The sequence below is a fragment of the Sciurus carolinensis genome, chromosome 5, assembly GCF_902686445.1.
Source record: "Sciurus carolinensis chromosome 5, mSciCar1.2, whole genome shotgun sequence".
In the NCBI taxonomy this organism is placed as follows: domain Eukaryota; kingdom Metazoa; phylum Chordata; class Mammalia; order Rodentia; family Sciuridae; genus Sciurus; species Sciurus carolinensis.
Genome location: NC_062217.1, coordinates 145,165,622 through 145,217,726, shown reverse-complemented (window position 1 = coordinate 145,217,726; position 52,105 = coordinate 145,165,622). Strand labels below are relative to the sequence as shown.

Here is a 52,105-nt window from a genome sequence, read left to right as displayed (position 1 = left end):
TGGGAGAAATACCCAATTCAACATGCCAGTCTTCCCACCAGCCCCACCCCCATTGCATAGAAGAGGGCAACACTACCTGCTTCTCTAAAACCTTCCTCTGCAAGTGGTATTCTGGATGAGTCAAGAAAAGCCTTCAAGAGATCTCAAAAGCCTGGTCATGATTTTTAATGTTTGACAAATAAGTGGTTTTTCACAGACAAATTCTCGGGCAAGGTGGGCGATGGGACAGGAGACACTAGTCAAAGAGAAGTACATGGTGTAGAAGCTAAAAAAGGAAACACACCATTCCAGTTCCTGTTTCTGTTTTGAGAATGTTGCAAACCAGACAGCAGCTGTGGTAATAGGAAGGCAGCAAGTCTGTTGAAATGGACAACTGAGATAGGAAGGTTTGGCCTGTGGACATCAGAAACCTGCACTGAGGTCTATCAAGTTAGCCACCGCAGTCATTCAATGGCCCTGCACTCTGACAGCTGAGTCAGCTTTGCCTGACAGGAAGTCCCAGAGAACAGAATGCAGAAATGGGCAGAAAAGCCAGAAGCACTTGGGCTGCAATCTTAAAGTGGAACCAAATTTCTGTTCTTTAAAACGTCCTTAAGGTGACACATAGCATGACCTCTATTTGTAGGTAGAGTTGCATGAAACCTCTAAAAGATCTGCTCCAGAAGGCTAATTGTACCAAATGCCCTGGGTACTTAGTGGTTGTGTCTAACCATGAAATGGGACGATAATGACTTTAGAGATAGCTCTGGATATCCTAGATCTACTATTTATCACCATATCATTGGGCATAATCTCACCACTGTAAGGCTTGTAAAAAAAAATATCTTTCTGATAATGATACAAGAGTTAAAAAAGCTAGCATACTATAAATGCCTCACACTAATTTATGTCTAACAAACATTAATTCCTAATTCCCTAACCAATATCTCCTTTGTAAAGATGAAAAGTTAGCTGTGGATAACTCTTTAAATAAATCCACCCATATACATTTTGGGGCATTTAATAATCTTGATTATATTTTAAGAAATATCCCAAATATTTTCTCTTTATCTGTGGTTTTTCATCTTATAGTAGTTGCAAAATTCTTTGAATCAGATAAGAGTATGGGCATTGGCTGAAAGGGAAAAATATATTTATGCATATGCACAAAATCTCACTTAATTTTCATGAATTGAGGACCCTGAGGCCTAACCGTGGATCAAAGATCCAAAGATAAAATGCTAAGGATACTTGCTCTACATTCTTCTTAAACTTTGACATAACAAAATGGGCATTCTATTCTATTAAAGACCTGGATAACCCTAAAAGTATGCCTTCACTAGATGAGAAGCAGGATACTGATGTGGTTTAGTACAGGGTTTTGGAATAAATTGCCTCAAATCGAATCGCAGCTCCAACAATAGCAGATGGTGTTAACTTGGTTTCTCCCTTTGTCCAATGGAGGTGATAAGGCAATTTGCTTTGTGGGCTTGTTCAATGAACATATTAAGAATTGTAAATATTCAAAAGTGTGAATTATCATTCATTCATTCACCAACAATTACCGAGCTTCCTCTCAGTATGTATATCAGGCATATGAAAGGAAGAGTCCCTGAAAGTATCCAAATAGCCACTCAGATATTTTTGAATCAGAACTATCATTTTATAAAAATGGACTTTTATCTAAGAATTACTGTAGGTAAAAGAATATCCTCTCACTAGGAAAACACTTGAATAAAAAACTGTAAGAGGGAATAAAAGTGCCCACTAATAAGCACTAAACTGCTGTCTCAACTGCAGTGCCTCATCCTTTTCCTCCCCCAGTGTGGAGTGTGTTGTAAATCTCACCTGTTTTCTGTATCTTTCCTATAAATGAGCTACTAATGCCTAGACTGAATTCATGCTGGTTCTGTCCCCCACCAGCTATTATGATCTTGGACAAGTTATTCAATGAGCTTGGTTTTTTATTTGCCTTACAGAGTTTTTATGAGAATAGCACATCCAAATGCCTATCCTCTATGACAAAGTAGATACTCAATAAATGAGGTTATCACAACTGAAGACTCAAATGGCCCATTTAGAAGTCTAGAAGTACAGGAGATAGTTGAATTATTACATGACCTACTGTGAGAAGACAGAGGTAGTGACTGGGGTCCAACATAAAGATATAGATGAAAAGGAGATGTGTAAGGAATAAATACAGGGCTGGGGAGATAGCTCAGCTGGTAGAGTGCTTGCCTCATAAGCACAGGCCCTGAGTTCAATCCCCAGTACCAAAAAAAAAAAAAAAAATACAAAAGAATTATTGACTGCCTATGGGGGATAGAGGAGTGAGATGATCCACAGACTCCATTGTTTCAAACCTGGATAACCTGAAGAATGGAAGTCCCTCTAACCAAGGGAGAAAAGTCTAGAGAGGGAACCTAGATTATCTCCTTACCCATGCAAAGCTAAGATAAAAACGTCAAGGTCGACTCCTGGAATAGGTTATCAGAACAAGTCAGAAGACCTACCTTCACAAATAAACTTACTAATATGAGAAAAAAATATTTTATTGGTCTGATAAGAAATCTTAGAAGGTATTCTTCTGAGGGTTGGGGGAAGGACTGGGCCTACAGAGAACTGTACTCAATGTTAACTTGAATACCAGTTGTATTTTATTTCATTTTATTTTTGTTGGCTTTCATGATGACATAAAGAAGGAGTGCTTTGTGAACATTTTTCTGACATTATAAGTTGAAAATGAAGAGGCTGGAGACAGACAGCTACTGGAGGAAACTGTGCCCAAAGTGCTGACTCTCTAGATAAGTGTGATGACATCAAAAAGGGAAATGGAGGAAACTTAGGAAAAAACACTCCAGGGCTTGGATGTTTTTGAGAAGCATCCATATTGTCGTGTGTATCACATCTTTTCTTTTTTGTTGCTAAATCATATTCCATCGTGTGGATATACATCAATATTTTTCCCCATTCATTTGTTGATAGGAATTTGGTTCTTTCTAGTTTGGGGCTACATGGAGGAATTGTATGAACATTTGTGTAGAAGTCTTTATGTGGATATGTGTTTTTATTACTCTTCGGTAAATATGTAGGAATGATCCTGGGTCACATGGAAAGTGCATATTTGACTTTATAAGAAACTGTCAAACTGTCTCTGAAATGGATGCACCATGGTATTAGCAATGTGGCAGATTCAATTGCTTCCTGCTCCTGATGACTAATATTATATATCTTCTCATGTGCACGTCTTCTTTCATAAAGTGTGTCTTCAAATATTTTGCCCATTTTAAAAACTGAATTATTTGTTCCCTTTTTAACAAGTGGTAAATACGCTTTGTATTTTCTAGATACAAGTCCCTTGGTGTGTATATGTATTGTGAATATTTCATTTTGCTTTCCTGGAGCAAACCTGACTTAACCATGATGTATCGTCCATTCTATAGATGGCTGGATTTGATTTGCTAATATAGTGTTAAGGATTTTTGCAAATGCATTTGTAAGGGTCACTGACCTACAGTTTTCTTATAATGTCTTTGCCAGGTTTTCCTATTAGTGTTAATGCTGCACCCCTATAACGACATGAAAAATGTTCCCTTCTCTTCTTTCTGAGAGGACTTATGTAGCATTAGTACTATTTTATTGATATCGACACTGTATTTTCCTAATTTTTTTTTCAGTACTATGAATGGAGCCCAAGGATGCTTTACCACTGAGCTACATTACCAGTTCTTTTATTTTTTATTTTGGGACAGGGTCTCGCTAATTTGCCCAGGCTGGCCTTGAACTTGGAATCCTCCTGTGTCAGCTTCCTGAGAAGCTGGGATTACAGGTGTGTTCTACTTCCCTTGACTTTTCCTAATACTTTTCATAGAATTCACTAACAAAGACATCAGGGCTGAAATTTTCTTTGTGCAAGGGTTTTAAATCATGAATTCAATTTCCTTAATAGATACAGGATATTGTGATTTTGTTTCTTCCGTGTGTTTTGTTAATTTGTGTCTTTCAAAAAATCTATTTCAACCAGGATACCAAATTTACTTACATAAAGGTGATATTGTAATATAATACTTTAAAGATATGCAAAAGCCATGGTAATCTTCCACTTTTGTTCCTAATATTGGGAATATGCATCTGCTTTCTTGTCTTGGTCAGTCTAGCTAAAGGTTTATTGATTTTATTGATCCTTCCAAGAATCAGGTTTTGGGTTTATTTATTTTCTTTATTCATTTGTTTTCTACTTGTTGATTTCCATGGATACTTTTATTTTTTACTTCCTTCCCCTTATTTTGGATATAATTTGATCTTCTTTACAAACTTCTTTACAAACTTTACATCAGCAAATAGGGATATTTTGAGCTCTTCTTTTCCTATTCCTATCCCTTTAATTTATTTCTTCTAATTGCTCTGGCTAGAGTTTCAAGAACAATGTTGAATAGAAGTGGTGAAAGATGGCATCCCTGTCTTGTTCCAGTTTTTACAGGGAACACTTTCAATTTTTTCCCATCTGGAATGATGTTGGCCTTGGGTTTAGCATATATAGCTTTTACATTGAGGTACATTCCTACTAGCCCTAGTTTTTCTAGTGTTTTGAATATAAAGAGGTGCTATATTTTGTCAAATGCATTTTCTGCATCTATTGAGATAATCATATGATTCTTGTCTTTTAGTCTACTGATGTGATGAATTACGTTTATTGATTTCCATATGTTGAAACAACATTGCATCCCTGGGATGAACCCCACTTAATTGTGGTGCACTATCTTTTTAATATGTTTTTGTATGGGATTTGCCAGAATTTTATTAAGAAATTTGCATCTATGCTCATCAGGGATATTGGTCTGAAGTTTTCTTTCCTTGATGTGTCTTTGTCTGGTTTTGGTATCAAGGTGATACTAGCTTCATAGAATGAGTTTGGAAGGGTTCTCTCCTTTTCTATTTCATGGAATAATTTGAGGAGTATTGGTGTTAATTCTTCTTTAGAGGGCTTGTAGAACTTGGCTGAGAATCCATCTGGTCCTGGGCTTTTCTTAGTTGATAGACTTTTGATGGAGTCTTTATTTCATTGCTTGAAATTGATCTGTTTAAATTATGTATGTCTGGAGCTGGGGTTGTGGCTCAGCAGTAGAGCACTTGCCTAGCAGGTGTGAGCCCTGGGTTTGATCCTCAGCACCACAAAAATTAAAAGTATTGTGTCCACCTACAACTAAAACAAACTATTTGAAATAAATAAATAAATATGTAACACCTCTCTTCTATTTGGGAGAAGAGTTTGTGAATAATTGGTATTTATTTTTTAAATGTTTAGTGTTCAGCTTTAGATTCTAAAGTCACCTGATCCCTGGGTTTTTCTTAGAATGTTTCTGTTTGGGGGGGGTGTTAATTCAATATCTTAGTTGCTATAGGTTTCTTCGTATTTTCTATTTTTTCTTAAGACATTTTGATAGTTCTTTCTAGGAATTTTCCCATTTCACCTAGGTTATCTAATTATATGGCATACAATTATCTACAGTATTCTCTTATATTCACTTTAAGCTGTGAGGGCAATAGTGATGTCCACTCTTCCATTACATTGTACAGTAATTTGAATCTTCTCTGATTATTTTTTTCCTTTTTTTATTATTTTATTTATCTTTTAATTTTTTACAGACTGCATTTTGATTCATTGTACACAAATGGGGTACATCATTTCATTTCTATGGTTGTACACAATGTAGATTCATACCATTCATGCAATCATACATGTACATAGGGTAGTGATGTCTGTCTCACTCCACCATTTTTCATACCCCACTCTCATTTCCCTCTACATAATCCAAATTTCCCCTATTCTCTCACTCCCCACTCCCCCACCCCCATTATATATCATTCTCCACTTATGAGGGAAAACATTCGGCCTTTTGGTTTTTGGACGAGCCTTGCTGGTGATTGTCAATTTTGCTACACTTTTAAAAGAACTAAATTTTGGTTTCATTCATTGCTCTAGTACTTTTCTGTTTCACTTATTTTAACTCTACTCTTTTATTTCCTTCCTGTTTGCTTTTTGGTTTAGTTTGCTCTTTTTTCCTAGTTCCTTAAGATATAAAGTTACGTTATAGATTTGAGATCTTTCTTGCTTTCCATCTGCAAAACTTTATTTAGTATTACTTGTAAAGCAAGTTTGCAAGCAATGAATTGTCTCTTTTTGTTTATCAGGGAATGTCTATTTTGCCTTCAATTTTGAAAGGTAGTTTTGCTTAAAATAAGGTTTTTGGTAGACAGTATTTTTTTTCCTCAGAACTTTGAGCATGTCATCCACTTCCCTTTAGCCTTCATTGTTTCTGCTGAGAAGTCTGCTGTCAATTTCATTGGCAGTTCCTTGCATGTAATGAGTTGGTTTCGGTCTTTTTTTCCCTAATGATCTCAAGATTTTCTTCTTCCCTCCCAACATTTTGACTATAACATGTATACCTATGGATCTCTGAATTTATCCCATTTTTAGTTAAGCTTCTTGGAAATGTAGACTAATGTTTTTCATCAAATTTAGGATATTTGTAGTCATTATTTCTTTAAATATTTTTTGTTTGGACTTCTATTACATGTACGATGCACTTAAGTGTGTCTAGCATTTCTCTGAACTTATATATGTGTTATAGCTTGGGTATGGTATAAGTTTTCCCCAAGGGACATGTGATTGGAGACTTGGTCCCCAAGGTGGCACTATTTTAGTGGTAGAAACTTTCAGTGAGGCCTAGTGGGACTTCCTGAGCCATTTGGGTTATGAAATAGCAGATTCTTTGAATTTTTTTGAGAGGGTCATTACAAAAGAAGTAAGCCTGACATCTCCCATCCTGTTTGTTTCATGGTGCAGATGTAATCTTACCAGGAAGCAAAAGAGAAAGGAAGGTGCTGGGGGTCCCAATATCCCCTTCAAGGTCACACTCCCAGTGATTTTCTTCCACCTCCTAAACATTCCATGTGTCCCCAGTAGTGCTATGGGCTGATGTCCAAGCCTGAAGCATGAGCCTTTGGGGAAACATTCCAGATCCAGACTATAGCAAAGTCCTTCAGGCTGAAGTGAGAGGAGACTAGAAAGACTCACATGAAGGAATTTTAAAACACTGACAAAGGTAAATATAAATATCAGTACAAGAATAAAGAACATACTATTTTTAAGTAAATGAATTTTTAGTTTGTGACTTCTTTTTCCTCCTGCTTTAAAAGCCAACAACCCCATAAAGCAACAATTATAAATCTATATTTATGGACAATTTATAAATATGCAATATGTGACAAAAATAGTATGGGAAGGAATAAAACTATATAGGTCACTTACTAAAATTGAGATTAATCTGAATTAGACAAATAGATTAGCTTTACAATCTCCTCTAATAAAATTTCTATGTATTTTTTTAAAAATTGACCTTTTTTGTTTTTGTTTCATATCCAAGAAAGCTTTGTCTCAATAAAGATTATAAATATTTACTTCTGTATATTATTCTAAATTTTTTAGTTTTTGCTTACATTAAAATATATGATCTATTTTGAGTTAATTTTTGTGTATTTTTTTAGGGTGAAGATTTTTTTACCTTCATTCTCTTTTCTATCTATGCTTCAAATTACATAATCTCTAATCTATTTTCATGTTTGCTGGTTCTTTTGTCAGTTTAAATTACTGCTGAAACTTTATTGAATTTTTTGATTGGTTATTGTACTTTTCAACTCCAGAATATTTATGTGGGCTCTTTTTTATAGTTTCTATTTCCTTCTCTACTTAATAAGGCATTATCATACTTTCCTTAATTCTTTAAGTATGGTTTCCTTTAGTTCTTTGAACATATTTAAAATAGCTGCTCAGGATTTATTCTATGATACCCCTCAAAGGAAATTTCTATTGTCTGCTGCTCTGCATATGGATCACACTTTTCTTTGCCATCTCATAATTTTGTGTTGTAACTGTACGCTTTAGGTAACATTTTACAGCATATCTGCATATTGACCTTTGTCCCTTTCCTCAGATGTATTGTTTTTATTTAGTGACATGGCTGAACTAAGTCATGAAGCCTATTCTTTCTTCAGTGTGCAGCCTCAGATACTAGTATTCTTCAGCTTCTCCCTTGGCTCTCCTAGGGGTTGCTCCTGAGTCAGCACTTTTGTGGTCAGTCATTCATTGGTCAAAGGTTGAACTTCAGCCCTCTGAATCAGCAGGGTTTACACCTTATCTTGTGGGGTCTGTGTGTGCCTTGAGGGGTGCTTTCACTACTTAGGGCTTAAAAGTTGGCCTTGTATTCAGCCAGGAACTTGTGACTCAGTTCCTTCTTTGTTCACTCTTAGGTCACAGGCTTCAGTATGCATTCTTCCTGATCACAAGGATTATCTGCAGTTTTATCCAGACTCTTTTATCTCTTTCCCCTATTCTAAGTATCTTGTTGTATCTATTGGTACCATCAGCAACCTTTAGCTTCCAACTAAATTTTAGGTGCTTGCTGCATAGTTTTTAGCAATTCTTTAGCATATTCACTGTTCCAGGCCTGCCCCAAATAAAGTCAGGCCCTGAGTTTTTTTAGGCATCAATTTGACTACATTGAAGAATTCTTTGAGAGCTAGTAAAGCATTATTTCTGGATGTGTCTCTGAAGTTACTTCCAGAGACTGGTGTGCTGATGGATTGAGTGGGGAAGTGGGCACACTGTCCCTCTAGCAAACTGGTGACATTCTCCTGCCCTGGAATATTGGAGCTTTTGGGTCTCTGGCCTTTGGAGGCCAGCAGACTCTTGGTTGCCAGCCCTTACACCACTGGCTTCTCTGGTCTTGAAATTTTGAGACTCAGATTGAGCAATGAAAGCTACTATCATCCTTGGGTCTCCAGCTTGCAGATCACCTTCTCAACCTCCATAATCACGTGAGCCAATTCCCCTAATAAGTCTTCTCTCATATATATCCATACTTCCTACGGGTTTTCTCTCTCCAGAGAATCCTATACAGACCCTTATAATGCATAGTATGTCATCAGTCTTTGAAGCTCACTCCAACCCTCTCAACTGCTGTTGTGCTAGGAAGCAGGAGGTGGGATTAATGAAAAACTGGTTCTTCATTGAATGCTCTACCCACATCCTCCCTGGAACTGCTGTTGAGGGAGAAGCAGAGAGAACAAAGCTGTGGAAAAATATAATCTGCTGAGTGAGTATATTTAATCTTCCATCGAGATATTCCTGCCTACCTCCCAGTTTATAGTTTTTCAGTAGCTTCATACAACTCTTAAGGTTATTTTGTGCCTTTACTATAAATGGGTCTTAAAAAAACAAAAACCAAAACCTGTTTTCTCAGTGAATTACTGTTAATTTTTCAAGGAATGTAATTTTCAGTGTACTCCCTTGGATTTTCAAGATACTGAAATCAAGTCCTTCACAGTATTTTGCTTTCCTATCCTTTTACATTAGCAATAACATGTAACATTTGTTGATAGCAGACATTGATGTTTCATTCCTTAATCGAAATAAGTATTTCAAGAGCTGCAACCTGAACAAAACTCACACTTTGGGTTGAAGTGCTCTAAATTATTAGGGAAGAATTCCCCTAACACAATAAAAACCTCTTTGTTAAGGATGAGTGTTTAAATTAATATGTTATTGGCATCTCCTAACATCACAGCTTTTTAAACTGATCTATGTTATAATGTTTTTCCTATACTGTTTACTCAAAAGTTTACATTGTTGTGATTTATCTTCTCCTTTTAAAGAAAGAAGATTCTTGAGTTTGGAGGCAGTGATTTAACAGAAACCCTTTTAGAGAACTGGTCAAAAAGAGACTCAGACTTCATCAAGCATCTCTTTCAAGATACTAATTATTTCTTGACTGTCTAGTATTTAAAGGAAGCACATATAAATCAACAAACATCAAAATCAACCATTTTTACTGTCCATTATAAGGAAAATTTTCTAATGCTACTCTTAATTGGCCAACTATGAAATAAAAAAAATTTCCCAGTAAGTTTTGCCAGATGGAATACTTTACTAAGAACAAGTTTCTAAGGCAAAGAGTCAAGCTACTAACCCAAATGGGGTACATACCCCAAGTTAAAAAAGCAAATGTCAATGGTAAAAAGGAATTTCATTTTTAAAAGTATCTGTCAGCTGTGTGTAATTAGTGGGTAATATTCTACTTTCACCTCACCTCCATCGTGTCCTGTGCAAAATCTATTACTTTTTAATAACTATTTCAAATGACTAAAAAAACTAGTATCTATTTCCTATCTAACCTGGACATAACTTCTGCAATTCTGCTTTTTCCTCATTTTTAAATCCCTCCGTAAGTTGCATTAGTCATGGCACACAGATGACACAATTACCCACTTATTGATTTCATTATACTTACTACTTAATTGTACTCTTTTTACACAAAAATATCTACACTGACAACTTTATGTATCACAATTTAGTTTTTATACTCTGTAACTCTTTTACAAGATGAAGCGTATCACAAACTATCAAACTTGTATTATTAAATGCATACCCCACTCCAAGAGCACAGCAATAGTTGGTAAACTATGGCTGGTGGGCCAAATCCAAACTACTGCCTGTTTTTTTTTAATTTTTAAAAAAATTTTTGTAACTTCATTTACTTTTGTGTGGTGCTGAGGACTGAACCCAATGCTTCACATATGCTAGGCAAGTGTTCCACCATAGCCCCACTACTGCGTATTTTTGTAAATATTTTATTAAAACGCATTACCTTCATTTATGTATAGTCCATGGCTACCGCTGCATTGTAAGAGATGGGTAATTACAACAGACTATATCCTATAAAGCCTAAGTTATCTACCATTCACTTTACTGAAAAAAAACTGCTGACCCCTCAATGAAAACATAACATTTTTCATAAAAATGACTGCATATCAATCTGTACAATTGAATACTCAGCAAGGAAAAACTTTTTTGAAAAGTGAATTATTTTTTAAAGTCAAAGACCAACAGTGAGAGGCCCACATCAATGGAAATGGATAAAAAGGAAAATTAATAAAACCAATTCTTGACCCTGACATTTGATTGAAAAAAATGAAACCAACTCTTCGGTTACACTAAGAACTTCAAAATACCGAATATTTTTGGAGTCATCTTTAGCTCAATTTCAGTCAAGAAAAAAGAAAAGACAGAGGGTTTTGTTTATTTCCTGCTCTGACAATAAAGAAGTTCAAAGCAGGTTTGTGTCCTTCAGATAACCTAATTTAACAAAACCAAAAGGTTCCCATTGAATATCTACAGCTGATTTTAAGTAGTTTTTAAAATTTTCAAACAAGTTTATCTCAACATTAATTTTTCTGGAATGGCTATTTGGAAAGTATTTTTAGAGCATCGCAATGTTTGGCAGTATAATTCCTTTTCTCCTTTGTATTGATGGGAGGCCATGGCTCATTACGGTTCTATCCTTAACAACAGAGCATTTCAGTTTTACTGTTGTAGGGTACTGAAGAGCATAAGCTACCTATGGCTCACCCTGCCAGCACAACCACAAGAAAATTATGGTAAATATGACCCTTTTCAAACAAAATCTCATATTATGACTTTTTGCAAGGAGAGTCCCACACTTTATTTTGTATAGTTCACTAGCATGGAAGGAAAAAACAAACAAACAAAAAAAAAAAACTCACATACTTAGAAATATAAGCCATTACCCAATCAGAATAAAATTCCCATTAGATTTTAGCACAGTAAAAAAAAATTCTTGTGTAAACACAAACTTAAGATAACTTTAATTGAAGAAAACATTCAACAATGAACAATGAAATTAACAATTCTTTACCATTCTTTAAACACCATATACATTATTAATATATACTGTGTATTTCCAATCAATTCCATTCTTAGGCTCAATTTAAGAAACACAATTTTAACAGGTTTTATACAAAAAATACTTCACTAAGAAAGTAGATAAACTGCACAAAAACAGTACAAGTATAATGTGCATAGCAAGATAGCTTGAAGCATCTATGTATGGCTTTCTTCAAAATAAAAACTATTAGGGGAATGGGCCCATTTGGGACCTTACTGTTACAGTTGACATATGTAAACTGTTTCACATCTTTTTTAGGCACTTGCTAACAATAGTGTTCAATCCCTGAAAAATCAATTTTACCCTAAAAAAAAAAAAAAAATCCTACATCTGAAATAATAACCAGGAAAAATAGAAAATAACATGGGTTAAAGTTTTACGTATTCTTTTAAAATTAAACCAGTTTTATTAGTGCATGCACAGAATTAAACTAAAAGAAAATAAATTTTTATGACAAAAACTTTCTGTGCAAAATTTACATAACAAAGTACAAAAAATATGTACACATTTCTTTCTTATATACAGAAAAGAAGCCCTGAAGTTTTCATCCAATCAATGAAAATAGCATTAACACTTACAGTAACAATGTAACAAAAAACATACAGCACACAATTTTGTATGTAAGAACTTCATTATCCAATGACCCAAACAAAATTTGATTCAAACTTACAAGGTGAAAAATTTAAATCTATTGATTGTTATCATGAAAATGTTCACTCAGAAACTCCTCTGGGCATGTCCCTTAGGAAATGTTCCAAAAAGTTTTATGAACTACCAGAGTCCACAGTTAATTCTTCCCCAGTTTCTAACACCAACAATCAGTATATATCTACTTTGGGTTGTCCATCATACTGAAAAGTTGCTAACAAAAATGATTTGTCCTAATTTGAACATGTTCAGATAATAGTAATTAAACTGACAAAAATATGATCTGCCTCACTAATCTTGCTTCAAAATATTATCTGTTAAAAAAAGTTAATTTTCAAGCAAATCTATTCCTTTAGAAGTGCTTCTGTGTTCCACGGTTAAAGGGATGGCAACCAAGAAAAAAGACGGTCACTTGATTTATAGGAGACAATTTGATTCAGATAAGCATATTTCTGTGCAATGGGATCACTGGAGAAAATAATCAGCTTAAGGAAAATGTTGAAATTCTTTAACTGGACTTGAAACTAGACAAAGAGATTCTCTTGTGGCTGCCCATCTATTGCAATATTTGACATGGCCATTTAGAAAATGAAAATCACATTGGGAGGATGTTCCAATTTCTGACGTAGGAGAGAGCTTAACATGAAACAGGACTTACTTGACCTAAACTCTGAGCTTTATTTAAGATGTAACTATAGTGAGTTAAATACACTTTCAAAGGAGTCTAATACCCTTTAAATGAACTGTATTTAGCAGATGTAGAGTAACTTTTTTACCCAAGCTCTCAGATCTTCACAAGAGAGGAGAAATTCCTTCAGCTCCATCAGTGAAAGAGCTCTCCATCTTCAGAGGAGCTGTATTTATCAGATTCATAAGGCTGGTGGAAGAAGAGAGGGAATGGGGCTGCCATTACCCTCTACTAAGAGTCTCTAAAGTAAACTGGGAAAACTTTTATCAAAATTTTCTTTAGCCCTAACTTCCCACAAACACATCTTAAAAAAAAAAAAAAAAAAAAATCAAGGTATATCTGTGCTGATTAGTTTCTTGCAAAATTTATGTGCGCAATGATGGCATTTTCAAATACCACACATAAAGTTTTTGCTTTTCCAAAGACATATAATCGACTTTTAAAACATTTAATTTCAGGAACTATACTAAGTAAAAACTGCCTGTAGTATGGTAATTCAACTCACTGTTTTCTTCTAGGGTAATGTTGCTTTTCTTTTCCTTGGTAATTACGATACATTATTCTAACATATTCCAATCCCGAGTGGCTTCCATTAAATGTCTCTGCCCATGACCAGCCCAAGCATCCTGATTGTCAAATATTCTACCACAAAACCAACAGTTAAATTTAGCTTTCAAAACATTTTCAGAGGTAGTTTTTACAATCTGATAATTGTTTTTGCTTGTCTTTTTGAGTGTTAATTTTAGCACAAATCTTTCTTTCACAGAATTAACAGGTTTAAATGTTTTGTGCCTCTTGGAAAAATCATCATAAGTTGTTTTTGAAGGGTTATAACAAACTGGTTTCAGTAAAGCACTCATAGTTCTTTTTGACAATGAAACTTTAAGTACACGTCCATTAAATTTAGTGACAGTTTTCATTACACTCACTACTTCGGGTGCATCTGCATCAGGATGATTTAAAACCACAACTGGTTGGTTTCTCCTAGGACATTTCACAAGCTGTTTGGAACTAAAAGGAAAAAGCCGCAAAGTTCTAACTGAATCTTTTGAAAGCCTAGGTCTGCTAAATCCAAATGTTTCACGGGCATCTTCAGCTTTAGGCTTTTCTTTACACTTTCTATGCAATGTTGATTTTTTTCTTGGAGGTTCTTGGTAACTATCCCTACACTTTCGTTTACAGTTTCTGTTTCTAGCCACAAAGGCAGTTTCAGAATCTTTACTTCTTACACTTGTTTTTATTTTTGAAAAATTTTTTTTGGAAGTCTTTCTTGTATTGAAACTTCTCTCAATTGTACAATTTGTTTTACACCTTAATACCCTAGCCTCTGAACGGTCACTGATACATACTGGTTCCTCAGAAGATTCGGGGCATGTTGCAGTAGAGGTTATAACAATTTCATTTGCTGGCATCAAATCATCTAATAAGAAGGGTAAGGCATCTCTAGAAGATTCTGGCTCTTTCTGCTCTCCACCTATAGTCTGATTAGATGGTACACTGTCTTTCTGCAGTGAGGACGTAGAGTTGCTAACTGATAGATTATTAGCAGCAGTTACATTTAAAACAGGGTTAAAAATTTTCAGCAATATTTTTTGTGGTGTTCCTTCGGGTCTCTTTGGCTGTATATTTTGATAATAAGAACTATTTTGGACTAACTTAGGCTTAAGCAGCTCAGCATTATTTGGCATCACACACTTTAAAAAAACAGCTTGTGTGCCATCAGGCAAGAGGGTATAAAGTGGTGTTTTTGAAAAAATTTCATTCTGAGGTTTTACTGAATCCAAGATATTCAACTTTGTTCCCCGCTGCTCAGACAGTGCACTGGGAATAGGAACAGCTTTCACTGAAGAACTTGCTGATGTTTTAATAATGTAAGGGCCTTTTAATGGCAATGTATTTTCTGAGCTACTTTTCATGCTCAAACAACTGCCAATGCTGGAACAAAGTGCAGGTGTAAGACAATTGTTGTTTTGTTCTACTTTTAAAAAAGGTGTTTTGCAAGGATCCTTGGTTACAGTTCCACAAACTTGAGCACTCTCAGTTTTGACAGCGGAAAGACCTTCAAGTTTCCTATTATTAAATGTCAAAATCATCCCAGGTTTCTTGTTTAAAAGAAGAGGAGGTACACCTTGTGTATTAACCAGTGGAAGTGGTCTTCCTGAAACAACGTGGAAACCAGGCTTGTTGGCAACATGCAATGGTATAAAAAAAACCTTTTGGAGTTTGAACAAATATAGTTTTTTTTTGTTCTGAGTTTAGAAGTGGACTCTGCATATATAAAGAACCTGAATTTTGTGTAGTGGCTCGTAGTTTGTCCTTTACAAGCTGCTGTGTTATTATTGCATCTGACTGAGTCTTAAGCAACGTGCCAATACCTGAAATTCTAGGTGTCTTCTCTGAATCTCTCACATCTTGTGACATGGATAGCACTTGTTTTTCCTTTCCATTACATTTTAAATTCAGATCATTTGCAGGCACACTGACACCTACACTGTCAGATAAAAGTGGGAAGATGCCTTGCCCTCTGAAGTCTTTTGAAGATTCAATGATTGTGCCTTCTCCCTCATGTTTTTGAAATGATTGGTCACAATGAAGTGGCAGGCTTTTATTTGGAGTTTCAGAGTCTTGTTTTACATCAGATTTTGGTTTCAATATATCTTGAAGCAATTGGTTTACTTCAGGTGGCAAAAATTCAGATGCCTGTTGGCTCTGGAGAGAAAAAACAGATGTAATTCTAGGCATCATAGGTGAATCAACACTAGAAATGTCATTCCATTTAGATTTTTCAGTTCCATTCTCTAAGTTTTGGTTTTCATTAGTGTACAGGTTTTCTCCCTCAATGCTTTGTACTTTTTCTAGAACACATTGTTCTTCAATTTCAGTTTTCATTTTTAAAGTTCCTTCTTTATCATTTAAAAAGCTGACAGATGATAACAGGCTATCTGGGTTTGAACTCTCCTTCCTCACTAGTGATAAAGCTGTCTCACTGACCGGTTGCTGAACAACTGTTTTACTTGATGAAGACTCTCTCAGAAGGTTTTCACACATTGCTGTTCCTGAAAACCTACGACGCTTATTAGAGTTATTCACTTTTGAATAATTATGAAAAGGCAATGATCCTTGGTTGGAGGACTCAGCAGGTAACTCAGAGTTGACATAATTAATGCAATAGTTGTGCATATCTCCACTGTTGTATGCATTTGGTTTGGTAGTATGGTTGACTTTATCTGGACTTTTAATAGTAGTACCTAACACCTCAGGATGACTCTGAATATGATTTCCCCAAAAGTCAACATTATCCCTTGCTTCAACTTTTGTGGTCAAACTCACTGATGGGGTAACCAATTCTGATGTTGTTGGCAAAGAAGACACACTTTTACTGTAATCCACTGTTTGAAGCATGTTATTCCTTTCTGATATCAAAGTCATTTCTTTTTCTGAAATTACTTTCCCTGAAAGTACAGCAGATGAACACGAAAATGGAGGTGGTTTCATATAAACTGTGTCACTTAACTCAGTTGTTACTCTTGTTAAAAATCCAGGTGTGTCCAAAGTCTGGGGTTGCAAATTAGTAGTACTGTCCTTTGCAGCATCTGACTGTGAGGCTGGTGAGTATAAATTCTGCTTGTTTGTAGGTAACAATTTTATTACAATATGCTGTTTTCCATCTACCATCTTGAAGCCCATAAACTTAGCACTGTAGTTAGCAGGAATTGTTATTTTATTATTTTTCACCATTAACACTGTAGGTCCTTGTAGAGCAGTCTTCAAGAAACCTGAAGTAGCACTGGATGCCTCCTCAGCTCTATTACATTGACCAGTGGACAGAAGAGCTGGCTTTCCTGACTCCAACTCTGCAGGCTTATCACTATTCTCACAGTGTAGTTTTTCACCCTTTTCTTCATTTAAACATTCTTCACCAAGACAGCTCTGGTCTTCAGATTTGGTCACTGTTTTATTCATTTTTTTAAGCACTTGAGTATTTTTTTCTATACTTTTTTCACTTCCACTATTAATTTTCTTACGTTTCCAGAATGTCTTCCTTGATGCACCTATTTTATATCTTTTCAGTATTAACTTGAGTCCTGATGAAGTCTTGGCCATCCTTTTTTCATATTTGTCTTTTTCCAGTTTTTCTTTTGCATATAAGTGTTCTTTGTGCAAAGTTATAACATGTCTTACAAGATAGTCTTTCCGGGTGGCACCATAGCTACAATATTGACAAGTGAAGGGAAGAGTACCAGAATGCACATGAAGGTGCTTCTGAAGCTCCCCTTTGGTAAAACATATATGATGGCATTTACCACATTTATAATGAACTTCATTATGTCTATGAATGTGCTGGACAAATGTGCCAACATCCTGGGTGGAGAATTGGCATTTTTCACATTGAAAATTACCATTAACACAATGTGTGGATGTAAAATGTTTTGTCAAATCCAATAAAGTATATACACGTTCATTGTTACAAATCTCACATTTTACTAAAGTGCTCCTGTGGGTTCGTCGGTGTTGTTTAAATATCTGGAAGTCATTTGCTGAAAAACTGCACATTTCACAAGGATATGAAGGTAATTCACCATGGTGCCACATTTGAAAGTGTTTCTGTAAATCATTTGGGCTATAGCGAGTGCTGTCTCGGCATTTTAAACAGTTGAAATTGAGTATTTTTGCAGACATTTTTATTCCCTCTTCTTCAGGTCTCTCAGACTTATGAAGTAATATGCACTCCTCTACACAGCTCACGGTCTTTATGCTGATGGATTTTCTTGCAGTCTGTGGTTTCCTCTGAAATAATTTTCTGTATCTGTCAAGTTCATTTTTCACTAGAACTTCATTTGGAATATTTATCTTCGGCAAATCAATTTTCACATTTTTCAGTTCATAATGAAAACGACTTTCTGAAATTTTTGGTCTAGGTGCTGATCTGATAGGATCAGACATCACCTTTTGCACATCTTTTTCTTTCTTTAATGTAGTTTGTTTTTCATCACAAAATAACTGTTTCTGTTCAGATGGCATGATTTAATTAAAAATCTGTTTCTTTTGATCTGAAAATTTTTGAAGTTATCTGTAATTTAAATAGGAAACGATACTGTGTTCAGACATCTTCAAAATAACCAGAATTTTTCCCACACCATTTCACCTAAAATTTAAAAAAAAAAAAAGTTAAAATTTCCTTACAAAATTAAATTTCATATCTTTACGTTCACTTTGGCAGATTAGGAATACTAATCAAGTATGTATATTAAAGATACAAAACATCTATTAAATATATTAAAAACAGCTTAGCAAGAAGTAATCATCTAAAGTAAAACTAAAACTTATTTGAAAGTCAGGAAACACATACTTTAGTTTGAATTTTATTATATGACACTGGGAAAGCTTGAGCTTCTCTGCACCTCAGTTTTCTCACCTAAAGAAAACCACAGATTCAATTAGAGGAAAATCTGTTTCTCTGTGAGGCAGTCTCTGCTGCTCATCGATCCCCTGCTGTTTACCCCATTCATCCACTGCCATCACCTGTTCTGTCAGCATATTGCTCACTGTCTGCCACCTATCATCTGCCATTTGCCTGTTGCCTGCCCATTGCCTGCCTTTTTCACCTACCCATCACCCACCATCCAAGGTCCACCTGTCGATCACCCACCATTGACCTGCAGGCCACTCGCAGACCACCAGCAGATCACCTGCTGCCTGCTATTGCCTGGAAGTCTATTGTCACAGTACCTGAAGGTTTGGTTACACATGACTGCTGCCATTTTGGGACAAAAGCCAAGACCTGCAGGACCCCTGGCCTGACCAACTGTGCCCTGCCTCCTGGACCCCCTGGCCCAACCAACCATGCCCCATCTCCAGGACCCCCAGCCCGACCACCCACACACTGCACTGTGGCTCCCCATTTGCCAACACATTTGGAGCCTGTGCACCCATCTTGGACTATCCTGGAAGCAGAAGCCGCCATCTCTACGTGGGGCAAATCCCACCCTGAGATGCCTGCTGGAGACCAGGGGTTCATTCTCAGGGTCACTATAAGTCTATAGGGGGGAAAATGCAATATCCCAGATTGACACTGCTAGAAGATACGTGAACAACATGAGAAAACAAGGGAAGAAAGTGTTCCAAACAAACCAAGATTCTATGTTAATAGAATCCATTGACAGCATGGTACAAGAAATGTCAGAAAAGGAGGTCAGAATATACATAATTAAAATGATCCATGAAGTCAAGGATGAAATAAAGAAAGCAAAAGCAGGCAATGAACCATCACTACAATAAATAGTTAAAAGAGCAAATGCAGGAAGCAAAAGATAATTTCAATAAACAGAGATTCTAAAACAAACAAATCCTTGAAATGAAAGAAATAATAAACCAATTAAAACACTCTCAACAGAAAGCATCACCAATCAGAATTGATCACTTGGAAGACAGAACCTTAGACAATGAAGACAAAATATTTAATCTTGAAAATGAAGTTGACCAAACAGAGAAGATGGTAAGAAATCATGAACAGAAGTTCTAAGAATTAGGGGATATCATGAAAAAAATCAAATTTAAGAATAATCAGGATTGAGGAAGACACAGAGATACAAACCAAAGGAATGAAGAACCTATTCAACAAAATAATATCAGAAAATTTCCCAAACCTGAAGAATGAAATGGAAAATCAAATACAAGAGGCTTACAGAACACCAAATGTAGAGAATTACAACAGATCCACACCAAGGCACATTATAATGAAAATGCCTAACATACAAAATAAAGACAGAATTTTAAAGACTGTGAGAAAAAAAGCATCAGATTATATACGGAGATAACCAATACAGATATCAGCAGATTTCTCATCCCAGACCATAAAAGCTAGAAGAGCCTGAAACAACATATTTCAAGTTCCGAAAGAACATGGTTGCCAACCAATAATCTTATACCCAGGCAAAAATAACCTTCAGATTTGAGAACAAGATAAAATCCTTCCATGACAAACCAAAGTTAAAAGAATTTACAAATAAAAAGCCTGCACTATGGAACATTCTCAACAAAATATTCCATGAGGAGAAAATGAAAAACAATGATGTAAGTCAGCAAAGGGAGGAACTACCCTAAAGGTAAAGACAATCAAAGGAGAAACCAAGTCAAGTTAAAAACCAACAATAAGCCAAAATGACCAGGAATACAAATCGTATCTCAATAATAATCCTGAATGTTAATGGCCTAAACTCATCAATCAAAAGACATAGACTGGCAGAATGGATTAAAAAGAAAGACCCAACAATATGCTGCCTTCAAGAGACTCACAGAAAAAGAAATCCACAGACTAAAGGTGAAAGAATGGGAAAAAACATACCACAAACATGGACTCAGTTAAAAAGCAGGGGTTTCCATCCTTGTATCAGATAAAGAGGACTTTGAGCCAAAGTTAGTCAGAAGGGATAAAGAAGGATATTTCATACTGCTTAAGGGAACCATAAACCAGGAAGACATAATGATCATAAATATTTATGCCCCAAACAATGGCTCATCCATGTATATCACACAAATCCTTCTCAATTCCAGGAACCAAATAAACCACAACACAATAATTCTGGGTGACTTTAGCACACCGCTCTCACCACTGGATAGATCATCCAAACAAAAACTGAACAAAGAAACCACAGAACTCAATAACACAACCAATAACTTAGACTTATTAGACATACACAGAATATTCCATCCATCAACAACTGAATACACTTTCTTCTCAGCAGCACATGGATCCTTCTCTAAAATAGACCATATGGGGGGTTGGGAGGGGTTAGTGTTAGGGTTAGAGTTAGGGTTAGGGAGGGGGGCAAGAATGGAGGAAGGATTGTATAGATGGAAAAGAGGGTGGGAGGGGTGGGGGGAAGGGAAAAAATAACAGAATGAATCAAAAAAAAAAAAAATAGACCATATGTTATGCCACAAAGCTGCCCTTAGTAAATATTAAAAAAAAAAAGAGAGATACTATTAGATCATAATGGAATAAAATTAGAAATCAATGACAAAATAAAAAACAGAAACTACTCCAATACCTGGAGACTAAATAATATGCTATTGAATGAAGCACACATAACAGAAGACATCAGGGAGGAGATAAAAAAAATTCTCAGAGGTAAATGAGAACAATGAAACAACATACAAAAATCTCTGGAACACTATGAAAGCAGTACTAAGAGGAAAATTCATTCCAAGGAGCACATTCAAGAAAAAAAGTCAGTGCAGGCCATATAGTCCACCTAGTAGAGTGCCTGCCTCTCATGCTGGAGGCCCGGGTTCAAATCCCCAGCACTGTGGGATTGTGGAAATAACAAACAAATGAAAGAAAAAAAGTCAACAACTAAATGACCTACCTTTACAGCTCAAAGCCCTAGAAAAAGAAGAACAGATCAACACCAAAAGTAGAAGAGAGAAAAAAATTAAAATCAGAGCTGAAATCAATGAAATTAAAACAAAAGAAACAATTCAAAAAATTGACAAAAAAGTTGGTTCTTTGAAAAAGTAAACGAAATACATACACCTTTAGCCACACTAATAAAGAGAGAGAAAACTCAAATTACTAAAATTTGTTATGAAAAAGGAAGTATCAAGACAGACACCATTGAAATACATAACATAATTAGAAGCTACTTTTAAAATCTATACTCCAACAAAACAGAAAATCTTGAAGAATTGACAAATATTTGGAGACATATTATCTTCCCAAACTAAATCAGGACATACACAATTGAAACAGATCAATTTCAAGCAATGAAATAGAAGTAGTCACCAAAAGCCTACCAACCAAGAAAAGTCGGGGACCAGACAGATTCTCAGCTGAGTTCTACAAGACCTTCAAAGAACTTATACCAACACTCCTCAAAGTATTCCATGAAATACAGGAGGGAAGCCTTCCAAACTCATTTTATGAAGCCAGTATCACCCTGATACCCAAACCAGACAAAGAGGCATCAAGGAAATGAAACTTTAGACCAATATCTCTGATGAACAAAAGATGCAAAAATCCTTAACAAAATTCTGGTAAACTGCATACAAAAACATATTAAAAAGATAGTGCACCTCCATCAAGTGGTGTTCATTCCAGGGATGCAAGGTTGGTTCAACATCCAGAAATCAATAAATGTAATTCATCATAGCAATAGGCTTAAAGTTAAGAATCCCATGATTATTTCAACAGATGGAGTAAAAGCATTTGATAAAATACAGCACCCCTTCATATCCAAAACACTAGAAAAAACAGGAATAGTAGGAACATACCTCAACATTGTAAAGGCTATCTATGCTAAGCCCAAGGCCAACATCATTCTTAATGGAGAAAAACTGAAAACTTTCCTTTTAAAAACTGGAACAAGACAGGGATGTCCTCTTGCACCACTTCTATTCAACATCATCCTTGAAAACACTAGCCAGAGCAATTAGACCAAAGAAATGAAAGGGATACAAATAGGAAAAAGAGATAAGAATAGGAAAAGAAGTCAAGCTATCATTATTTGCCCACGACATGATTCTATATTTAGAGGATCTGAAAAACTCCAACAGAAAACTTCTAGAACTAATAAATGAATTCGGTAAAGTAGCAGGACATAAAAATCAACACACATAAATCTAATGCATTTCTATTCATAAGTGATGCATTTTCTGAAAAAGAAATTAGGAAAACTTCTCCATTCACAATAGCCTCAAAAAAAAAAAAAAAAAAAAAAACAAAACAAAACAAAACAAAACAAAAAACTAAATACTTGGGAATTTGTTATATTGGGAATCAATGTAACAAAAGAGGTGAAAGACCTCTACAATGAAAACTACAGAACACTAAAGAAAGAAATTTTTAAAAAATCTTAGAAGATGTAAAGATCTCCCATGTTCTTGGATGGGAGAACTAAAATTGTCAAAATGGCCATACTTCAAAAAGCACTGTACAGATTTGATGCATTTCCAATTAAAATCCCAATGACATTCCTCATAGAAACAGAGAAAGCAATCACAAAATTCATCTGCAAGCATAAAAGACCCAGAACAGCCAAAGCAATCCTGAGCAAGGAAGAGCGATGCAGGAAGTATCACAATACCAGACCTTAAATTCTCCTATAGAGCATAGTAACAAAAGCAACATGATATTGGCACCAAAACAGACAGGCAGACCAATGGTACACAGTAGAAGACACAGAGACAAACCCACATAAGTACGGTTATCTCATACTAGACAAAGGTGCCAAAAACATACAATGGAGAAAAGATGGCCTCTTCAACAAATGGTGCTGGCAAAACTGGAAATCCATATGTAGTAAAATGAAATTAAACCCCTATCTCTCACCTTGTACAAAACGCAACTCAAAATGGATCAAGGATCTAGGAATTAAGACTTGAGACCCTTTACCAAACATAAGAAAAACAAGGCCCAAATCTTCACCGTGTTGGCTTAGGACCAGACTTCCTTAACAAGACTTCCAGAGCACAAGAAATAAAAGCAAGAATCAATAAATGGGATGGATTCCTTTTTCTCAACAAAGGAAACGAAATCAATAATGTGAAAAGAGAGCCTAGAGTGGGAGAAAATCTTTTTCACTCGTACTTCAGCTAGAGGACTGATCTCCAAAATTTGTTAAAAAACTTTACACCAAAAATACAAAGAACCCAATCAATAAATGGGCTAAGGAACTGGACAGACACTTCTCAGAAGATGATATACAGGCAATCAACAAATATATGAAAAAGTGCTTGTCAACTCCAGTTATTAGAGTAATGCAAATAAAAACCACCCTAAGATTTCATCTAACTCCAACTGGAATGGCTACTATCAAGAACACAAGCAATAATAAGTGTTGGCATGAATGTGGGGAAAAAGGCACACTTGTACATTGCTGGTGGAGTTGCAAATTGGTGCAAATTGCAGCCACTCTGGAAAGCAGTGTGGAGATTCCTCAGAAAGCTTGGAATGGACCCACCATTTGACCCAGCTATCCCACTCCTTGGCTATACCCAAAGGACTTAAAATCAGCAAACTACAGTAAAGCAGCCACATCAATGTTTATAGCTGCTCAATTCACAATAGCTATATTGTGGAACCAATTTAGATGCCCTTCAATAGATGAATGGATGAAGAAACTGTGGTATATAGTCACAATGGACTATTATTCAGCCATAAAGAACAATAAAATTATGGCATTTGCAGCTAATTTGCAGGATGGAGCTAGAGAATATCATGCTAAGTGAGATAAGCCAATCTGTTAAAATTAAAAAAAAAAAAAAAAAAAAAAACAGGGTTAAAAAATTATTTTTTTGAGACAGGTTCTCATTATGCTGTCCAGGCCAGCCTTAAACTCCAAGGCCAAGGGATCTTCCTGCCTCAGTCTCCTGAGAAGCTAGGACTACAGGCATTCACCACTACACCTGACTGAATAGAAATCTTCAGAGCCAGGCATGGTAACACAGGCCTATAATTCCAGCTACTCGAGAGGCTAAGGCAGAAGAATAACAAATTGAAGGCCAATCTGGGCAACTCAGACCCTGTCTCAAAATATTATTTTTCAAAAAGCTGGGGGAGGGGGGAACTGGGAATGCAGCTCAGTGGTAGACTGTCCGCAAGGCTCTGGGTTCACATGCCAGTTCTGGGAAAAAACAATTCTAACAAGAACACAAAAAACATAAGCTCCAGTTATACCAGTTAAACACACATGGTTTATGCATTCCATTAACTTTTTTACTTGCATAGTTTACCCTACACATATTACCTTATGAGAGCCCCAAAAGATTTCACCCAAATTTTCTATTTCCTTAGTTCCCCAGGGATGATCTACATTTAAAGTAAAAGGTTCATTCATCAAACACAAACAACAAAAGACATTATTTATTATCTAAAGTTATCATTACTAACTGGTAAAAAATAATAAATAGGAAAAATTGAAAGAAACAACACATTTCTCTTGTTCTTGAAGTCTATCTAAACCTGCCTGGTTTCCTACCATTTGGGTTATTTGGGATTTTTTTTGGTCCCTGGTACTCAGGCAGATGGAAGTAAAGAAAGCCTCTGGCAGGTTAGAACATAACCATTATTTATCCATCTGTATAAATTAAAGTACCTACTGGTCGGGTTGCAGTTTGAATTTGTGTTTTAGTTTCTTCAGCAAAATGGGGGGAAATTAGTATTTCCCCTTCCTCTTTCACAAAGTTGTTATGAAAATTAAATGAGAAAATACACATATCCAGGTTGTGGTGGCATATGTTTGTAAACCCAGCTACTCAGGAAGCTGAGGCAGGAGGATCACTAAATTCAAGGCCAACCTGGGCAACTTAGTGAGACTCTATCTCAAAATAAAAAGGGCTCAGGATGCAGTTAGCAATTACCTAGCATGTGCAAGGGACTGGGTTCCATCCCCAGTGCCAAAGAAAGAAAGAAGAAGGGAAAAAAAAAAAAAAAAAAAAGGAAAACACACATAAAAATTGTTAAGAACCATTAACAAATTGTTAAGAACCATTACTTTCTATATGTGATTACCAGGTATGGTAATCATTATATTGCTGAGACTGGAATTTGAGTACTAAAGTTTCAGTAGTAAACATTATCAAACTCAAACTGTATTTTAGAAAACTTATATTTCTTATTTTTATGTTCTTAAATACATAAGTGAATATTAGATAAAACTGAATAAGCTAAATAAAATAAAGTGTAAATCATATTAAGTGCCACTCCTAATGTCCAAAAGGACATGTTAAATTGTAATTAATCTAAATACCTAGGAACTTCACTATTACAGAAATTCTTTTTTCTTTTTAATTTTAGTTGTAGATGGACACAATACCTTTATTTTATTTATTCATTTTTAGGTGGTGCTGAGGATCAAACCCAGTGCTTCATGCATGCTAGGCAGTGTTCTACCACTGAGCTATAACCCCAGCCCACAGAAATCCTTTACTGAGGGAATATGATAAAAAAAAAAAATCAAATTACTTTCTAGATTAAGATATCCTTATAATATTTCTCAAATCTATTATAGGCCACATCTAAAAAGCACATTAATGTATATGCTAAACTGATGGTATATATCAGAAGGGTACCAGCTAGTAATATGCCATGCCTTGTACAGTAAAATGTTAAAATTTTTACTTTAAATTTTTACTGTACCACTAAATGTAAAAACTGTTCTTCAAAAGTACAAAAAAATAATAAAGGGATAGATAAAAGTTCAATGGTACCTAGAGGGCACTCCACATGAAATAAGAATATTCCCTATAGAGCAATTTCTCAACAATGACAAGAATCATAACCACCCATGGAACCTTCACCATACCAGAATCTTAGGGTAAGGTTCAAACATATGAAACTTTATAATTAAGGTTGTTCTCCATTTTCCAAAATCCATGGTGTGGTATTACTACATATAAGGTATTACTTATTGCTACATATAATCAAGAGAGGACTATCATGGGTTTCATTAGAAAAAGAAAACTATTTTTTGTAATAATATTGCATGTCCAAAAATATATTTCTACAGTGCCAAAAAACTAGATTTTCATACTTCTAAATACCATCAATTCCATTTCAAAATATCTATACAATTAAATTTTTTCTCATAAAAGTAACATTTCCCAAAGTCTGATAGTCAGTGTAAAAACAGGCTTTTAAAACAACTCAAATCTGCTGGGTGTTGTGGCACACACCTATAATCCCAGCTGCTCGGGAGGCTGAGGCAGGATGATTGAAAGTTCAAAGCCAGCCTCAGCAAAAGTGAGGTGCTAAGCAACTCAGTGAAACCCTGTCTCTAAATAAAATACAAAATAGGGCTGGGGATGTGGCTCTGTGGCTGAGTGCCCCTGAGTTCAATTCCTGGTTACCCCGCCCCCCCCCCCAAAAAAAACAACAATCTAATAAAAACTAATAAATACTTAGTGAATATCAAGTATTTTGATGGGTGCTATGGAAAGACTAAAAAACATGGTCCCTGCTCTACAGCAGTTTTCAATCTAAAGGAGAGAGGACATATGCATTAACACATTGCTTATTCAGTGCTGACTATCCAGCAACCCTTCCAGTACACAAACAAGGAACAGAAAATATTAAGCAGGATGTGCATTAGCCAAAAAAGATGCCACAAAGTCCATTCATCAAAGTACATGAGCTCTCCTCTTAGGCAAGTTCTGCACATTCTCAAGAGATCTGACTTATTCCAAACAATTTAAATAAAATTGTGTTGGTTTCACAATCCTTAGCAAATGAAGAAGATTTAAGAGTTCCTTAGCAGGGAGAGCAAAAATATTTTTGAAGAGGAAAAGAAGATTCCATTCATATGAACTATTCAGAACAGTTAAAACCACAGATATGGAAAGCAGGTTCATTGTTGCCAGAGTTGAAAGAAAGGCGGGAAATGGAACTGACTGCTTGATGGGTATGGAGTATCCTTTGGGGATGATCAAAATATTTTGATGAAGGTGATGGGTGTACAGAAGATAAAAGTAGTAAGTATAACTACTGTATCCACTTTAAAATGGCAATTTTAAGGGCTAGGGATGTAGCTCAGTTGGTAAAGTGCCTGCCTAGCATGCACAAGGACCTGGGTTCAATCCCTAGCGTGACAAAAAAAAGAAAAAAAAGGCCATTTTATGTTATGTAATTTCCACCCCAATAAAAAGGGGGGAAGGCACAAAATCTTAAAAGCATACCTAGTCAGAGTAACCTAGACTAAGAACAAAACAGTTATGTGTGTGCCAATAACTTCTGAGGGCATTCTGCAAAACAGAACAACTACTTATAACATCATAACGGCCCCAAAACATGTCAAGAAAGAGTCCTATCATACTAAGAATACCCTATTTAAGAAGGTATGAAATTACTTAATGCATTTTAGCATACTGAAAAATTTCATCAAAAGTGAGCTGCTGAGTACAATGACACACACCTATAATCCTAGCCACCCAGGAGGCTGAGGCTGAGGCCAGGAGGATCATAAGTTTAAGAACAGCAACTTAATGAGACCCTGTCTCAAAAATAAAAAGGGCTAGGGATGTAGCTCAGTGGTAAAATACCCCTGGGTTCATTTCCCAGGATCCCTCCCCCCAAAAAAAGTGATCTAGAAAGTTCACGTAGCATTCTCATTTCTCTGACAATGACAAACAAATGTTTTTAAATTAGGAAGATTATTTAACATTTGTGCCTACATGTGTACATCACAAACCTCGATTTTACAGGTTGGTATCGTCTTTAAACATTCCTTTGACTTTCCATAAAAACCATCCAAATATTTTTAAAAGCCTAATATTTTAGGGTTTAAACTACATTTTCCATGTTTCCTGTCATACTAGAAACAGCACAAATTTCTCTGCTAGACTATGTATTCCTTTTATTATTTTAGAAAACACAGTTGGCATAATTTTGAATTTAAATAGATACTACCCACAGCTTTCTTTGAATAACCACTTGTGAGAAAAGCTGACAACAATGTGACTCAGGTATCCAGAGGATAATGAGTACACTAGAATGACCAGAGGAAAGGGTTCATGCAAGAAAGGAAGACACTAAAAAATACCTTCGGTACTATGTTTATAAGTATTTTTAAAAGTAGCATTGTAGTACATTTTATAATTCAAAATAATGAAGGCAGAGAAGAGTGGAGAAAACCAGTAATTTATACCTGGCTCTCTCTAGAATGTAGTATTCTATTATTAGGCTTTTAACCAATTTTTGTTTCTGCTCATTTTTAGATAAATGTAAAAAAAATCAAAATAATACAGATTTAGGGTGAAAAGAAGAAAGGTCCCTTGGTATCCTCTCTCTCAATTCAATTCTTCTCCCATGAAGCACTGTTAACATTTTGGTGGGTAAAATCCCAGACCATTTTCTATGTATTTATAACAAACACCTATATGCACAAGAGTTAGTGCTCTCAGTTATAGATGTCAAAAAATCCAACTCAGTCTGATCTAAGCAAAACGGAATTACAAATACTGGAGATGTCTAATACACTAGGCCGAGAGGAGGCTTTACCTAGATACACAAACAATGTAATTTGTCTCTAGTATCTCTCCTCCTCGTGGCTTCATTTCTGGGCTCAAGGTGATACCAACATCACTGCTGGAAGGAGTTCAAAGCTAACATCCTTCTAGGTACAAGAATAAGAAAAGAGCATGTTACTCCCTCAAAAGTAGAAGGTAAATTTTGACTCAAATTTTCTTAAGCGTAAATCCCTAGAGTGAGATAAATTTTTATGAACAATCAGTCCTGATTTACAGGTCCTTCACTGGAGCCTGAAGCACGTAAAACTCCATCCAATAACATGAACTTATATTAGAGAATAGAGACTGGATAGTTCCCTGGAACAAAATCAGAGCGTTACTACCTAATGGTAGATGGATGAATAAAGATAAAATTTATACATATATATGGGGTTTTCTAGATTTATTCCTATGTAAATAGAATACTATCCATAAACTTTTGCAACTTTACTTTTTTCACTTTTACATCACAGACTTCCTTCCAGGGCCTGGAAATACCCTTTTTAATGGTTGCAGAGTATTTCACAGAACAGATGTATTCTGGTTTATTTAACCATATACTCACTGGTGGGACTTAAAATCTTTTCCAATGTTTTGCTATTACAAAGTGTGATACTGTTTCAGTCCTTGATCAGTCCTTGCACATAAAATATCATGTACATAAATCTGTTTGTTTGTTGTGGTACTGGGGTGCTTTACCACTGAGCTACATCCTGAGTCCTTTGTCCTTTGAGACAAGGTTTCGCTAAGTTGCTGAAGCTGGCCTCAAACTTGTGATCCTCCTGCCTCAGCCTCCCCAGGTGTTGGGATTATGCCCCACAGTGCCTGGCAATGCATATTAAGTATTTCTGAAGGATAGATTTACATTTGTTTTCATCCCCATATGCACTTCTGCAGTCCTAAAAACTCCTAACATTTTCAACAAAATTAAAAATCCACACTGAAAATGTAACTCAAGAGCTACTTGAAAGGCTTATTAATTTCCCTATCTACTGCATAGCCCTTATCTATTTTTTATGTCTCTCTCTGACACAAAGACAATGTGCTTTACAATTACACATGTTGTCATAGCTGGATGTAGGATTATCTGTTCCTTGTATATTGAATAAGATTCTGGATTTAAATCTCTCTAGATTAAAAACTTTATTTAAAAACTCAGAATAGGACAAATTACAGAATCATATAAGCAAATACTCTATCAAATATTTTGCTGCATTATCTTAACAAGAAAACAAAATGTTCAGCGACGATCCCTACAGGGAAAGTTGTGCTCAAAAAAGTCACTATGAAATTCAACAAGTCCTTTAAAGAGAGGAAACTAAGCTACTGACTCATAACTTTCTCTTTTATGAGGCCATCTTTGAAACAGTGAACCTGAAATGGAATGTTTATTATAATTCTTCAATATTATAAAGAAAAAGTAATACAAGATGAAGGATGTGGAGGGAATGGGAGGAGACAAAGAGCTACCCAAATTAACTGGAACTGTTAGGAAGTTGGGATAGAAGACTGAGAAAGCCATTTGACACTATCCCCTCACCAAGATGGGGCTTAAGGAAAGTTCCAAAATGATGAGCAAAGCAGTGTACTTTTCTTTCTAGTAGAATGGACCAGCCACTCATTACCAATAAGAGAAGTCTCTGCAATGGAAGAGTTGAGTTTTAATTCACTACTTTACTGAGGTTATTTTATGTAAGAATTACATTATTTTTTTAAAAAACAGAATTACTAAATCCCCTTTCTGATTTTCCTTCAGTGACTAGGGCAAGAGTTGGGGGAGGAAATTCTGAAGAGAAAATTGAACTGTTTCAATCTCTCAAATTACTCTACTGTGTAACTCAGGAGTCAAAATGTTTATGAAATAAAATAGATTTAAAAATACAGCAGATAATTTGACTTCTTCCTTCCTTTATTACAGCTCACTTGGAACTTAAAACTACATTATGAAAAAATCTTTATTTTGTTTCTGAGTATCAAAATGCTTTAGATGCCTAGCAGATATTGCTTATGTCCTGTTTCACCTTTGCCACCTTCTATACTACTCTTGAGTCTTCATATAAGTTTTCACTAACTTCAGGTTCAAATACGAGAGCTTAAAAAACTTCATTAGGAACATTTTTGCCAGACAAAAGAAAAAAAATTGCAAAACAATACTGAGAAAAGAAAGAAATCCAGTTAGTCTTCAGTCTGATAATTGTTATATAATTAATGTTAAATGTTAATATTTTTATATTTAATTTATAACATATAAAATACCATATGAGGGAAGTTGTACTTTTAAGTAGTTTCAGGTTTGCACTTTACCCTCAAATTTCAAATTTGTCTGGAGAATCTATTTTGTCTTCAAATACATTCAACCAGTAAGCATGTGGAAGCAAGAGAATACTTGATAGCAATTTATGCTAGGGTTGCCACCTGTGGTTAAAAAATGTACTATATTCAGGTGAAGTACAAAAAGTAATGAGAAATTTTATCATAACTTTAATCTTCCAACCTATTTGGTTAATGCTCTTTTTGTTTACAGTTCAATCTCTACCCCACCAACAAGGATTACTGATTTTAAATGTGCTACTTAAAACTACATGAGACCAACACCTCAAGTCTTAAAATAAGAAAATTTCTATAAGTGTTAAAATAATCTGGGGAGTTTCCTGCATCAAGATGGCAAATTAAGCCATTTGAATTCCACCTTTTCCCAAGTACTCATTGAAATAATCAAATACTATAATAAAGAGAATATTACAAAATGGTTAGGAACTAGAAAAACATTCCATAAGCATATTATAAGATGTTTGGTTAAGAAATGGTCTAGAGAGAGAAGAGTAAAACAAATGTTGAACCAACCAACAACTACTTTTTTATTTTTTTGACCTGAGCTCTGCCTTTGTTTCCCAGACTGGCCTTAAACTCCTGGCCTCAAGTCATCCTTCTGCCTCATATAATCTGAATACTCAAGGGAAACCTCTCCCCCTTTCTACCATCCAGAAGTGAAAAATATTAACTACAACTAAAGTTAAAAAACAAATAAAAGTAAATCAAAAAATAGAGTAATCTCCCCTTATTTTGGGGAGGATATATTCCAAGTTTCCCAGTGGAACCAAAACTCATATATACTGTTTTTTCCCCCATCATTACATACTTAGGATAAAGTCTAATCGATGAATTAGGAATAACAAGAGACTGACAGCAACAATAATACAATAGAACAATTATAATAGGCCATAATAAAATTATGTGAATGTGGCCTCAGTTTCTTATAGTGTAATTCCCCCTCTTGTGTGCTGCAAGACAAGATGAATCGAGGTGGATGATGCAGTCATTATGACATAGCTAGTACATACGTGTTACCTGAACAAAGCACTGATACCATGAAGACGAATCTAATATGAAAAGAGCTAGTAAGTGATAAAGGGGCAGGTGGCACATATGGCATGGACAGGCTAGACAAAAGGATGATTACTGTTCTAGGAAGGGCAAAGAAAGTGTCCATCACTTTATGAAAAACTTATGCATTGTCTATTTCTTGAATTGTCTATTTATTATTTTTAGACTATGGCTGTCGATAGAAAAGTGGGAAGTACCAGAATTGGCATCCAGACTTGAGATAACACATTGGGAAAAAAAAAAAAAAAAAAAAAAGAGCATACTGTCATGTCAGAGAGAACAAAGTAGATGGGAAAGAAATAATGATTTTGAAAACAAGAAAAAAAAATGTGTTTTTAAAACCAGAAAGACTTGAATTTCCAAAATCAAAGGCTCCCCAAATACCAAATAAGATTAACAGTAAGAATATGAAACTCAATATCTACAATTTATCCTTGTAAAATTTTCTTAAAGGATAAAAATTAAATGCTACCCAAAACGTGGTGATGTAGTTACCTGAAATGGTAATCAATTTTTCATGAGCAACACCAACTTTAATCAGACACCAATATATTAATCACAATTGTAAATGCTAGAAGACAATGATATAACATAGTTTTTTGAGGGAAAAGGATTAACCCAAGAATTAATTCTACATCCAGGAAAATTCTCATGTTAGAAAGAAACAATTTTAGATAAACGGATTCAGAGAATATATGACATATGTACTCTTTGTGGAAAAAAAAAATTTTAAGCAAATACTTCAGCAAAGTCAAATTTCAATCACACAGTAAAGACATCTGAGGCAGTCCTCTAAAATTAGTTCATAATCCAGACCAAATCAATGGAAAAAAGTGACTGTTAAACTGGAGATTATGCATTAAGACAAAACATTTTCTAAAACTCATTTATAAGAAATAAGAACAGAATGTTACAAAACAAAAGAACATTAAGAGAACAAAATCGAACTTTAAATAAACATAATAAACACCAAGAGCAGTGGCACATGCCTGTAGGCCCAGCTACTCAGCAGTCTGAAGCAGAACCATGAGTTCAAGGACAGCCTGGGCAACATAGGCAACACAGCAAGATCCTGTCTTAATAATAATAATAATAATAATAATAATAATAATAATAATGAATAACAACAATAATAATAGAAAAAAACTAAGCACAGTGACACACACCTGTAATCACAGGTCCTGAGGAAGCTGAAGCAGGAGGATTATAAGCTTGGGGCTTGCCTAGGCAACTCAGGGAGACCTTGTCGCAACACTTAAAAAAAGTTTTTTAGAAAAGGACTGAGGATGTAACTCAAGAAGTAGAACGCCTTTGGATTTAATCCCCAGTACAAGAAGGGCAGGAAAGGAAAGAGGGGAAGTAGAATGTTTGGAAAGTCAAGGTGAGATAACCTCTCAGAAAGTGGAGAAAAAATATAGGATAAAAATAGGAGAAACAAGAAGAGAAGAGAAGCAATTCAGATCTAACATTGACATCTAACATTAACTTAACAGGAATGGAGAAAGCACAAACATCTTAAAAGAGGAACACAACCATCAATAATTTTTTACAGTACTGAACTGTAGAAAATCAGTTCCCAGGATAAAAATGTCTACTATATGCACAGCAAGGCGCCTCATATGAACGAAGGCATATCACTGCAAAAGATTCAGAATGATGGAGGCAAAAGAATATCTCAAATGTTTCCACAGAGAAAAAAAAAGTCATATAACAAAGGATCAGAAATCAGAAGGCTTTAGACATTTCGGCAACAACAACGGAAAGACAAAAACAAAGGGCAATACCTTCAAATCTTGAGGAAAAACTTTCAACCGAGCATTCTGTACTCTGCCAAGCTATTGATCAAGTGTAAGGATAAAATGAAGACATGCAAAAAAAAACCTCAAAATTTACCAGATAGTCAGATAGCCTTCCTTAAGAAGTTCCTAGAAGATACATTCCACCCAAATCAGAAAACAAACCAAAAAAAGACATGAAAACAGTTAACAGGAGATAAAATGTAGTAGAGAAGTAATACCCCCAAGATGACAGTACAGGGAAATCCCAGGATAACAACTGGGCACCAGATCACACTGCAACAGGCACTCCAAAGATAAAACACCGTGAACACTCGTCACTAAGAACTTCACACCATCTTTTCAACTTCATCACAGAATTCCCAAGTGAGCCAGGCCCAGATCGCATCTGTATTGGACTTGTGTTGACATGAACAGTTTTTCTGTTTTCCTTTTCATGTTCCTATATTCAGATCCACTGAGGTCATGGTGATCTCAAAAAAACCAATTTCAGACCACACTACTTATTCTACCAGATATCCAATATCTGGTCCACACTATAGACTCACCACATTCTGATTATGGTGAGCCCTAAGGTTCCTAGATCTTTTGCCTTTACACACCAACTTCCCCAAAAGGGTTCCAAGTAAACTACCACAAAAGCTAAAGCTAGACTATGGCACAGGTGCCTTGGTTCACCTTGGCATCCCTGGGAGCCTTCATCTAACAGCATTGTTAATTTTCACTGCATAGCTAGTGCTAGATTTAGGCTTGTTACCGAATTTTCAAAACTAAAGAATTTGGAGTTAATACAAAAATACCAAGTGTCAGAATAGCAATTTCATATGGGTTGGGAGGACAGAACCAAAGAGAACGTATCGGTTACTTAACTTAAACAGTTAGTATACAGGTTATTTGTTTTGCTATCTAAGCCATGTGTATATTTTATGCATCAGTATACAAATGTGTCTCACAATAATAAAAGCACATTATAAAATGGGCAAAGAACATAAAGTCACAGAGGAATCTAAGTGAAAACAGAGTAACATCCGTAGAATTCAAAACAAATTAAAATAAGAAAAATCCTGCCAACAGATTGTTACGGATGTTATGTTACATGTTTTTGTTTTTTGTGGTGCTGGGGATTAAACCCAGGCCCTCACACATGGGAGGCGAGTGAGTCACATTCCAGCCCCAACACATTATATATTTCTAATACTATTGGCCAGTGAAGAAAAGAAATAGAGGATGGGAATTAGGGGAAAGGAAGAGGGAAAGAATGTGTATGCTTTAACTGACTTGGAAAGATATTTATTGTGAATAATATTTTTAATTTTTAAAATAAAGGAAGTTGCAGATTAAGGCATGCGATATATTTTTAAATCAGGAGGAAAGAACCTCATTTCTATGTCATTTCTATGTCATTTTTGTCAAGGAAAAGATCCAATGACTTTATGTTTGTTATACATAAACAAATCTATACAAAACACATTCTCCAAACTATTTATAACAGGTTAATGTTTAAAAGGAATGACAGCATGGTGTACCACACAAGAAACAAACCAAATCAATAGGGAGAGAATCACTGGCTCTCTTAAGCACCCTCATCAAAACGAATTACCGTGACATTGCTTGTGGCAATGTCACTACCACAAGCCTCTCCTGGGGTCTGCCCGTATGCTTCAGCCCTTGAATTCTAGGAATCCTGTATCTTTAAAGTAACTCCTCCTTTCAGCTTGAACTAGTAGTTCACTTTGGTTTCTATTACTTAGGATGAAAAACTGATAAATCAATGCTGTTTATTTAACAAAAAGAAAGGTTTTGTGAAGGTCCTTTGAAGAGACACAGGACTTAAACATTTAAGAAGGAAGCAAAGGCAATCTAAACCTGGAAAATAGAAAGAAATGGTGGAAGAAAACCATTTTTCTCTCAAGGAGCTGTAGGGTCTAGATCAAAGAGAGAATGCATAATGGGGTGCTTAAGTAAGAAAGACTACAGAGGACAGATATGAACTTGATATGAAAGGTAACTAAAAGCCATTGCTAGTTTATGAGGACGGAGAAATTACAAAAGCAGTATTTCAGAAATATTCTTAGAATGGCACCACAAGGCAAGATAAATTGACCAAAGAGTAAAAACAGAGTGAGAAAACTAGAAGACTAGAGTAACAATTAAAATCAAAAGTGAGGAACCAGGGAAGTGGCAATGTTAACAAAGGCCAGGAATCAGACATTGGGTACAAAGAAACCCCCAAGGCAAATGCCAAGGATAATCTGAGTGAATCAAACGATACCATTTCTGGAGAGTTGTTTACTCTTTACAACAAAATAAAAAGCAAAGACATACTACAGAGCCTAAAAAAGGAAAATCTGTGTGCTACTTACTACACTCTAGTTGCTTAAACACAAAGAACTGAACAACTCTGATTTTAGCTGAGCCATATTTGTGACTCAGCAAGTAACTTGTCACATTACATAGACAGGAAAACAGTCATGACTTTTTTTTCTAACTACTGCATTCCTTGAATCACCCACTTTTTTTCCTGCAGAGATAAATAAGTATGAAACATTCATATATGACTGGAGATTTTCCTGCATGTGGCAGGAAAATTTTACTGAAATATACAAGGTTCTGCCTAAGAAGAATCTAGAAAACAGAACAAAACAAAGCAAAGCAAAGCAAAACAAAACAGCCCCTAAGACTATTACTTTCAAAGCAGAATCTATATAAGTGCTCTTGAAATAACTATTATCTTTTCATGACTTGGAAAAAAATACTTTGAGGTTTTTTTGTTATGTTTTTTTGTAGCTGTTTCAAGTTTTTAAAAAATTCACCAGAGGAACTAATGCCTGTTTTTTATATATATATATATATATATATATATATATATATATATTTTTTTTTTTTTTTTTTTTTTTTTTTTAAGTTTTGTAGAATGGACATACATAACCAAAGCCAGCTCCCTTCCAATCAATGTTGCCTAATAAGCACAGAAAATAGAAATGTAGGCTTAAGTATGCAAATGTAATTAAGTATAGTGTACATGTGAGCCACATACCACTAAGGTGGGATGGCATGAACAAGTTTAAAATTAAAGATTAAAATACATATATATTGTTCCTGATTCAGGGAAAACATTTCTTATGCTGTGATGCTATGATTCATAACTGCCTAATATAAAAGATGCTCACCCACACATACATACTTTTATTCACCTTTGTTCATATTGTTCCTTTCACCAGGCATGTCATTCCCCCTCCTCTAAATAAATTCATTAACAGTTGAATTTTCAAATTCTCTCCTACAGGGACATGAAACTTACGCAATACATACTAATCTCTCTTTTCTTTAAATATCCACATAAAGGGTAGTCACTTCTCATCACTTTACCATCTGGTTCTGTTTTATTTGTTTGTTTGTTTGTTTGGATCTTTTTTTTTTTGGTAGTACTTGGGATTGAACCCAGGGCCTCGAGAATGCTAAGCAAACACCTACACAGAGTTACAGCTACAGCCCTTTTCTTAAATTCTATATTTTGAGACAGGGTCTCATTAAGTTGCCAAGGCTGGTTTTGAACTTGTAATTCTGCTTCAGTCTTGCAAGTAGCTGAGATTACAAGCATGTGCCTTGGCATTCAAATTATGTTACACTGTTATGCCATTTCACTTTTTAAATTTAAGAGATTATTTATAAACTTCTTAAAACAGAGCCTTCTTATTTTTTAAAAATTTGTTCTAATTAGTTATACATGACAGCAGAATGCAAACATAAGAGCCTTTTTATGGTACTATTTTATATTTTTTCAACCTTCTCAACAACCAAAATTGGGTACACAGGTACCTAACACATTCTTAATTTACTCACTGATTTTTAATTTAAATATCTGGCTTTCTGTGATTTCAGATTAAATCTCTTTATAGCAAACTTCAAAGAATATATAACCTTTTTTCCTGCAACAATCTGATGTTTGATTTAAAATACATACACACATAATCAGCAATCTCATTTTTAATATGTAGGATTTGGGAGAAAGGTCTGAACTAAGTAGTCCAAAGTGAAATAAAGACTACTTAATCCAGTATGGGAAGAAGAAAGATTATTTTCATCCTTCATTCCTTTCATTTGCCATCTTGCTGCAGCAGTGATATAGAATAGGCAGATTTTACTTACAATTCTGGAATATATAAGGGGAGGGAAGAAAATCAAAAGACGAATTGCGGGCTGGGGAGATAGCTCAGTCAGTAGAGTGCTTGACTTGCAAGCACAAGGCCCTGGGTTCGATCCCCAGCATCGCAAAAAAAAAAGACGAATTGCTATTTGATTTGGAGAACATGTATCATCATATAATCCAACTTCCCTTCAACTTCCTCAAATGATAGAAACTATTTGATTTTTCTGTCTATAAATACTTGTCTCCAATGGTTAAAATTTTCACTCCCCAGAATTCCCTATCTTAGTATATAACACCAAAATCCAATTACTCAATCCCCCCTTCCCTTACTTCCCATTAATCCACAAGCAAGCTGATCGATTCTGTCTTCAAAATACCTCTCCTCATATCCAATGTCATCATCTGAGCCCAGGCTATTACTGTGTCGAACCTGAATTAAAACAAGTCTTCCTACCTGGTACCCATGCTTCCCTCTTGCCTACCATCTTCTTCTGAATCCATTCTCTACAGAGGAACAAAAAGTAATCTCAATAAAGATCACAATGCTCTTCTGCTAAAAAATCCTTAGGGGTTTCCCAGTGTCTTATCCATTTGGGCTGCTATAATAAAATACTACAGAATAATTGGCTTAAATTTACTTCTCACAACTCTAGAGGCTGGGAAGTCCAAGATGGAGGCACCAGCTATCTGATATCTCACTTGACAATGACTCACTTCCTAGTCCATTCAGACAGCCATCCTCTCACTGCATCCTCACATGGTGAAAGGGGTGAGGGTGCTCTCTGAGGTCTCTAATACAAACTCTTATCCTATGCATGAGCACTCTGCTTTCATGACCCAATCACGTTCTAAAAGTCCCACATCCTACTACCAACACACTGGGGATTAATATTTCAGCATATGAATTTAGGGGTGCAGAGGGAGACACAGACTTCCAGTCTACAGCACCGAGGCACATAAAATACAACTTAATTTCTTTACAAAAGCCTGGCTAGAATAAGACTCATCCTGGACCTCTCTTCAACTTCATCTCACACCACTTTTTCCATCTAAATACACTTGTTTTAGTTAGTTTTTTCACTGCTGTGACAAAAAAGTCCTGAAAAGAATAATCAGAGGAGGAAAGGTTAATTTTGGGGGCTCATGGCTTCAGAGGTCTTAGGCCACAGATGGCCCACTCAATTTCTAAGGGCAGAGCATCATGACAGAAGTGTGTGGTGGAGTGTGGTGGTGGGAAAATGGCACCAGAAAGCAGAGAGAGCTGTGCTCAATAAGGATAAAACATATACGCCAAAGGTATGCCCCAGAGACCCACCCGCTCCTGCCACACCCTACCAGCCTAAAGTTACCGCCCAGTTAACTCCTATGGGGAATTAATTCACTGATTGGGTTAATGTTTTCAAAACCCAAACATTTAACCTCTAAACCTTCCATTGTCTCACACATGAGCTTTTGGGGGATACCTCACAGCTAAACCATAACAATAGTGCAGCAAGGCACCACATCCCTCGGCTCCTCAAATATTCCTTTCCTAGCTTCCTATCCAGGCTTTTGCCACTTGCCTGAAATGTTCTTTTTCTCATCCTTCAAACGAAGAGAGCCCTCTCATCTTTTAGGTTTCGGTTAAAATGTCATCACCTTAAAAAGGCCTTCCTCAATCTATAAGTCATCCCATTCTCAAAAAGAAAAAAAGTATTATTTTACCCCTCTGTATTCCTTTTTCTTAACACTTTAATCTCTGGCAATATTTTATTCATTTGTCAATTTATTTTTGTCTTTATCACTGCGATACACACTGCATAACCATAAGGGCCATATCTAACATTTTCTTTGCTGTAACACTAGCATGTGGGATAGTGCTGAGCTTATAGGTAGCACCCAGTAGGTACCAGTCTTTGTTCTAAGCACTGGGAATACAACAGTGAATGGAGGAAACAAAAATCCCTCCCCTCATGGAGCTAACACTCTAGTTATTTAGATGATAAAGTAACTAAGTTGTATATAATATATTCAAAGGTGACACTGTTTTCCTTACAGAAAAAAATTAAGCAGGAAAGAAAAGGCAGAACCAAAGAGTTCAATTTTAAATATGAAGTCAGGGAGACCTCACTTAAAAAGGCCTTATTAGGAGTTGGAGAGTGATATGGAGGCTTTACCAGCACCAAAAAAAAAAAAAAAAAAAGTCTAATTGGGATCAAAATCTTTCAAAAAATATTTTTAGTTGTAGATGGAGACAATAGCTTTATTTATTTATTTTTTCTGTGGTGCTGAGGAATAAAATAAACCCAGTGCCTCACACATTGCTAGGCAAGTGTCTATCACTGAACCACAACCACAGCCTCCTAGAGCCAAAATCTTAAGGTGAGGGAGCCAGTTCTCCAAATAGAGAAGACCCTGAGTGTGCACCATGTGTAGCTTATTTGGGAAATACCAAGAACATCAGCAGACTGAATGAAAGTGTGAAAGGCACAGCAGCAGGAGATAAGGTCAAAGAAAGTAACATGGGAGCCAGGCATGGTGGTGCATGCCTGTAATCCTAGCTACTCAGGAGGCTAAGGCAGGAGAATCACAAGTTTTGAGGTCAGTCTGGGTAACTTAGTAAGAACTTGCCTCAAAATCAGAATTTTAAAAACAGGTGGGGATGTAGTTTAGTGGTAGAATGGTTGCCTAGCATGCACGAGGCACTGGATTCAATCACTAGTACTGTCAAAAAAAAAAAAAAAAAAGGACTTGGGGCTTGATGGATGATGCTGTAAGGACTTTGGTTTTACTCTGAATGATATGGAAAGCTAGTGAAGCAGAGAAGTTACATGAGCCAAATTACTTTTTTAAAAAGATCACACTTTGGCTGTTATGTTAAGAACAAAGCATTTGGGAAGGATCTAAGAGTAGAAGCAAGGGACCAGTTTGAAGGTTAATACACTACAACCATCTAGGTAAGAGATGATGGTGTCTTGATGGAGACAATAATGCATGGTAAGATTCTGAATATATTTTGAAAAACATGGCCTATAAGATTAGCTGACATACTTTCTAAAAAGATAACTAAAAATTATGACCTCGGCAACTGAAGAACTGAGTTGCTCTTTACTAAGAAAAAAAAAAGGACTATGAAAGTAGCAGGGAATTACATCAAAAGGTCAGTGTTAGTCATGTAAAATTTGAGATGTCTATCTGACATCCAACTGGAAATGTGGAATGGGTAACTGGATGTGCAAGATAAAATTTTAAGAGTCAAGGATAGATATATATAAGAATTTACATATTTGAAACAGGATGAAATAAACAAGAAGTTAAGTAAATACAAGAAGTTCAAAGTCTGAGCCTCAAGATACAACAACACAGAGGAATGAGAAAGGACCATCAAACGAAATGGAAAAGAAACAGTGAGACTAAAGGTAATCAGAATGTAGTATTCTGAAAGCAAAATGAAGAAAATGTTCCCAGAATAAGGGAATAATTCTGTCAAGTAAGAGGATGACTAAGAACTGACCACTGGTTTTAATGTCAAGGTCACTGGTGACATTGAAGGAAAAGTTTCAGTGAAATTAACAATGGAGACAGGCTGATTAGCATGAATTTAACAGAAAATGGGAACAGAAGTAGAACTGTAGTATAGTTAACTTGTTCAAGGAGTTCTACCATGAAGGATCAAGAGGTAGAGAAGTTGAAAAAGGTTTTTTGTTTTGTTTTGTTTATTTCTTGCTTTTCATAGGTAGGAGAAATTATAGTATGATCAAATGCTTATTAAAATGATCTAGTAAAATGGAAAGATTATAAAGGAATATTAAAATGATCTAGTAAAATAGAAAAACTGTAAAGGTAAGGAAAGAAATAGAGTAGCAGTGCCTTTCAACAGGTCAGAAGGGATAGAATCTAGTGAATAAGTTGCAAGTAAACTTAGAGAAGAGCACAGAATCACCTGTAGTAACTAGAGGTGAGGACAGAGATGTTAGCAGGCACACATGACTGAGAGCTAATGAAATGCCTGATTAAGTCTACCATAGAGGCTAACAAATTACAATCTATGAACCAAATCTGAACTGTGTTCTATTTTGCAACTTTTCACTGGAACACAGCCACATGCATTTATTTTCATACTGTGACTGCATTCAGGTTATAATGGTAGCTGATAGCTGTGACAGAAGCCCTATGGCCTAAAACTCACTATCTGGTCATTTAAAGTAAGTTTGCCAACCATGGTATAATGGAATACTCAAACTGATACTCTCCCAGTTGAAGGTCAGATAACTGGTGATAAGGGAAAAAGGTAGGCAAGGGCCTAAAACACAAGAGCATTGAATGACAAAGTGACATCTTAACCTCTATATTACTCCTAGTATCAACCTCAAAAATATATAAGCAATCAGGTATTATTACTTCTATTTTGTTCTTTGTCTCTTTTAAAATGTTTTTATATCTATAAATATATTAGTTTTGAACTGGTTATATTCTAAAGAGGATATGGTTTTACCTGTTTATACTGAAAGACCTCTCAAAAAAGGTGAGGTAAGAAAATATATATATATATGAAACATACAATAGCATTCTAAGTTAATTACTATTTTTTTAAATTCAAGTTAGATAAACATAACAAAGTTTTTTCCACAATGAATAATTTTACGCCATTCTGTTACATTCACTTTATATTTCAGCATCCCAAAATGGCATTATCTTAAAAGAAATAGAAGGATTTTCTCAAAGAAACTTCTATCTAAGTAGAAAGAAGTGAAATTTCTGGTTGGCTTTCCAAATGCCACATATATGGATTTACCTAAAAAGTCAATCTTATTTGCTACCACCTTCTCACTCCCCAAAAACAATGTTACAAAGCAATCTCCATTTCATCTTGAATCAGCCCATAATCATTTCCAACTCCACTGTTTCTTTTTTTTCCCCTTTTTATTTTTATTTTTACAGACTGTGTTTTGACTCATTATACACAAATGGGGTACAACTTTTCATTTCTATGGTTGTACACAATGTAGATTCACACCATTCATGTAATCATGCATGTACATAGGGTAATAATGTCTGTCTCAGTCTACTATCTTTCCTTCCCCCACCCCATTTTCCTCAACACCATCAAAAGTTCCTCCATTCTTTTCTTGTCCCCCTACTGTTTAATTATTCTCTGTGCCTATCAAAACTCCACTTACCAGTCAAAACCCATATAAAGTTATAATTCCTTAAAAAAAAATCTCCCTCCATGGGCCAACCCTCATTAATTTCCTTCCTAACTGAACTTAAAATGCAACTGTGCATCCATTTATCTGCTTTTTGTGTTGTTCCCCATACGTGAATTCAAATTCCTTAACTAAAAGCACTTTGAATGCTAGAATTTGAAGAACTCCTCTAATTCTTTTTAAAATAAACATAGCACTGATTATTCTCAACACAGGCTTGTTGGTCTGTTTAAACTAAATATGTTTTTAAAATGTGCTACATTACATAAAGTCCACCATCCACTCAGCCTTGTGCACATAATCCTTAACCATTCAGGGAGCTGCACATACTTATATGTAATAGACAATAAATGTTTGTACGCTGAACAAAGGAAGAACTGAATATATGCATGAATGATGAATAAGTAATAAGTGAAAAGCATCTTTTATAAGGTGAAGGAAAGAAGCAAATATGTGGAGGATATGAATGACCATGTGAAGCATGCTCCTTAAATTTATAAGAGTCATAAAATCTTCATAAGAACACTTTCTGCTGCAATCCCATTCAAATCAATTATACACAGAATTTTAGCCCAAGGGACCGAGGACAGGCAGCTCACAGAATCAAAAGAAAAACACAGGTACCATATACATGCTCTAAGGCTGAAACTGGCACTCTATCACTCCATTCATATCTTATCTCTAAATGGCTTCACATTATCCCTCTACAGATGGGATTCTCATACACATGGGAAAGAATGTCACCAGCTCCCTCCCAAGTTAATAACCTCAAAGAAAAAGGAGCTTCTTTCTCATAGCATTCACACATCAATTTCAAAGAATTTTAATAGGTTCTGCTTGAGTAAGAGATCATCACTGTTTTAAGAGGAATGAGTTATAATAGTGACTGACGCTCACCAACCACTCAGAATAGTGAAGGTTGTTTCCTCAAATGGTGTGATATTGAATGGACAAAAATTTGTTTGTCTTCCACCAGTCAAAACCTACAACCCAACTTCAAATAGGAACTAGTGATGCCTTTACTGTATTTTGGAATTACTTAACTTTTTACAAAGTCAATACTTGGTTTTAGCTATTACTACTTCTTGAAATGAGACCCCTGGGAAGCCCATTTAATCCTCTTTAAGCTTTTTTTTGTGTGTGTGGGGAGGGGATATTGGCGATTGAGTTCAGGGGCCCACTGAGTTACATACCCAGCCCCTTTTATTTTTCTTTTGAGGCTAGCCTCCATCTTGTGATCCTCCTGCTTCCGTTTCCTAAGTAGCTAGAATTACAAGCATGTATTACCAGGCCCAAGTATTTATCCTAAGCACTTTCATTTTAATATTCTGACACTTTCTCACACAGCCAAACCAATTACAACAAATTTCTAGTCAAACTTTGCTCATAATTTTTCAAAATGCAATAATCCAAATCATATGCTAAGTCATCAGATAACAGTCTCTTATTTACTTCATCCAGGCTTTCATTCCAAGCACTTATATTACTTTTTCTGAATAATGGAGATCAAACATAATATAAAAACTCTTAGTATTCAGCATCGGTTTCTCTACTTAGGAACAACACAGTACCCATGTAAATCTCCTAGCAAGAGGTCAAACAAAAGTTATAGAGGAAGAAACTATTCAAGTAAACAACATAAGTGATAACCTGATATCCCAATTCCAACTTTGTTGCTCTCTACTCAAAATAGTTGTCATAATTTTTTGACAAAATTAAAAATGTATGCCTTTGTGAAAAGTGACCCTGAAAAGAAAACCATCTGCTGGTGAAGATCGAGGGAGAACATGGTTATGACTACTAAAATAATAATGTAGGGTGGTACAGTTTGCTTCAGCTCTTCAGCAATTACATACATAATCTTTTTCCTCAATTAGGACTATACTAATGTATATACTTAATACATTTGGTGAGAGGAATTTACCCAAGAATTCTTGGATTTCAAAGATCCTAGGACCTATTAAACACAAACAGGGACATCTGTGTGTCAGGAGTAAATAAATATACAATGGTATAATATTTTCCAGTACATTTCCCAGCTTTCCCTGGATTTATTAGCAGATTTTTTGTCTTTTCTTTTGTCCACACCAGGATATTCAGACGACTGTCTCCAGGAAACCAGTAATAAATCTATAGTGATTCCCAAGTCCCTTTCCTGACTCATGATGTAGATTCCATTAATCGTAATGTAAATACATATTACATAATTTTTCTTACGTGTACTACTTAGCACTTACTAGACCAAAATAGTCACTCTTCTGTTCATTTAAACCACTATGAAACAAGTTTCTACCATTTTTATCTCCAATGTTCATTATTCAGATGCTCCTAATGCTACCTATACATTCATAAAGATGACAAAGCTAAAATTCATCTTTAGAGCTTTAAGCAAAATGTTAGTAATATATAAAACCAAAAATTACCTTTTGATTTCCATTAAAAGGAAAACCCATGTATAAATATTTTATTAAGGTCAAAAATTATAACTTACAACTTATAAAAATGATATTTAAGTAACTATTTCAGTTTAATCCAGTATTAAAACATACAAACTTACTATATAACAGACTAAACACTCCAGGTACTTCAGTCTTTACAATACCTCTTTCTTGAAGGAATAAAAGGCACACAATTTAATGCTTGGACAATGTCATAATCAGCAACAATGATCAAAGGAAGAGTTGATATCTGCAAATGAAATGCAAGATTTTAAAATTTTGACTACAAGAATCGTTAGTAAAACTTTACTGTACTTAATTCAGTTGCACTTCACATTCACTATAGGATAATTTTGAAAAACTACCCCTCTATATGTATGCATATTATATTATCATTGACAACCAGTGATAACATCATACATTTACAGAAGTTACAACTCGAAGTGTAGAATTAATCTATTCAATATCTTTATTTATTATAAAATAGGGAAAATTAGTCTTGCCCAACATCACAAAACGAGAACTATTATTTGTACCTGATAATAACTCTGTTATTCTACTACCATATTATCTCTTAACAATTCTCATTTCTGGTATAATGTCCTATGAAAACTGCTCACCATGTGAAGTCAATATCCCATTCAATGTCTACAGACCTGAATCAGATAATAAGTAAAATTTCAACATTTTGTAACAGTCCTTTTCTTCTGATTATAGTGTTTTATCAACGATCTTTTAGTAGAGTACCTGAAGGAATCCAGGCAAAATTCAAGTCTCATATAATTAAAATAAATAAATAAAAGTTGTATTAAGTGCCTTAAAGCACACAATACTCCAATGAGAACAATTCCAAACTACAACAGAAAAATAACAACAAAAATACGTTAAAAGGGCATTGTAAGGTGTATTTTTAAGTCAAATTAGAGATTTAAGGTAAAATATTTCCCTTCATAATATTTCAAAATAGAAAAACTTTGGGTATCACAGTATACTATTACCAGACAGGATAGGATATGAAGTATGCCACAGTAAAAATCTGATGCACTTTAACGTTCATATAGTAGATATTCATTGTGGTCACTGTCCTTTTATTTTTTCATAAAACCAGATATAAAATGTTTCGAATTGGTAATTACAATTTTAGCAAAAATCTATGTTTTCTACTATGTTTACCTTCCCCCATGAAATGCCAACGCCCTGAAAATATTAATGCAACACGATGTCTATAAATTTCAGGGGAAAAAAGAATTGCTGAAAGAAAATGAAACCATTTCCATAGATCTGCAGTTAAACTCTGAGAACGACAGGGAATTTCAATGAGTCAATTAAAATGGTTGCTATCTATTCAACCTGAAGATACTAACTTTAGACTACAAATTAAACCTCTTGCTGCAGAAAAAGCAAATTCAAACAGTATCTGTAGACTATGCCTAATATGCACAGACTCTCAAATTAATTTTCTACCCTGATGTGTTTGCTGTCTTCACGGTTCATGACTAAGACAATCATACAAAGTTCAACATTCTTATGAATCCCTTAAACATTGACTTATTTCATTTTCCTAGGGTTTTTTTTTTTTAGACTTTTGATAACATGCTCAACCATGTTTCACTAACATGGCTCACAAACACTAAAAGACCAAATTTTAAACCTAAAAAAGAAAACTGGGCCTTAACTCTTGTTTTCGGAACTTTAAAGTTACAACTGTTTCACTGGTCTACTTAAGAGCTAAAACATTTTACCTTATGTACAGTCACTCCCATATACTTTCAATTACCAAAGGCATCTAGTCAGAGACTACCCACTTGACAAAGAGGACACCATGTTAAGAACAGTTTCAAAATGGACCCTACAAGTGCAAAAGCCAGTTACACAGAAATTCATCTGCCATTGGGTGTGGTTGGGGTCTGCAGGTAAGAGCACCTTTGCCCAGCCCTGGCGAGGACGAGGAGGGTGCGCGCGCCAGGGAGCTTAGCACCTCTGCAAGAAACAGCCCCCAATGACCATAGACTGGGACCATAACAGGGATGCCGTCGAGTCGGGCCAGCGAACCTACAGCTCAAGGGGTGCGGCCCGAGGGTGCCCATGCAGTCTCCACCAGCCGCGGAAGCCGCCGAGTGGTGCTTCGAGCGCCGCGCGCCCCGCTTCGCCCCAAACACCGAGCCCGATCCGCCCCTTCCTCCGGGGTTCCGCTGCCCCCTCGGGCGCGCGGAGGCACACCGTGCCGCGCTCCCGCCCAGTCTCTAGGATGTGGAAAAGTGGAGAGTTCCAAAAGCCCAGACTTAAAAGAACCCCCAGTTACAAGGCGAATAGGCCAGCTCTAGCAGCCTGCAAAAGCGCTGGGTAAAAAGACTGACTTCTCCAGAAAAACTTTGCAGCAAGTTAGGCGGAAGCGCTGAATGCCCGGGACTATTTTAACAGGCGCTTCCTATCACAAGAGGCGGATCCCTGAGCCCGTAGGGGTACCCGAGAGTCCCCACAAATTCGCCCTTTGCCTTCTGGCTGGCCCTCTAGAAGTCCCGGCATCCTAACCAGTCCGGGCGGTCCCGCTCACGGAGAATACCTGTCGTGGTCCCCATTGCCTGCGAGTCCCTGATGGCGGCCATTACCCTTCCATCCGGGTATTGCCGGAAAGCCGGGCGCAGCGCTATCGGGAATGCACGCTGCGGCGGAGGGATCCGCGTTGCACCTGAGGAGAGCGGAAGACAACGGAGGCCGACTGGGTCCGCGCCTCATCTTGGCGAGAGTAGGCCATGGAGCCGGACTCACTGCTGACCTCTCCAGTTAGCACTCTTGCCTGTCTACTGACTCGTTGCTCCCCCGCTTTGCTCACCGGCAGCTGCAGAGGTCCTACTGCCAATGGAATGGCAGACAGACGTCCACTCTGTGCTCTTCAGAGTAGACACCAGAAGCAGGAACTGTGTGCTCTTGGCAAGCTCTTGCTGACTGGGAATGGGCTCAACTCTCAGATTTTAATCAGTTCCGGCTTAGTAAATGGCGTCTTCCCATTACTGGCTACTGACACGCAGCTTTTAGCAACCATTGAAGTCCCGGTCAACGAAAGAAGCTGCCGTCCACAACTCTGGGAGACATGTTGAACCCCAAACATACACATATTTAACAACTGGTCCGAAAGTTGTCTACAGTGAGAGTCTCTCATCCCCATCAAAGGAATCTTCCCCTACCTCACCCAACAGGACCGGACAAAGAGTACAAGTGTGGCTCCTCTTCTCTCCTTTAGACCATTTCAGAAATGCAACCTATTAAATCAGTCTCATTCTTCACACAAATTATCTTCCTTTAAAAAAAAAAAAAAAAAAGTAAGGGTGTGGCAGCAACCGTTACAAACTAACAACAGAAAAAGAAAAAAAAGGAGGGGAGACGGAGGAATATGCCAAGATATTAAGGGAGATTAAGATGACGTTTTTTGCCTTCTATTTTTTGGTTCCGTGGTCTTTTAAGCATGTTTAGGGTTTATGATATTTTTAAAAACTTTAAATGATGTATAAAATGAATTACTTTTCATTGTCTTAGCATATGCTTTTGAAAATGTTGAGCCATAGCAATACACAAGATTTTCTCTATTGTTTAAAATAGCTTGTGAGAAATCCTCACTTTTGTCTTAGGAAGCTGTTACTTGTCACCATGTCCGTTAGTCTATCCAATTCCACCAAGAAAAGGTGAATGAACAGACAGCCACAGTAGTCTTAAGGAGAAATCTTACGAAAATGCCAAAAAGGACATTATGGAATGATGGAACATGTTTACAAAATGAATTTTCTTTTGGCTTACACAACATCCCTCTCTCTCCCAGTCTTCATTTGTATGTAAGTCAGAAACAGGCACGCACATCATAGAGAAAATGGCATCTCTCTCTCTCTCTCTCTTTTTTTTTTTTATAATAAAAGATGACTGTTGGGGGATATGGGCAAGTTTGTTTTGCTTTGATGTGGTTTTTTTCACTTTAAGAAATTGCACCCCCTCCTTCATTCACTTTATAACTTTAGTCCTACTTATATGTATGTATTCACTTACAAAACCTTGCAAACCTGCATCTATATTACAGAAGAAATAAAATGTGTATTAAGTAAACTAAAATATTAGATCTACCTCATCTATCCCCCTTCCTCTTCTTCCTTCTTCTTCCTCTTCCTAACACGCAACACTTAAACATTCTTTTGCTCATCTCTTAGGTATTGAACCTTGAAGTTAGCAAAGAAAAAGAGTGAAACAAGAAGGAAAGAATATGACTGAAAGAGAGAAGGAAGACCTGCAAAAGAATGCTGAATAATAGCTTAAGAAAGGACTCTTAATATTTTATACTTGAGAAGGATACTTGGTAGGGATAGGGTATCTAGATTAATGCTTTAAATAGTTGGCTCTGAAGACCTGACTGCTATTTATTAGCTTCAGGGCATATGATCTCTAAAATTCTCAGTTATGCAAAACATACTTAACCCTTGGTTGGTAGATTGAAGTGGGAAATCCATTGCACCTTCAGTGTAATGTAAATGGTAAAGATAATGTTGGTGGTGATAGCACAAAGTTCCGTCTTGATTACAAACTTCTTTTGGCTTTTTAAAGTTCTTTCTAATTGTGTATGAGAGCAGAATATATTTTGATATAATTATATAAGCATGGAATATACCTTCCCCTTCCCTCTCCCCACCCCTGCTCCCTTCACTCTACTGAACTACCATTTACTCATAGTTATTTTTTTTAATTAACTTCCTGTGGATGTACACAATGGTGAAATTCACTGTGGTATACATATTTATATGTGTACACAGGAAAGTTATGTCAGATTCATTCCATTGTCTTTCCTTTTCCCACCCTGCTTCCTTCCCTTCATTCCCCTTTGTCTAATCCACTGAACTTCCATTCTCTTCCCCCAGACCCTTATTATGAGTTAGCTTCTACATATCAGAGAAAACATTCAACCTTTGGCTTGGGAATTGGCTTATTTCACTTAGCATGATAGACTCCAGATTCATTCATTTACCAGCAAATGTCATAAAGTCATTCTTTATGCCTGAGAAATACTCCATTGTGTATATATACCACATTTTCTTTATCCATTAATCAGTTGAAGGGTACTTAGGTTGACTCCATAGCTTAGCAATTGTGAATTGTGCTGCTATAAACATTGATGCAGCTGCATCACTGTAGTATGCTGATTTTAAGTCCTCTGGGTATAAAGTGAGAGTGGGATAACTGGGTCAAATGGTGGTTCCATTCCAAGTTTTCAGAGGAATCTCTATACTGCTTTCCAGAGTGGTTGCACCAATTTGCAGTTCCACCAGCAATATATGAGTGTACCTTTCTCCCCACATCCTCACCAACATTTATTGTTACTTGTATTCTTGATAATTGCCATTCTGGTTGGAGTGAGATGAAATCTCAGTGTAGTTTTCATTTCTCTAATTCTAGAGATGTTGAACATTTTTTCATATATTTGTTGACTATTTGTATTTCTTCTTAAGAAGTGTCTCTTTAGTTCCTTTGCCCATTTATTGATTGGGTTGTTTGGTTTGGGTGTTAATTTTTTTTTTTTTAGTTCTCTGTATATCCTGACCTATCTGAGATGCAGGTGGCAAAGATTTTATCCCATTCTGTAGGATTTCTCTTCATGCTCTTGATTGTTTCCTTTGCTGTGAAAAAGCTTTTTAATTTGATGTCATCCCATTTATTGATGCTTGACTTTACTTAATATATTTTAGGAGTCTCGTTAAGGAAGTCAGGTCCTGAGCCAATATGTTGAAGTGTTGGGTCTACAACCAACACTTCTTCTAGCAGGTTCAGGGGTTCTGGTCTCATTCCAAGGTTTTTGATCCACTTCGAATTGAGTTTTATGCAGAGTGAGATACAGGGGTTAAATTTCATTCTACTACACATGGGTTTCCAGTATTCCCAGCATCATTTGTTAAAGAGGCTATCTTTTCTCCAATGCATGTTTTTGGTGCCTTTGTCTAGTATTAGATAAATGTATTTATGTGGGTTTGTCTCTGTGTTTTCTGTTCTGTTCCATTG

The 52,105-nt window shown here is 35.9% G+C and overlaps 1 protein-coding gene across 1 annotated transcript; it reads right to left on the bottom strand.

The window, feature by feature from the left end:
• Positions 1–11,649: 11,649 nt before the first annotated feature.
• Positions 11,650–48,758, bottom strand: Znf518a (zinc finger protein 518A). Its single transcript, XM_047554602.1, is given in 4 exon segments — positions 11,650–15,329; positions 15,331–18,265; positions 46,195–46,325; positions 48,639–48,758. Coding segments are annotated over 2 exon segments (4,464 nt in total). The 5' UTR covers positions 18,142–18,265; positions 46,195–46,325; positions 48,639–48,758; the 3' UTR covers positions 11,650–13,676.
• Between the last annotated feature and the right edge of the window lie 3,347 nt (positions 48,759–52,105).